This window comes from Callorhinchus milii, unplaced genomic scaffold (genome assembly GCF_018977255.1).
Source record: "Callorhinchus milii isolate IMCB2004 unplaced genomic scaffold, IMCB_Cmil_1.0 Scaffold7, whole genome shotgun sequence".
NCBI lineage: Eukaryota > Metazoa > Chordata > Chondrichthyes > Chimaeriformes > Callorhinchidae > Callorhinchus > Callorhinchus milii.
In genome coordinates, this window is record NW_024704748.1 from 8249294 (window position 1) to 8321382 (window position 72089).

Consider the following 72089-nt stretch of genomic DNA (forward strand, 5'->3'; position numbering starts at 1 on the left):
GGCTGCCGCGTTCGCCCACAAATATACAGTCAATTCACTTTACAGTGTGTTCTGTGAAGCGCTTTGGGACGTCTTCCCGACGTGAAAAGCGCTATATCAAATGCAAGGATTATTATTATTATTATTATTATTATTATTATCAGTGAGCTTGGAGAGATAGCAACTTGCTAAGGAGCAACAAAAACACAAGATCATTCCGTCTAAGAAAAGCACAGTTTGAATGATATATAAACAATTCTCGAATTTCACACAGCATTTAACACCAAAACGTCTCCAAGCACCTCGCACTGTTCAGTAAGTGACTGTTTTGTAGGCGAAAACAGCATCCAATTTGGGCACAGCAACATCCTACAAACCTCCATGGAGTGAATGGCCAATTTTGTTTGGGAGATTGTTAGCCAGGACACCAGGAGAAACTCCCTTCTCTAAGCAATGCTTTGAGCTTGGTCTGTCTCAGCTGAAGGACAGAACCTCCAACAATGCAGGGCTTCTCTGCATGATTATTCAATAATAATCCTTGCATTTGATATAGCACCTTATGTCTTTGAGACATCTCAAAGTGCTTCACAGGACATACTGTAAAGTGAATTGACTATATTTTGTGAGCAAAACACAGCAGCAAATTGTGTACAGCAGTGTCCCAACAAAGAGTTGTGAATTGAGTCAACTAGAATGTGAGCTCAAAGCTCTTAGTTTTGGCCAACTGGGTGTCTGACAAATGCAGAAACCCATCACCGTGCTTAAGAATATCCAAACCAAAAATTCCGTGCATCCCATCAACACATGGGAATTCTGGAAAGAAATTGTTAGAATAGAAGCTCTGTCCCTGGAGGGACACATCCTGCTTGCCTCATCCCAGAAAGTATTAGATGCAGAGCCAAGGCTTGGGGACCCCGAGAGATGAGTTGTTGCCCCCGGTGACTCGTCTGCTCTTCCAAGTCCTGCCAATGAGCAAAGCCCTGATATGGGATTTGAACTTATAACCTTCTGATCTAGAGGTGAATAAACAACCTGAGCTAGGCTGACACCCAATAACCTCTCATGTCCTTTGCAATCATGAGTAGAGACTCTGAAAGACATTACATTTGTGCTTAGTGATGGGTAATCATATACTGTGGGCCCCAACCCAGTGGGAACTGTGTCACAACTGTCTAAACGTGTTTCACACTGGATCCTTCCAGCTCCAAGACTTCCATTCCAACTAACATGGCCTGTGATCAAACTCCATTGGCGAAAAGATAGCATGCTAGCTGTTACTAAGCCAGTAAACACACTCTTTACTAAACTTCTACTTTATTTCTGTGAAAACTAAATGCTGTTATAAACTATTGCGCATGTTTCAAGCTTGAGGAGAGGAAAAGCGAAGATTCTTCTCAGATTCAGGTCTCTCGCACTCCCACCTCTGATCCAGAAGGTTGTGGATTCTGATGAAATGTGAGTTCTGACGAAAGGTTATCAACCTGAAACTCCCTGACCTGCTGTGTGTTCCCAGTGACTTCTTTTTATTCTCTATGGGAGCAAAACCAGTCTCTGACCAATTTTATTATAATGATATTTGCATTCAATTTTGCACTTCTGCCTGTTAAGCGCTCTGGGACACTACCCTGCATGAAGAGCGCTATGCAAACGCAAGTTACTGTTGTTGTTCAACTGGATGTTAAAGATCCCATTTGGAAAGAGAAGGGAGTTTCTCCCAGTATCGCTGGCCATTCACTCCATGGCGTGTTTGCCAGACATTGCTGAGATGGTGGGAGGGGGGGTTTAGGGCTGTGTGGTGGTAGATTATAGATTTATAGGGATTGACCTCAGCTATCTTCAGTCTTCAGAGAGATGCAAATGTTTGCAGTGAATGATGTGCAGAGGTGCTCTGTAAACACGGAAGGTCAGGCAAGGAGTTGCTCAGATCAAATGCAGCGACATCTTACCGCGATCTTTCACCCCTGGGTACATGGGAAGAATGTCTGTCTAGGAGGTTGGCTGGATATGGTACTACTTTGTCGTATGTCTCTTCCTTCCCTCCTATTTAGAAAACTATTTGTAACAGTGTGTTGTATAACTAGACTGCCCCTCTGCTCTCTCTGGGTGAGCAGCTTGTTTTAGTTCTCTTGCCTGTGCAGAGCTGATAGATGCTGACAGGCACCTCACGCCCTTTGGCACATTGGTGAAACTGACAGGTCCCCAGTCCCAGGTCACTCGGAGCCAGTGCTCATCTCTCAATACACTGCAACAAGGGAAAGATTGTCAGAAGCTGGGAGGGTGAGGCCGGGGGGCAAACAGGCTGAGAAGTGACTGGATTTTGCTGGTGTGAATAGGTTATTGTTATTCTTCCATCACACGTGTTTAGAGAAAGGATTGGGATCAGAGCTTGATCTGGATTGAGAGCGTGTGCCAATCATATTAGCCCAGTTCCTGAGCCAGACAGGACCACAGTACTCCAGAGCTCTGCTCGTGACGGATCAGCAAGACTGGAAAGAGTTTGAGCATGAAGAATAGTAGTGGAGTCCTGTATCTTAGGGGTTAGAGCACTTACCTCGCAAGGGAGAGGACCTGGGGTTGATTCCCGGGCAGAGTGAAACGTTAGGCAGGTTTTCTTACCTCGGTTTACCAGCAGAAGTAGGAGCCCGTTTGTTAGTCAATGGGCGGATCATTTTCCAGGAGTAATAATCCCTTTATAAATGTTTTTTTTTAAAAATTGGGTCACTCAATCCACAACCGTTCGTAGGACACTGCTGTGCGCATTTGGCTGCCGCGATTCGCTCACAAAATTTACAGTCAATTCACTTTATAGTATATTCTGTGAAGCGCTTTGAGACGTCTTATTATTATAAAACCAGACTGAGAATTCCAAGTCAATTTCCCTGTGCCTGGAATGGAATGTGCACTCTCCCTGAATGGATGCACCCTGCTCATCTAATTTGTAGATAGGCACTGGTTGGTGAGATGAAGGACTTGATCACTGCTTGATTCTGGACTTCCCAGGAACTCAGAATACTGAAGGAGACGGGTCTTATACGCCACAGGCTTAACCTGCATTGAGCCCTCCTGTCCTTCAGGGAGACGTGAATTGTCCCACAGGACAGTGTCCAAGCAAAGGTTGGTGTCCACCACAGATACTCATCAGAATAAATTGAACAAAAGAATTGCTAAGCAAAAGACCAAGGTCCATCCAGTTGGCCTTCCACCATCCTGGCAGTCGCACGTACACAGAATGACCAAATGATATACCCTATCGCAAGATGTTATTTCCCAGAACAAGTCTATCTAATTTGCGTTTGAAAGAATCAACACTTTCTGTTTTCACCGTCTCTCTGGGGAGCCTGTTCCTTAGATTTACCACCTGCACACTGAAGTAGTGTTTCCGCAGATTCTACTGTTCTGGACAAGATGAATTGGGAGCAACGTTGCTTGTATCTTCTAATCAATAGACCTCAAGGGCTTCTCTCAAGCCATAATTCTGCAATGGTTGTTGCTGGTGAAACTCCAGCAGTTATCTCAACGCACATTCTGGAGTCCCCGAGCTTTGGTTCTCATCAAACCTGCATCTAATACTCTCTGGAATTAATTAAGCAGAGTGCATGCCTCTGGGCAAAGAGTGCACATTTCATTCCAGACAGGGCAATTTCCATAGGGAAACTCCCCTCCAATAGTGACACGGAAATCTTGAACATCCACCTGAACAGGCAGACGAGGCCTCGAGTTTAATGTCTCACAACTGACGCAGCTGAAACCCTCGTCCTCAACTCTGTCACTTCCCAGCTGGACTACTCCAATGCCCTCCTCGCTGGCCTCCCCAGCTCCACCTGTACACAAAATACAATTAATTTAAAACTCCACTGCACAAATACTCCCCAGCACGAAACTCCGTAACCCAGCATACCAGTCCTAGACAGGCTCCATTGGCTCTCAATCACTGAACAGATGGATTTCAAGTTCCTCTCACTCGTTTTCAAATCACTTCATTCCCTTGCACCTCCCTAACTCTCCGACCTGCTTACCCCCATTCCACCACCCGCTACCAACGCTTGGTTGGCTCCGGCCTCCCATTTGTCCTTCGAGCCTTCCGTTTCACCATCAGTGGCAGTGCCTTCAGCCACTCTGCCCCAAAACTCTGAAACTCTCTCCCTCAATCCCTCCGCCTTGCCCCCTCCCTCCCCATCTTCAAATCTCAAAGACCTTCCTTTTTGATCGTGCTTACAGTCACCTCCCCCCTCTCTCTCCCCTTGGCTCATTGTCAGACTCCACCACTGTGGACACTACCCAGTGTGTAGGGCGCTATATAAATGAAAGTTGTTGTCTCACCCAAAATATGGCACTTCCAACAATGCAAACACTCCAATCAGATCATAGCTTTGCAACACTTAATGAGAAGGACCCAACCACTCAGGTCAACAAGGAGTAAAATACACACAGGAACGCAGAAAAGAGTGGGGCGGGTGGGGGGGTGGGGGAGATGGAGACTCAACAACAACATCAAGATTACATTTGTATAGTGCCTTTCACGTCAGGAGGCTATTGTGTGTATGTGTAGTGCCTGAGTTTGGAAGCAAATACTGGCATCCAAGACACATTTATGTAATCTCTCACTCACGACAGACTCCCACTCTCACACATGTACAATTGGTCAGCCACTAGAGAATTAAGTGACCATTCGCAAAAATTCCAAACCCCACGGAAAAGAGGGATTTCTTCAAAGCAAACAGGCAACAGATGGGCCAGCTGGCTGGCTCGTTCAGTCACAAGTGGGTATCCTATTTGAAGGCATCTCCAGCAATGTAGCATTGAAGTGTCAGCCTGGACTGTGAGCTCAATCTCCCCAACAACCCTTAAATACTGACTCGCAAGTTAAAGCACTACCATCCATAGCGATAACGCACAGTACAAAGGAGTCCTGTAGTGTAGTGGTTAGAGCACTCACCTCACCTGGGTTCAATTCATCAGTGGGGCGAAAACTTAGACAAGTTTCCTTAATCCATATGCCTCTGTTTACACAGCAGTAAGTAGGAACCCAGTCGTTAGTCGATTGGCTGATTGCTTTCCGGGGGTAATAATCCCTTAAAAAATAATAACATGGTCTCTCAATCCACGACCATTTGTGGGACACTGTTGTATGTTGTGTTTCTCCCACAAAATATATAGTCAATTCACTTTACAGTATATTCTGTGAAGCTCTTTGCAATGTCTCACCTGCATGATAAGACGCTATATCAAATGCAAGGATTATTATTAATCACCTCATCTTTTCCTGTGTCTAATTTCTCCCTTGGTCACATCTACCCCACTTTAAAAGCGTTAACAATACAAATTGCAGTGAGAGGTACTAGCAAGCACACAGGTATCTATCTCCCTTATAGAGATAACATGTGTGGCAGCCCTAATGAATCAGATTATGTTTCAACACTGTCCTACTTTGGCACAATAGAGATTTATGAAATATAAGGAAATTGGAAGCTACAAAGCAATATGATCTGAATTGAACATAATCCTTACTTTGAGAGAATTATCTGTGAATCTAGCTAACTCTCACCCACTTCATTGATATGAACAGTAGACTGTATTGTAAAGGGGTTAGATAACGTAGACCACAATAATCTGTTTTATCTTGTACTGAACAGTAGAAACAGAGGACACGGCCTGCGATTGAAGGGGTGGCAAGTTCAGAACAAATCTGCGGAAACACTACTTCAGTGAGTGGGTAGTAAACATATGGAACAGGCCCCCTAGGTAGAAAGTGTAGATTCTTTCAAGAACAAATTAAATCTATTTTCTGTTACCTCACATCAAAGTCTCTATACAAATGTAATTTGTCCTCATTTTTTATAGACAAGCACTCTGCAGTTGTTAACAGATATGTAGGATGACGTCTTGGGTTTCTATAATGGCAGAATTGGACACCGAGTAGAAGGGGAAGTCACCATAGACATAGGTTTTAAAGTAGAATTTAAAGACCGATAGAGAGGGAGCAAGGTAGAGGAGTAGAGGCAAGAAGTGCCAATAATAATGATAATATTAATAATCCTTGCATTTGATATAGCACCTTATCACATCATTGGGACGTCGCAAAGCAATTCACAGAATATATTGTAAAGTGAATTGACTGTATACTTTGTGGGCGAAACGCGGCAGCAAATTGCACACAGCAGTGTCCCACAAATAGTCGGGGATTGAGTGACCAAATTCTTTTTTTGAGGGATTATGACCCCGGAAAGCAATTCGCCATTCAACTAACATCCAAGTTCCTATTTACTGCTAGGTAGACAGAGATATGTAGAGTAAGGAAACTTGCCTAAAGTTTCAACCAGGATTCAAACCCGGTTCCTCTCGCTTGCGAGGTGAGCGCGCTAACCACTACGCTACATGATGATAGAGTGGCAGGGGAAAAATACGCACAGTCTGACAGGAAAGATGGGAGCTCAATTTAGAAAGAGTCGAGATAGGCAAACTTTAGGTAGAATGACAACATAATTAAAGAAACCTTTGCAATGCAGTTACTGTCAGCAGGACACATTGCACACAAGAGAGCGAGCTCAAAAAGCTTCCCTTACCTGCTCTGGAGTCTGTCGAAGATGGAGAGAGAATCCGCAGGCAGCAGCGACAATGAATAAAGTTCCATTCTCAGAAATCTGGACAACAATTCACACTTACACATAGCAGCTCAAAGTACTTTTGTGTCAGGGAAGCTAGTCAAAGTGACTTAGCCTTAAGGAGAAGGAAGAAACTTGCATTTTTATAACTGGTCAAAAGTCTCAATGTGCTTCAAAGGTGGATTTGGGGAAGCAGAGACATAACGGTTGAAGTCTTGACTGGAGATGAAACAGATGTAATTTATCTACAACTCATCAGAAGGCCCATTTAACATTGCATCATCAAGTACTCAGAAGAAAGATTAAGTAAATCAAGGCTATTTTACCCCTAAAACAGAGAAGACTGAGAGGGGGCCAAATGGAGGTTTATAAGCCATGGATCAAAGAGCAGAGGTTACAGGAAGGATAATAAGGTTGGAGAAGATTCTTGAGTTAGGGTGGCAGGATTTGAAGTCAGTCCACATGAACTTATTGGGAGATCAGCCACAGCAGGTTTTGTGTGTGAGTGGCCTAATTAACTCAGCGTGTTCCTCTGATCATCACCTGCTGAACCTAATCATCACAATGTTCTTGTATTCTTCCCCAAACCAATATAATCTAGTCAATTCAGCTGTTGGTTTTGACTCCTAACAACTGATTAACATTGCATCACTGACACTTTATCAGAGGAAAGATCAGAGAAATTGGAGCTGTTATTCCAAAGAAGCTGAGAGAAATAATAGAGGTTTATGAAGTTATAGCACGGCAAAAGGTCTCAATGTTCTTCAAGGGGGGTCAATTTTGTGGAGTCCTGGAATGTAGTGAATAGAGCATTGCCTCTTAAGTGTAAGGACACAGATTTGATTCCTGGGCAAGGCAAAAGCTTAGGCAAATTTCTTTACTCCTCATGCCTATGGTTATCTAGCAGTAAGTAGGAACCCACTTTTTGGAGGATTGGTTTCTGTGGGTAATAATCCCTCAAAAAAAATGTGGTCACTCTACAATCCATTACTGTTTGTAGGACATCATTATAATGCAGCATCCCCCAGCACTGCACTGGAGTGTCAGCCTTTCAAAAAGCCAGCACCGACACATTGGGCCGAATGGGCTTCTGTGCTATAAAATTTTATTGGCTTTGATCAACAATAAAGCTGTCAGTTGTGATAAACAAGAGATTTCTAAGACTATCTTTATCTGGTCAACTTTTCCAGGTTTTTTTTGTGTTTGCTTATTCCAGTCTAGTTCAGACCCGAGCCCTGATAAGCATCAGAACACAAGGGACAGGGAACAAATACAATAATAATTATAATCCTTGCATTTGATATAGTGCCTTGTATCATTGAGGCATCTCAAAGTACTTCACAGAATACACTGTAAAGTGAATTGACTGTCTATTTGGTAAGCGATAGGTGACAGACTGTTTGTGGGACACTGCTGTGTGCAATTGCCTGCTGTGTTTTGCCCACAAAATATATAGTCAATTTACAGTATATTCTGTGAAGCGCTTTGAGATGTTTCAAAGATGTGATAAGGCAAAGGCGCAGAAAATGCTGCTGGTGTCACTTTGTAATGGTAGACATCAGTTCTGCTTCCTCCACATGCGAGGTGACCAAGAAGTATCCTGATGTCTTGGAAGACGGCTTTTTTTTAACCAAGCCTCCTTATAATGCAGGGGCTGAGTTTACAGATTCAAACCATTGCGTTATAATGGTGGTGGAAGGGGAGGGTCCGGCCTGGATCAAGGGCCTTCCTTTAGCACTCTGGGACGCTACCTTGCATGAGGGACGCTATATAAATGCAAGTTGTTGTTGTATAGAAGTACAGGAACAATAACCCTGTAGAAACATGTGTAGCAAGGCCTGAGGTTAATAGGCCTGTCAAGAGAATGTGTGACATTTGACCTCTGTGTTGACTCTGCCCAAAGGACTGAAGCAACAAAATTGCCAGCGTCAGCAAACTGTGCAACCTAATTCTGAGTAGTTTGGAATATATTGCTTATACCCAATTCTGAGTAGTTTGGAATATATTCTCTGCTTACACCCAATTCTAAGTTGTTGGAGCTAATATAAATAACGTCTCAGCTAACTAAGAACACAGCCTGAATGTTCGAGCTTGTTTATTCATTGACCTGAATCGGGTTTCTGTTTCACGCTGGGCTTGTGGGCTAATATAGTGGCCTGATTGTCACAGCTATTGACCTCCAAAACCATACCTGGATCACACAGCCGTTGGATCCTGAATCTGGTCCTACCTGCTTGGTAGCTCTCTCTCGCCTCCCAGTCAGCAAGTTGTGGGTCTGCGCTCCACATTCGGGGCTTGACCGCTTGCGCAGTAAGGTTAACTTTCTTAACCTTTGACTTCTCTGTGTGAAAGCGAGCTCAAGCTTGCTGGCTTGACCTTCCTCTTTGACAACACTTTTGGGCACCCTCCTAATCTTACCCTCCCTGCCCTCCATCCCTCCTGATCCCAACCCCCTAACTCCAACCCCACAAAATATACAGTCAATTCACTTTACAATATACTCTGTGAATCGCTTTGAGACATCTCAATGACATGATAAGACGCTATAACAAATGCAAGGATTATTATTACAAATGTAATTTATTGTTGTTGTTGTGAGTCAATTTCCCAAAGGCTAAACTGGCAGCATTGACAATCTTCTGCACTGCTTCCCACCCCAACCAGACCCTTTGAGTCAGTGCCACAGTACGTCAGAATCCAGCTGAACTCTGAATGGTGCACAAGCGGGTCGAAGAACTTGGAAGAACTTTCACACAGCTCTGAAGACAAGTCACAGGCAAATCACAGACTGGTGATATATTCTGAAACAAAAACAAAAGTCGCTGGGAGCGCTCAGCAGGTCGGGCAGCATCTACGGAGAAAGTGAGTCAACGTTTCGGGTCCACGACTCTTAGTCAGAACGTTCTGACGAAGGTCGTGGACCCAAAACATTGACTCACTTTCCTTTCTCCATAGATGCTGCCTGGTCTGCTGAGTGTTCCCAGCGATGTCTGTTTTTGTTTCAGATTTCCAGCATCTGCAGTATTTTGTGTTTTGGTGATATATTCTCCCCAATACACCAAGAGCTTCTTTCAGAACGATACATACGTACACGTACACACACACACACACACACAGAGCGTGCTTGTAACTGGACAGGAGGGCTTTAACACCTCTGTTTTGCTTTCTCTCCCCGATCAACAACCTATTAAACTAATCTTATTCATCATAATCCAGTCGTCCATCCAGCCTCTTGGCTCCGTCCAACCGTTCATTACTGAGTGAAAGAGAGAGATCCTGGAACAGGCTTGAACTGTTTTAACTGTTTCATGTCCAGGACATGCCCTGACCATTAAATGTCTGTGAGCTTAAAATGCTTGACTCGAAGGCTGCCCTGGAATAGCAGAGAGAGTCACTGGTCAAAGTGGCTCACACAATATATTGTAAAGTGGAGTGACTGTGTATTTTGTGTGCGTAACACAGGAGCCAATCGTGCACAGCAGCGCCCGACAAATAGCCGTGGATTGAGTGACTACATTCTTTTTTGTATCAGCGTTGAGTCAGATGTGTCTCGAACACTCCTCAGAAGCCATTTAACAGAGACCAGAAATAACTCAAAGCGAATTTGCCCAAAGAAAACTCTTTACTACATCTTCAGTTTTTGCTACACATTCAGTTTTGGACAATGTTTTTAGTAGTGATAATTGGTGGGAGGCAGTTGGCATGTGAAGTTATTGCATCAGATCTTTTCATTCTATTCCCTGCCTTTTCAACGCTAGTATTCTCAAATCGCTCCGTTTGCAAATCTCTTTCTGAAACTAAATCTGTTAGACTCGATTAAGATTTAGATGTCAAGCTGGCGACACACAGCCTGTCAATGCTCTATACTGTACAAAAATAATGATGTGATAAGGTGCATTTGATATAGATCCTTTTCACGTCATTGAGACGTCTCAAAGCGCATCATAGAATATACTGTAAAGTGAATTAACGGTGTATTTTGTGGACGAAATGTGACAGCCAATTGCGCACAGCAGTGTCCCACAAACAGTCATGGATTGAGTTACCAAATTTGTGGGGGATAAGGATTATTACCCCCGGAAAGCGATCTACCAATCGACCAACATCCGGGTTCCCACTCACTGCTAGGTAAATAGAGGCATGTGGAGTAGGGAAACTTGCCTAAGGTTTTGCCCTGGCCCGGAATCGAACCTGGGTCCTCTTGCTTGCGAGGCGAGTATACTAACCACTATTTCGGGACTCGAGTCTTTACAGGCTACAATCCGCATGTCAATATTGTACTGTACACTCTACAAGCAGCCCGTCAATGTACCCTGTTCACTACAGCTGGTTTGTTGTTGAGGTAAAGGATGGAGACTTGATGTTTAGCCAGGTCTGTTGGCATCTTCGTATATTTGAGTCATGGAGCAGCCTCAGCAACAAACCGGCTCCAGTACCCTACATTTCATTTTACAATTTGGATGAGCAAATTCCAGCAGCCAACCATCCTAAGGCAGGGAGGCAAAAGTCAAGTGGAAAATATGTGATAAATTCAATTTATAAAGAAGTAAACTACATTAGCTCAGAAACTCATTTGAACTGGGCTCTGCTGTATTCATCATATATCGGAGCTCAAATTTTTTTCCCCCCCCCTCTGAACATCCAATGTCACTTTCCACTTGAACAGTCATGCAATCTTGCCTCTGGGCCAGAGGATTATACGGGTTCAAGTCCCACATCAGGACTTTGAGCTGACAGTCCAGGCTGACTCTCCAGTGCAGGGCTGGGGTTGGCCAGTTGAGATGTTCAACATTGAGTCTGTGCTGGTGCTTGCTCCCCCACTGGTGCTCTCTACTCTAATCCCATTCCCTTGCCCTTTCCCCATTGTGTCTGTGCTGGTGCTTGCTCCCCACTGTAGCTCTCCACTCTAATCCCAGTATGTTGCTCTTTTCCTTCTGCCAGCATGACTGGTAATGTTTCAGATGAATCATCCCAACACACAATCTGCCCCCCTTCACATAAACCCTCTGACGACATATTCTAAGAAGTTTATTGTAGCCACTGAAATAGTCATTCTCTTTCAGCAGCAACAAAAAAACTTCCATTACTCCACTTCCCTCCCCTCTGGGTCAGGCTCAGTTTCCGAATGTAAAAAGGCCAAGCGAGAAACCTTCCAATGTTCTCTGCTGGGCCTGCAGCCAATTTTCCATTTCTCTGAGGAAAGAGTTCTCTCTCTCACTGACATCCCCGCGGCAACCAGTGTTTGTCAACTGCCTGTTTAGGTGGACGTTCAAACTCCCATGGCAATAATCGAAAGAATAACCCCAAATGAAGCTCTGTACTCTACTCCCATTCCCTGCTCTTTCCCCACCGTGTCTGTGTTGGTGCTCGCTCCCCCCACCGTGAACAGATCAAGCCGGTGACAACGGAAGCCAGTACCTCGCCAATCTGTACCATGTTGTTGGCCAAACTCACCCGCAGTAGATCCTCACATCACAGGAGCACATAGAAATTGAGAGAAGGAGCCCTGTGGCCCATCTCATTTGGATCATCTCTCAGAGTAAGATGTTCTTTCAATCTCACTAACCTGCCCTTCAGACGAGACATTAAACTCAGGTCCCTTCTGCCTGTTCAGTTGACCAACAATCTCCCAAATTAAAAAAAAAAGTTGCTCACTTTATGGCTGTTTGTGGGACACTGCTGTGTGCAACTGGCTGCCGCATTTCGCCCACAAAATCCTCAGTCAATCCAATCCACCTAAGTGAAGCACTTTGAGACATCTCAATGGTGTGATAAGGCACTATATCAAATGCAAGGACTATTATTAAGGATTAAGGAGTAAGTGAGGACCATTATTAAGGATTATGAAGTAAGTGGTTGGGATTTGAAAACAGGGAGGGAGAGAGCAAGCGAGTTACAGAGCTTTAAGTCTGAGATGTTATTCCATGTGAAGGGCGAGATATAAATACAAGTTGTTGTTTGGGGAGAGAGTTCCACAGGGCTGGGGTAAAGCTAATGCGCCGATGGTGATGTAGAGCGGGAATGGACGTGACGCAAATAAGGCTTGAATGCTGTAAGGTAGGTAACAAACAATATAAAAATTTGGTTATGGGGGAGGGCAGAGATATTTTTTGGTAGTGTTCACGTCACCAGTTCAGAGAAAGCCAGACTGGCAAAGTGCCAAGTGAGCAGTGGCAAGTGAGGGTTTCTTCGATGCCATGAGAAAGGTTGAGGGCCTCTTTTGGACAGTGTAAGCTTGCTCCCTCTCACTGTTGGGTTATAATCCACTCATTTACACCGCTTCTCTCTGTATTAAATAACGTGGCAAATGCTCAACAAACCTCTGCTTGTTTCTCCTCCAAACAGCATAAAGACCACTTTATTTGCAACCTAATCTTAATAAATACGGAGCTGATTTGCCAAGAAGTTGCGTGCCTTGAACAGCTCAACTACTCACTTGGATCGGGACTTCTAGAAACTACATTTTTTTTACTAAAAGAAAACAGGTGTTAGCCTGGCTCAGTCGGTAGCACTCACCCTCTGAGTCAGGAGTTTATTCCTATAGAATATTGGTTAGAGCACTCTTCAGTTTCCTTACTCCGTACCCTCTGTTTACCTAGCAGTAAGTAGGAACCCAGTTGTTAATCGATTGCCAGATCGCTTTTCTTGAGGTAATAATCCCTCCAATGATATTTTAAAAATAATCCACAACTGGTTGTGGGACACTACTGTACGCAATTGGCTGCCGGGTTTCGCCTACATAATACAAGGATTATTATTGTTATTATTATTATGGGTTCAAGGCGCAAATCAGGACTTTGAACTCACAGTTTGGGCTGATGTTCCACTGCACTGCTGGGAGTGCGCCGTATTGTCGGAGGTGCTGTTCTTCAGATGAGATGTTACACCGAGGTCTCATCTGTGCCTGTTCAAGTGAACGTCAAAGATCCCATGGCATTATTCAAAAAGAGAAGGCAGTTTCTTTCGGTGTCCTGGCTAACTGATAAAAACTGGTCATTCGCTTCTTGGCTGTTTGTGGGACATTGCCTTGTGCAAATTGTCTGCCTTTATACTTTGCGTAAATCCTGCGAAACATCTTGAGAGGTCCTCCCTAAGTGAAAGGTGCAAGGATTATTATTATCAATTTTTTTTGCTCAGCCGGGTGTCTGAAAATTGCAGAATCCTATCACCATGATTAAGGGTATCCAAACCATCCCACCTACATATGGAAATTCCAGAGATAGGTTGTTGGAATAGAATGCGCACTCTCGCCGTGGATACCTAATTCCGGAAAGTATTAACAATAATAATAATCCTTGCATTTGATACAGCGCCTTATCACATCTTCGAGATGTCTCAAAGCGCTTCACAGAATATACTGTTCAGTGCAATTGACTGTATATTTTGTGGGCGAAACACTGCAGCCAATTTCGCACAGCAATATCCTACAACTTGTAGATTGAGTGACCAAATTAGGACCAGGTTGGCAAAAGCCAAGGCTTGGGGACCCTAGAGTGTGCGTTGGGGTAACTGCTGCTGTCTAACCAAGTAAAACTTCATAGCTTGCCATTGATAGCACAGTCTGGCAAGCTTGCCCGCTGCTTGTACAGTTAGGACTACCCTCTCCGCTAGGGCTTTAGCTTGCAGGGATAACGGGAGCCAAATGGGCTGATTCCATATTATCTATTAAGGTCCTAACATGATGCTTGAACCCACAACCTTCTGCCCCACAACAACAACAATAACAACAACAAGATTCCATTTATAAAGCGCCTTTCAAGTCAGGAGGACATCCCAAGGCGCTGCACAGTTGGGTCATGACCCGAGCAGGGGGGAAATGGTCAGGGTGAGGGGAGGGGAGGGAGCGAGGAGGGGGGAAATGGTCAGGGTGAGGGGAGGGATGGGAGGGAGCGAGAAGGGGGAAGAGAGTCGAGAGGGGAGCTGAAAGCTCGGTCAAAGAGAAAGGTTTTGAGACCGGCCTTGAAGGAGGAGAGGGAGGAAGCAAGGCGAAGGCACTGGGGGATAGAGTTCCAGAGCCTCGGGGCTGAGAGGCTGAAGGCCCGACCACCAATGGTAGGGCGATTGGGGCGGGGGACGTGGAGCAGACCGGAGCCGGAGGAACGGAGGGTACGGGAAGGTAGGTAGGGGGATAGTAGGTTGGAGAGGTAGGAGGGAGCAAGGCCGTGAATGGCCTTGTAGGTGAGGATGAGGATCTTGAAATCAATCCTCTGGGGGATGGGGAGCCAGTGGAGGCGAGCGAGGGTGGGAGTGATGTGGTCCCGAAGCCTGGTGCGGGACAGTACACGAGCTGCAGAGTTCTGAATGACAGACGAGAGGCTAACACACAAGCACTTTCATTGGGTAAGGTAAATGAATTAGGCACTTTGAGACATTCTCCCAACATGGAAGGATCTATATAAATGTAAATTGCATTGTTATTGTGGTTGGTATTATCTATGTTACAGCAGTAAGAGAATGCTAGTAATTACATAGTAATCTGTGACGAGCATTCTATTGGAGACTTACTATTAAAGAGATTTAATTTAGAGTATTAAGGAACGCAGTTAAGATGGATTTACTGGCAGAGCATTGGTTGATAAAAGATCCCAATACATAGTGGTTGCTGGACTCGGGAATAAGCAGATCGTAGAGGTAGTGAGGTGCTAGGGCATGAAGGGATTTGTAGACAAGTGTGAGTATCTTGATGTTAATCCATTTTGTTAGGAGCCAGGCGAGGACTGGTGTGATGGGGATATGGAGTTTAGAGCAGGTGAGTATATGGTCGGCAGAGTTTTGGAGCAATTGCATTTTGTGGATAGTGGAGCTGGGGAAACCGGTGAGAAGAGTATTTGAATAGTCAAGGCAGGAGGTAACAAAGGTGATTGCTCGATGCCTTTGTTTTTTGGTCGGATGATTCTTTTGTTTTGAGATTGGGAAAGTAATCACCGAGGATGCAATAGTCGACACAATTCACAAGGAGAATTTCAGGACAGACACCAGGAAGTGTTTCCTTCCCCAGAGGGTAATTAACGACAGGAACAGGGTGATCAGGAAGTGTGGTCGAGGCCAGGACACTGGACCCATTCGGGAAACAGTTTGACATTGGTACAGTTGGGCGGTAGGGTTGATATACTGGCTATTTCTTGCTCCATGTTGGCTTTTGGAGTCTTGTCCCATTGGGAACACCCCTGACCACCTTGTCCACTCCATGTCTGCAGTTGGAGTCTTGGAGCTGAAGACCACTGGGGCCTGAAGGAGAACATCTGGCAACCATCTTAGCTTTGAAGTCCAGACTAAACACCAGCCTCCCTCACACATCGATCCACTCAATAATGAGAGGATATATGTGTAGGACTAATTACAGCTGGACAATAGCATTCCATTTCTGTCTCCTGCTCTGTGACAATTGCGGAGGACAGACTGATGAAGGCAACAAAGGAGAGCTTAGGAACATCCTTTAAGTTAAACCTAGGTCCCGTCTGCCTGTTCAGGTGGATGTTGGTGCTATGGAAAATGGAAGGGAGTTTGTCCCAGTGTTCTGACCCAAAACCCCTCAAATAAAATTGATCATTCACTTCATGGCTGTTTGCCCGAGGTTGCTGTGTGCAAATTGGCTGCGACATCCACCTACAAAATACACAGTCACTACACTTTATAGTAAATCCTATGAAGCACTTTGAGGTGTCCTCCTGAAGTGAAGACTGAGCCAGGCAGAGAATACATATATAATACACCATTTGATGTAGCGCCTTACCACGTTATTGAGATGTCTCAAAGCGCTTCACGGAATATATTGTAAAGTGAATTGACTGTACATTCTGTGGATGAAATGGCAGCCAATTGTACACAGCAGTGTCCCACAAAGAACAACAACAAAATTACATATGTTTTGAGTCTTTCACGTCGGGAGGACGTCCCAAGGCGCTGGACAGACAGAGTTACGGACGTGAGCTGAGGGTTGGGGTGGGGGAGGGGGGATGGCAGAGGTGGAAACAGGGAGATCGAAAGCACGGTTGAAGAGCAGGGTCTTGAGATAGGTCTTGAAGGTGTCGAGGGAGGGGGCGAGACGGAGGGACTGTGGGATGGAGTTCCAGAGGGTGGGTGCAGAGTGGCAGAAGGCCCAGCCGATGGAGGGGTGAGTAAGGCGGGGATGTGAAGCAGGCTGGAGCCTGCTGAGCGGAGGGAGCGAACAGGGTGGTAGGGGGTTAGGAGGTCGGAGAGGTAGGGGGGCGCAAGACCATGGAGGGCTTTGAGGATCTTGAACTGTATCCTCTGTGTGATGGACAGTCATGGATCGAGAGACCAAATTTTTCTTTAGGGGATTATTACCCCTAGAAAGCGATCAATCGACTAACAATCAGGTTCCTACTTACTGCTAGATAAACAGAGGCGTGTGAAGTAAGGAAACTTGCCTAAGTTTTCATCCCGTCTGGGAATCAAACCCAGGTCCTCTCGCTTGTGAGGCAAATGTTCTAACCAATACACTCCAGGACTCTGATGAAATGATTAATAAATCCACACATTTTAGATGAATGATTGAGAAATGAGAGATGAATGATCAATGGAATCTATGTTGCAGGGTACAAACCCAATCAATATCATTTACTCTCTCAAAACCTTTCTGAACTCATAACTTAGGGTTTCCTTTTAGCTCTTCAAGTCTAAATTGCAGAGTACAGTGTAAGCTAAACCTGTCTGGGCACAGTGAGTCATGTCTGACAATGGAGCTAGATTTTTGTCAGCCTGGCGCAGTCGGTAGCACTGTTGTCTCTGAGTCAGAAGGTTGTGGGTTCAAACCCCACATCAGGATTTTGAGCTCACAGTCTAGGCTGAAGCTCCAATGTATTATTGTCTACCTCCTGGCTTTTTGTGGGATATTGCTGTACACAAATTGATTACCCGCAAAGTATCTGTCACCCTCTTTACAGTAAATCCAGTGAAGCTTTTTAAGATGTCCTCCTTATGTAAAAGATGTTGTACCAATTGTAAAAGATTCTTCGTTTAATTATTTCCTATTGATGATGGTTAATCACCAGTTTGCCTGTTAATGTGAAGTCCTGCGCACCCAATACACTGCAAAGAAATGATTGATACCAATGGCCAATTATGCCAAATGAGAATGTGTTGAGCAGATGGCAGACAGAGTAATGTACTGACTGGTGCCGTTTCTCCGCACTGAAGGGAAGCAATTGCCCTAAAGAGCAAAACACAGACCAAATAGTGCAAGCTGTTTCACACTGCAGAAGGTGGCTCATGCTCGCTCTCCAGTGGAGATCTCTACTCTACTCCCAGTCTCCATCTATTCTAATCCCATTCCCTGCTCTTCCCCTATTTTATCTGTGCTGGTGCTCACTCCCTCCACTGGAGTTCTCTACTCTAATCTCAACCCCTGTGCATTAATTGCCACATTTGCCTATATATATATATATATTATTTATAAATAAATGTGTCCAGGATATTGACAGCATGATGACTTAAGTGGTAGTTGAGTTATCAGGAGTTTACTGTAATTGTAGATTGAATGTCATGCTCACGCAATTATGCAATTATCCAGCAAGCCAAATAGGTCATCAAAGCAGGCAGAAAGATGTGATGTGGGCTCTAGTGTCAGCTGCTTGGAAAGACTATGGCTTTGCCTATGTTCAGTGTTATCTGTTTGGTTTCAGTCCAACTGGGCCAGTGCTCTGTTGCTTGCTACTTCTGGCCTGAAACACTGTGCATATCCACAAAGCCTGCTTGGAATCTAACCAAGTGCTCAAGAGAGCTGAGAACTAATAAGTTACAATGGTGTCAGTTGATAGCTCAATTGGTAGCACTCTTGCTTCTGAGCCAGAAGGTTGTGGGTTCAAGCCCCACATCCAGACTTTGAACTCACACACTCCAGGATGAGACTTCAATGCTGAGTCGCGGAGCGCTGCATTGCTAGAGGTGTTGTACTTCAGATGAGATTTAGGTGTTCGCTAAAGATCCCATGAATTACTTGAAAAGAAAAGGGAGTTTCTCTCTCCCAATGTCCTTGGGTGACAATCTCTCAGATAAATCGGTCTCTCTGTTTGAGAGACGTTGCTGTGGGCAAATTCGCTGACACGTTCACCTATAAAAATACAGTCACTACCCTTTACACTTTAGTACACTCCGTTCCAGCATTGGTGGACATGCCTTCAGCCACTACACCCGAAACTCTGGAACTCTCTCTCTCAATCCCTCCACCTTGCTCCCTCCCTGCTTCCCCATTTGACCTTACTGACAGTCACCTCCCCACTTCCTCTCCCCCTGGCTCATTGTCAGACTCCTCCACTGTGAAGCTCTCCAGGCCGCTACCCCGCATGAAGGGTGCTATATAAATGCAAGTTGTTGTTATTATTATTATTACAGTGTTCTCCTGACATGAAAGCCTCTGTATGAAAGATAAGGACTACTTAATACAATGTTCAACTGACTCTTATATAGCATCTTAGGACGAGCGTCACAAAGGGATTGACAACTTCCTGGGTCTGACACATCCATCCACTCCGAACCAAATAGCTGAGAATACCATATTTGTCTGGCTTCCGTTGTCTGACATGCAGTGTGTTTCCTCCCTCTATCTCTCTCTCTCTGTAGAAGAATGCAGTCTGCTTGCTTAATCCCAAAGACTTTACACGCAGGTTGGCAAGAGCCAAGGAGAACCCCGGAAACAATGTTCTTATCTCAGCAAGGAGAGAGGGGAAGGAAGGGTTAGGAAAAAAAATGTGAATCAAAGTCAAATAAAGTTTATGAAGATAGGAAGAGAGTTTCAACAGCGGGAACCCAGTGGGTGAAAGCTCAACTACTGATAGTTGGATGGGGAGGATTGGAGGAGTATATTAGAGGTGGGAGAGCGAAGGATGAGGATATCTAGGCCTGGAGGAAATGGCTGAGGAAAGGATATTGAAAGGATTTTACGGTTGGGACAAATAGCTTGAAGTCCATTATCTTTAATAGGTTTTAGGTGCTGAGGATGATGGTAACTGTGAGCTTTGGTTATAATCCTTGCATTTGATACATCATCATCAAAACATCTCAAAGGTCTTCAGAAGTTTTTAAACAGTCACTACATTTTAAATCCTGTGAAGCACTTTGAGACACCTCGATGACATGATAAGAAATGCAAGATTATTATTGATTATCATATTACGATACAACACAATTACAATTTATATTTATACAATGTGGGGAGGATGCCTCAAACCAATTATTATTAATATTCCTTGTATTTAACATTGGGTGGACACCTCAAAGCGCTTCACAGGATCTACTTTTTTGCAGGTCAGCCAGGTGTCTGATATGTGCGGAAACCCATTACCATGCTTAAGAATATCCAATCCAAACTGACAATTCCATGCATCCCACCTACACATGGAAATTCCAGAGATAGATTGTTGGAATGGAATGAGCGCTCTCTCCCTGGAGGGATGCATCCTGCGTATCTAATTCTGGAGAGTATTTTGCACAGGTTGCTAGAGCTACGGCTTGGGGACCCCAGAATGTTCGTTGGGGAACTGCTGGAGTCTAACCAGTTGAAACTGCATAGCTTGCCATTGAGAGCACTTCCCCCTACTTGTCCAGCTAGGACCACCCTACCCCTTAGGGTTTTGGCTTGCAGGGTTAACAGGAGCTGAGTGGGATGATTCCTTAGAGTGTAGTGACTATGTATTTTGTAGGCAAACGAGAAGGCCAATTTTTATTTGGTCCACTCAATCAGTTTATCTCTCTGTAGATCTTATTTGATGAATTTAATGAAGCACCTTTCACATCAGGTGGATGTCTCAAAGCGCTTCACAGGATTTACTGTAAGGTTCTTTGACTGTAGTTTCTAGGCAAACATGGCAGCCAATATTGTACACGCTGTTGACCCACAAACAGCCACAAGGTGTTGTCGGCCGGAAAATTTCCAATTCCGAGCATTTACAATCTGTCCGGCCTGTGTGTTGCAACTCACACCAGCCACTAACATAAGCGATCTCTCTCTTCCCTGCTCTGATCCATTGGAATCCTGCGTATTTGTAGGGAAACACGGCAACCAATTTGCACACAGCAATGGAGTGACCTAAGCATCAATAGATCTTGTTGTGGGCTGAGGCTAAGTAACATTCTTTGGCCATAATGTGCCCATAAAGGTGAATGACACCAGGGTGGCTATTCTTACAAGAGGATGCTATTGAGTTGGAAGCTCTCCAGACGAGGAATGTCGTTGGGTGGATTTAAGATACAACCTCTGTCACCCATCCCCCACCCCCATTCAGGGGATCACAAGCAGTGAATAAATACACTTTACAATAAATCCTGTGAAGCACTTGAGATATAACGAAGAGATGATAAGAAATGCAAATATTATTATTATTGATTATCATATTACATTAGAACACAATTACCATTTAAGTCAAATAAACAGTGAGCTTTCTGTAATAAAAAGCAGCTTGTTGCTGTGATGGGAGGATGGTCGGGTGAGTGTTCTGCAAGGATGAGATCAGATAGGTCAATGGGGTCGGTCATTCACTTCACCTCGTGGCTACTTGTGGGTCATCATCATGTACACATTTGGCTGGCATGCTCACCTATAAAAATACATCCAAACCCATCTTGTGAAAAAAGGCAAAGAGAAGCTTGGATTTCCAATGCTCTGCTTGTAGCGAGAGCTGGGGAAGGCCGGGAAAGAATGTTGACCATAATAGAAAGAAGTAGCAAGTGGGTGTCAGCCTGGCTCAGCCGGTAGCACTCTCGCCTCCAGGTCAGCAGGTTGCAGGTTCAAGTCCTGTGTTAGGGGCTATAAACTCAGTCTGGTCATATGTTAAACCGAGGCCCTGTCTGCCTGTTCAGGTGGATGTTAAAGACCCCATGGCACTATTCACACAAGAAGGAAGTTTCCCTCTCCTGGTGTCCTGGCCAGCTAAAATCGGTAGGGAAATGGGATTAAAAGATCTGCCACAATCTAATAAACTGGAAGAGACTAGAGAGGCTGAGTGGTCTTTTCGCGTTCCAAAGCTCTCCCTCAGCGGTGAGGTTGAAGTGCAGGTTCACAGTAAGGGCTTCTAACTCATTGTATTTAGGCAGAGGAGACAAAATGTAAGCATTAAAAGAGCAATGATCCTTTTTCCGTCTGATTCCATCTAACCTCTGAACCAGCAACTACAACAAATTGCACAAATTGCATTTATATAACGCCCTTCACATCAGGACAATGACTCAAGGCATGGACAGTCAAGGGTTGACACCAGAGTTGGGGGTTGAATAAAAGAGGGGTGGGGACCAAGAGGTGAGAGGATGTAGGTGGGAAGATAGCCAAAGGCTCGGTCAAAGAGGACGGTCTTGAGATGGTCCTTGAAGGAGGCTAGGGAAGGGGAGAAATGAAAGCAATCAGGGATGGAATTCCAGATAGTGGGGGGAAAAGGCTAAAAGCACAACCACCGACAGTGGGACGGGTAAAGCTGGGGACGTGGAGCAGGTCAGTGCCTGCAGAGCAGAGAGAAAGGATGGGTTGATAAAGTTTTAGGATGTCAGAAAGGTAGGGTGAGGCAAGACTGTGGAGGGCTTTGAAAGTGAGGACAAGGATCTTTAACTCGATCCTTTGGGGGATGGGGAGCCAGTGTAATCGGGAGACGATGAGGGTGATAAGCTCACAGAGCTGCAGCATTTTGAATAGTCTGCAGCTTGCAGAGGAAAGAGTTAGGAAGACTGGCGAGCAGAGTTAGCATGTAAATGATGAGGTCTTGGCTGCCCGTGGCGAGAGGTAGTGACAGAAGCAGCAAATGTTGCGAAGGTGGGGAAAAGTTGAACTGGTCAAACTTACTAAACTGGATAAAGGCACGGTTTAAAGGACAATTCAGAATTGAACAAAAAACGAGGATCCTTACTGGCTTAGTAAGGTGGATTGTGCTGGACCTGCAATTTACTGCTCTTGAGGACAAAGACTGACTGCTCTCCTTGCACCCCGGCTCAGTTGGTAAGAGAATAATAATAATAATCCTTACATTTGATATAGTACCTTATCAGATCGTTGAGACGTCTCAAAATGCTTCACAGAATATACTGTAAAGTGAATTGACTGTATTTTGTGGGTAAAACGCACAGCAAATTGCGCACAGGAGCGTCCCACAAAGTCATGTATTAATTAACCACGTTTCTTTGGGGAGGGAAGGGATTATTACCCCAGAAAGTGATTTGCCAGTTGCCACAGGATTCCTACTTACTGCAAGGTAAACAGGTGTGTGGAGTAAAGAAACTTGCCTAAGGTTTCACCCTGCCTGGGAATCGAACCTGGGCCCTCTTGCTTGCGAGGCAAGTGCTCTAACTAATACGTTACAGGACTCCACAGAGACAGAAGGTTGTGGATTCAAGCCCCACATCTGGACTTTGAGATCACAGTCCAGGCTGACGCTTCAGTGCAGTGCTGAGGGAAGCGCTGCATTGTCTGAGGTGCCGTCATTCACATGAAACATTAAACCGATGTGCCATCTGTGCATGTTTGGGTGGGCGTTAAAGATCCCGTGGTACGATTGGAAAAAAGGGAATTTCTCCCAGTGCCCTGGCCAACAATCACCCAGATAAAATTAGTCATTCCCTTCACAGCTGTTTGTGCACAAATTGGCTGCTGCGCTTGCCTGCGAAATGCAGTCACTACACTTGACAGCAATTCCTAATGAAGAGCTTTGAGAGGTTTGGACACTGTATCAATCGAGAGGATTGTATGTAATTTATAAGATGCTTGTTTTCCTTGAGATGAATTGTGAGAACAGTCGGCTCCCTTCACACCATGTATTCAGGCCTTGGCTGACGTCAGGCTATCCTCTGGCCAGCGAATGTGTTGCAGGCCTTCAGTGTGCTGGAGCCAAACAGTTTATCTTTGTTTCTGCAACTCAAACCTGACTCATTAAACTGAACTCTCCTGCTGGTCTCTCATTGGCACTGGCCCCAGCCCTGGCACTGACACTGCATTTGTGATATATCATTTCAAACTGGGGGCCACGTCGTGAGGAATGGTAACTGCACCATGGTAACTCAGGAGCACAGGAGGGTGTAGGAAAAGCGTTTGACCCACCTCAGACTCTGTCCTCCTCTCCGTGCTCTCCAGTCATTACAGAATGATATCAAGGGCAGGGGAAGGAATAATCCAATAATAATAATAATAATCCTTGCATTTGATATATACCGCCTATCACATTGTTGAGCCATCTCAAAGCGTTTCAGTGGGATTATGTATTTGGGGAGCAAAACGCAGCAGCTAGTTGCGCACAGCAATGTCCCACATATAGCCATGTTGGCCAGGACACCGGGAGTGAGAAACTCCCTTCTCTTTTCAAATAGTACTACCTGAAAGATGGCACCTCCAACAATGAAACACACCCTCAGCACTGCATTGGAGTGTCATTGGAGACTATGTGATTCCAAGCCCGATGTGGGGCTTTAACCCACAACCTTCGGACTCAGCGGCTGACTGACAAACTAACAATCCTTAGTGGTAATGATCTTAATAAAAAATCCTTAGTGAAAATAATATTAATAATACTTTAGTTGTAATAATCTTATCAGTAAAAATAATAAACTGGGATCTTTTAACATCCACCTAAACAGGCGGACTGCACCTTTGTTTAATATTTCATCCAAAGGATGGCACCTCTCACAATGCAGCAATCCCCAGCATTGCACTGGTGTGTCACCTGGACTGTGAGCTCAAAGACTCAACGTGGGGTTTGCACGCTCACTCACATTCACTCACAATCATTCAATGAGGCAGCGACCAGGATACAAGGGGAAAAGCCATGGAGGGATGTGAAAGTGAGAACAAGGATCTTGAATTCTATTCGCTCCTTGACTGTAGAGTGCATCACAGCTGAGCCTAGCTGACACACACTCTCTCACACACACACACACACAATCTCTCTCACACATTCACACACAACCAGAATCTCATTGACAGCTGACCTCAGCTAAAATGTGCAACTATCCTTACAGATCTGATGTGATAACCAGCAAAGCAAACCACTCAGAGACCCTGCACTTTTCACTCTCATCTCAGAATGACAATCTCAGCCTATGCTGGATCAACCTGTTATTTGTAAACACGTGGCGACCAATAGTAAACAGGTGGTAAATATTAGTAAATGTGTGGTAACCAATAATAAACATACGGTGAATGTATGACAAATATGGATACATACGTGGTTACTATTGGCAAACATTTGGTAAATATTATGGTAAACATGTGGTAAATCTGTGTCAATGTCTTCCATGGAGATATGCCTGACAATACAGGTAAACTCAGTCGACTTGATATGACTTACACAAAGTTTATATATAAGCTTCTCTTTTGATAAAAAAATCTATGTAAATTTCTACATTGCCTGTATTACAAAGGATTGACACACTTAACATTCTTAAAAAAATAAGTACAGTACCTTGAGCTGTCCTGAAGCCTTCACAATTAGTGTGGTAGCAGTGATATAAATTTGATGATTTGTATTAGGATTTAGGATTATTTGGAACTAAAAAAAAATTACAACTTAATCATTTATCTGACTTGTAAAATACTTTTGGTAGGACACTGAATGAGCCTTTTTTTTGGTAGGACACTGAATGAGACTCGGGTGCATATACGACGTAGGCAATTATACAATTTATAATAATCTTTGCATTTGATATAGCGCCTTATCAAGACTTCAAAATGTCTCAAAGTGCTTCACAGAATATACTTTAAGTGAATTGCTTGTATATTTTGTGGGCAAAACACCGCAGCCAATTTTGCACAGCAGTGTCCCACTCAGTTGTGAATTGAATGACCAAATTATTATTTTTCTTATAGTTTACTTTTTTTGGAAGGATTATTATCCCTGGAAAAGTGATCCGCCAATTGACTAACAACCGGGTTCCTACTTACTGTTATGTAAGCAGAGGCGTGTGAAGTAAAGAAACTTGACTAAGGTTTCGGCCTGCCCTGGAATCAAACCCAGGTCTTCTTGCTTTCGAGGCAAGTGCTCTAACCAATACAGGACTCCATATAAGATGACCTACGTAAGTTACCTATATTCTGATCGCAACATACCTTTTCCCACCGAGCTGTGTATAGCTGAGCTCACAAACCTCTGCCTTGCTTCAAGGCAAATGATTTGACCTTTGGTAATGTATCTTCTCTTGTATTGTTGAATCTGTCTAAAATTGGTCTCACCATCAGTTTAGTAGAGGTCCAGTGTTCTGTCAAGTGTTGAGTGTCCTGGCATGTACCACCTTTCCCGGCAACCTATTCCAGTCATTGATTACCCTCTGCTTAAAAAAAACTTCCTAATATCTGTCCTGATATTGCCCTTTACAACTCTAATTCTATGTCTTCTTGACATAAATGTGTTTAGATGAGACATTAACCAAGGTTCCATCTGGACGTTAAAGATCTCATGACAAATTCAGAAAGAGGAGGGAGTTCTGGCCAACAATGCCCCTAATACAATAAATCATTTACTCTATGGCTGTTTGTCATGCAATGTTGTGCACAAATTGGCTGCCAGGTTCGCCTACAAAATGCAGTCAGTATAATGGACAACAAATCCCTGTGAAGTGTTTGGCAATATCTTGACATTATAGGAACTGTATTGAGGTGCTAGTTACATATTGTGTGAACAGTGCATGTGGTAAACAGGCAGCAGTTAGCTTTGTGGGTTAATAACTAATTGAGGAGCCAATGGTTAAATATCCCAAGAGAGGGCATCAATTTACACAGCACAATATGTGGTCTTTCTTCACCTTTTCCTTGTGTTAAAATGTTAAGGATTAGTGCAAATGTTCCTTCCATATTATTAGTAAGATTATTATTAATAATACTTGCATTTGATATAGGACCTTTCACATCAGGAAGACATCTCAAAGCTTTTTACAGGGCTTACTGGTAAAGTGCAGTGACTGAATTTGTAGGTGAATGCAGCAGCCAATTATGCACAGTAATACCCCACAACTAGCCACAAGGTGAAGAGAATAACCGATTTTTATCCGTGGGTGGGTACAGGGGGAATTATTAGTCAGGACGTTTACAATGATTCCAACTGATGCCAGCCACTAACATGAACGATCTCTCTTCCCACTCCACTCCATCGCGACCCTTTCCATAATGCGGAATCCCATTACAAAAGCGCAACAACAGGATGCTGTTTGTAATGGTGATAGACCTCAGCATATCTCTTTGTTGGTCGGGGTTGGAGGGTGGGGGGGGTTGGAGGGGGGGGAACGCTTCTTATCAAACAAAGACACTGCACACCTAAGAGCCCAGCACCTGATATACTCAGCCGGTTAGCAATGGACTTGAGGTCTCCTCGCATCCAAATGGAGCCTACTTTTGTTGATCCAGGCATCACTATAGCAACATAATATGACCCAGTTCACGGACTGAATCCTCAACAAGGCTCCTTTCTGCAACTCAGAGCCAAAAGACTCCGTTTGAAAGCATAGAGCTACTTTTCTGCATCTCTTCCCCAGAGTTAGAGGGGAGGAGGGGAGGGAGCTGCTCATTTTTTTTCCTCCAGAATAAGGCATCATATATCGATGCAGACAAGCGCTCAGTGAGGCATTGCACTGAATGTTCTTTCCCCTGGCTGGATTCTGAAGCTGTGGTACAGCTCAAAAAGCTCCTTTGTGCTGTGAGTAATTTTTTTTGTAGCGAGAAGGAGCCAGACAGCTTGAAACTCAAACCACCAGATTCACACTCCGCCTCTTCACCATACCTCACACTTCGGGCACCTTGACATGATCAGGCGAGTGAGAATGAATAGACATTGTATTTTATAACTTTTTAGATATCAGCCTGGCTCATTTGGTAGCACTCTCACCTCCGATTCAAAATCTTATGGGTTTCAGCCCCATGTCAGAACATTGCGTTAACACTCCAGTGCAGTGCTGGGGGAGCCCTACATTGTCAGAGGTACCGTGGTTTGGAATAGATTTTTAACCAAGGGCCCCAAGATGTTAAAGATCCCTGGTACTATTCAAAAAGAGAAGGGAGTTTCTTCTGGTGTGCTGGCCAACAATTCCCCAAATAAAATTGGTCATTTACTTTACAGTTGTTTGTGGGACATTGCTGCAGGCAAATTGGCTGTCTAAAAATACCCCATTCTCACTCGACTCCTTTTACTCCCAGCTGCCAGCAGATTGACTTCAAGATCCTCATTTTCACCTTTAAATCCCTCCATGATCTCACCTCAATCCTACCTTTGCGACCTATTCAAATTCAGCAAGAACCAGCCTGCTTCATGTCTCCATCCTACCATCAGCGGGCAGGCTTTCAGCCTCTCTGTCCCTGATCTCCGGAACTTCAGAAATTGCCCTTTGCAATTCTAAACCTACACCCTCTTGATCTACTGTCTCGAGGCACTGAAAGTATTAACCTTCTGAATCCCATTTAGAATCATCCTCCATATAAGGTGCCCTCAGACAGAGCCTCTGTAATCCAGCATCCACATTCAGCAAAATGATTCAGATGCCATTCTCACACAGCAGTGCCCATCACATGCCCATATTTACAGTTGTAAACGTTGAATGTGTTGTCTTCATCCATTACCTGTGAATTGTGTTTTGTTGTTATAGTTATTGTAACAAAAGCAAGGATTACTATTAGTAATTATTATTATTGGCAGGAAAAGATGCGATGAACCAACAGAGAGTTTACTGTTAATGTAGGAGCAAGGTGTGAGGACAGTGCCTTGACAAGGGTAAGAGGTTGGATGGGCAATAAGCATATTAGGATTGATAAAGCAAGATATTGTTTTACTATCATGCTATATGAAATGCAGGAATTATCAATGTAATCTTTATATTTGATTTAGCACTTTTCATGTTAGTATGACATCTCAAGACATTTCACACAATATAGTGACTGTGTATTTTGTTGTTAACCTGATAGGTCAATTTGCACATAGAAATGTCACACAAACAGCCATGATCCAACTGATTAATTTTATTTAGGGGATTGCTGGCCAGCATCCAGGAGAAACAACAACAGCAACAAGATTCCATTTATAGAGCGCCTTTCACGTCGGGAGGACGTCCCAAGGCGCTGAGAAACTCCTTTCTCTTTTCAAATGGTATCAAAGATCTTTAACGTCCCTTGAATAGGCAGTATCTCATCTGAAGGACATCTCCGACAATGCAGCACTCACCCAGCATTGCACTGGAGTGTTAGCCTAATGAGCTCAAAGCCCTGACGTGGAGCTTGAACACACAACTCTCTGACTCAGTGACGAGAATGCTACCAACCGAGCCAGGCTGACACCCAAGAGAATGAAAGCCAGAAAGGAATCAATAATTATGCCTGGTTCATGGCAATTTCAAGAGGTTTTAAAAGACTCAATTATTGACTGAGACCCTCATAATTGATTACACTTTCGATAGATCCAGCTCTGAAATCACTGTGTAAACTCAGGAAACATATTGAAACAACCTTTTTTTTTGCTGGACCAGCAATTTACTACTTTGAGGACAAGTAGTCCTCACCCTGCTTGCCATTAAAATTCACCCCCGGCCCTCGCAAACCTCCGTTTCCATATTCCCAAACTTGTCTCCTTTCCTCCCGCTTCCCTCAAATTTACTACGGTCCCTCCCCTAAATAAGAATGAATAATCCTTCCATTTGAAGCATCAACTTTCAAACCTCAAAACACTTCACAGGATTTAACGTAAAGCCTAGCGACTGTGTATTTTATAAGCAGACACAGCAGTCAATTTGCACAAAATGTCCCAAACAGCCATGAAGATAATTACGAATTTTATCTGAAGTAATTATTGGCCGACACCAGTAGAACATCCTTTCTCTTTTCTATTAGCTCCATGGGATTTTGAATGTCCACCTGAATAGGTTTAACGTCTCAACCAAAGGACACCTTCGACAATGCAGTGCTCCCATGGTACGATAGTGGCATGCCAAACTAGACTTTGAGCTCAAAGTTCAATATGGTCCTTGAACCCACAACATTTTGACTCAAGAGGTGAGTGCTACCAACTGAGCCAGGCTGACACTTGGGGCATCTCAGGGCTGTGAAGGATTTTCCTTTTGAATCTCTCAAACAAGATTGTTCTGGAGTTTTAATGACTTGTTGGGATTTTGACTTACTGTGCTAACATTCCAATGTCCAGACTGTTTGTGGGACACTGCTGTGCACAATTGCCTGCCGCATTTCTCCCACAAATTATACAGTCAATTCCCTTTATAGTATATTCTGTGAAGCGCTTTGAGACATCTCAAAGATATTATAAGGCGTTATATACTCCAGACGCCTAATAATAATCCCTCCAAAACCAAAAGCAATAATAAATTGGTCATTTTCAATCTACAAAAGGAGACCAGCACTCAGTCGCTGCTGCTTTGCCCTCCTTCACTTTGTGCATTGTTTGCTCCCCATCCTTTATATTCCCTGAGAGTCTCTGCAAAGAGGAGAGAGAGAAAGAAAGAAAGAGAGAGAGAGAGAGGGGGAGAGAAAAAAACTGAAAGTGAGACACAGACAGAGAGAAAGGAAGACATCGAGGATTCAGCCACAGATGCAATGGTGCAGCCTCTGAACCGGGAGGATGTTCCGCTCCACTGGTAGGTTTTCTAACGCAATCCCAACTTTCTGCAAACTCTTTTGCTAACTGTTCCAACTACTCCCTCTCTCTCTTCTCTCCCACACTCTCCCTTCCTTCCTTCCTTCCTTCCTTCCTCCCTCTCTCTCCCCCTCTCTCTCCATCCCAAAGCCCAGCCACATCGTTCCCTTCTCCTTCCATCATCACAGCACACACACAAGTTGGAAGTTAGAATAAACTTTGCGATCATTTAGGAAGAGACATTAAGACACCCCCCACCCCACACACTCACACACACACTCCCCACCCCTACCCCACTACCCTTCCCTGTTAAATTGGGTGCTTAGTCTGGGAGATGAAAGGGGATGGGTGGTGGGGGGGGTGTAGAGAGAAACATCCCAATAATCCACATGAAAACCCTGGCTGCTATTTTAAAGGCTCTATTCCCTATCACTAAAGTCGATTTAGTGGGTGGGGGAGGGCTGCAGAACAGCACTGCAGCAAAGGGGAAATATTTTAAGGGTGGGGGGGAGAGAAAGTTATACACTTTTTTTTAAAAAAAGAAACTTTTTTGGAGCTGGGGGGTGGGGGGGCCAAAAGGACAGTCAGGGAATATTGTGAGTGAGTTGGGAGGGGGAGTTATGTCAGATTTATTATATTTTTATTATATATTATGGAGTCCTGTAGCTCAGTGGTTAGAGCACTCGCTTTGCAAGTGAGAGACCTGAGTTCAATTCCAGGCACAGGGCGAAACCTTGGGCAAGTTTCCTTACTCCACACAGAGCCTAATAATAATCCCTCCAAAACCAAAAACAATAATAAATTGGTCATTTTCAATCTACGACTGTTTGTGGGACATTGCTGTGCGCAATTGGCTGCCGCGTTCGCCCACAAATTTACAGTCAATTCACTTTACAGTGTGTTCTGTGAAGCGCTTTGGGACGTCCTCCCTACGTGAAAAGCGCTATATCAAATGCAAGGATTATTATTATTATTATTATATCAAATGCAAGGATTATTATGACAGCGCTGGATTAGCGCTGCATTGTAGGAGATGCCGTACTTCAGATGGTGTTAAATCAAGTTTCCTGAATACCTGTTCAGCCAGCAGGAACCCTCCCACCCCTTCTCATTGAAGAAAAATAATAAATAATACTTACATTTGGTCACCATGACATAGGAAGCAAGAGCCCAAGAGGCAGTGGAGAGGAGATTAATGAAGGTAAGAGAAATGAGCTACAAGCAACAATTAGGCAAGCTGGTTCTCTTCAGTCTTGAGAGATGTCTCAGAGAGGACCTTATAGAGGTTTATAACATTTTAGAATAGGATTGCAAAAGTAAAGTCAAACAATACTTTAGAATGCATCAAGATGGTAGAAAAAGTGAACATAGGTTTAGAGCTGCAAAGAGCAATTTCAGGGCAGGCACCAGGAAGTTTTTCTTCAGCCAGAGAGTAATTAACCACTGGAACAGGTTACCTGGAAGGGTGGTTGAGGCCAGGACCTGGGACTCATTTAAAAAGCAGCTTAATGCTGTGATCAGAGGACAGTAGGGTGGGTGTACCTGAGGGATGAAACCAGATGGACTGAAGGACCTTCTGATCTTATAATTTGCTATAGTGCCTTTCACATAGGGAAGACGTGTCAAAAGGCTCCACATGATTTATAGTAAAGTGAAATACTGTGTTTTGTGGGCTAGCACAAAAGATAAACACATACGCATGTTAATCCCATTCCTTAACCAGTTGAAACCAGTTTAATATATCGCTTCCCTGTACAAAAAAGAATCCACGTTACAGAGTTTTGCACTGGTGGCTCACCAATGAACGTTAACATGAATTGCCTTGGCATAAATAGAAAAATCTCTCATCTAAAGCTATTTTGATGCAAACCCCAGCCCTTCTAGCTGCCCCCCACCCACCGAAGAGTACAGATTGGCACCAAAATACATTTGTTAAAAGGAAAATCACTTGCTGTTTCCAAAGACCCAACGACAAGCTACTTTCTCAATGTACCTTCTGGTATGTAACTCGCTAATATCTATCTCCCAAAACACCAGCTTCAAGTTCTAAAGGAATCCTACACACAAAACATGTTCTACAGACATTTTCTATAATTTAACATCAATATTACACTATCCTTCCCCCACCCCCCAACCAGCCTACGATCCCAATATAAACCCATTGAAGACTAAGTCCTCTGGTAATCGTTCACCCTCCCTCCACCGCCTTTAAAATCAATTCATAAAAATAATCTCTCCATTAATAAATAAATCTGTTGTACCGCATGATTTAATATAATCTCTATTTTCCCTTTATCCGATTCGGTTATTTGAAGTTATTCTTCATATTTTTCCAGAAAGCCCATTGCACCTGAATCCGTAGAGAAGCCAAGTTCCCCTCCTGTGTAACCTTTGCCTCGCTGCATGCCTGCCAGTGGAATTAACGCAGACAGACATGTATGTTTCACTTCAGGAAGGTTACAACATTCCGGGAGGGGTGGAGTGTTTCGGGAGAAATGGGTCAGTGGAGTTGGGGCAAGAGTCTGGGGGAGGAATGGGTCAGGGAAGGAAAGGGCTGTTCGGAGAGAGAGGTTTTGGAGAGGGATGGGTTGGTTGGGTGTGGAGGAAGATGGAAAGATTGGTTGGTTGGGGTGGAGAGGGAAGGGTTCAGTGGTGAGGCAGGGGAGAGAAGAGGATGGAGTGATTGGTTTGAGAGAGAGGGAAGAGTTGGTGGGGGAAGGGGATGGGTTAGTTGATTGGTTGGTGGATTGGGGGAGAAGGGGTGGTTGGCTGGTGATGGGAGAAGCGTTGGTTGGGGGAAATAGGGAAGGGTTGGTTGGTGTGGTCGATTAGTTTTGTGGTGGGAGAGGGAAGGGTAGGGTGATTGGATGGGTAGAGAGTTTGGTGGGGAGGGGGGAATGTGAAAAACAAGTGTGTTCTTCAGTGAAGCCATGAAGAGTCCTTCAGGGCCTGCGGGTTGCTCAAAATGGCGCCGGTTCCAGTAGACTGGCAGACAGATTGGCGAGTGCAGCGGCGTCACGGACCGGCCGGTAGCCGAAGAGCTGCATAGCGGGGCCGCAGGCACCCTGCACGGCCTGGGCGAGCTTGAAGGGCAGCAGGAGGCGCCACTTGTCGCTCTGCTCGGACGAGTTCCTGCGGGTGGAGTAGACGCTGCCTTTCTGGGTGCCGGGCTGCGGGCCCTGCGTGTTCTCGCGGATCCAGGCCTCCACCTCGCGGGCCAGGGTTATGCCGGCGAAGCGGTGCATCTCGGCCGCCTTCCTCAGCGGCTCGCGAGTGATGTCTTCGTAGCGCACCAGCAGGTAACGTCCGCGCAGCCAGTCTGGCTGGCTGAGACCCAGCTCGGCCGAGGCGCGCAAGCTCTCGCAGCTCTCGCGGACTTTGGCCGCTTCCTCGGCACCGGGCGGGTCGGCGCTGTCTTGTCTCCCCCAGCGCTGCCAGGCCACGTAACGGCTGGAGAAGGCCACCATGCGCGAGGCCAGCACGGCGCGAGGGTCCCGCACGAGCTGAATGACGCGTAGGTCCAAGCGCGGGTCCTCGACCAACGGTCGCAGCAGCTCGAGCTGGCGCATGCGCACAGTTTTAACCGCCATGTGGCGCTGGCCCAGGCAGGCCTGGGCGGCAAGCGTCAGGTTGAGTGGCCCGCAGTGGTTCTTGCAGTGGTACCTGTCGGTTTTGGCGGTGTCGCCGGGACTGTCGGCGGCCCCCGCGGGGGGAGAGCAGACGGGCGGCTCGCACAGCAAGCGGCTGGAGAAGCGCCGGAAGAAGTGGCGCGTGACGTGTCCGTGCGGTGCCGGTGCAATGAAGGCCTCAAGCACCGACAGGTCGCACAGCAGCAGCTGGCGCAGCACGTCGCGGTTGAGCAGCCCCGAGGCGGCCCCGCCCGCCCGATCCGACTCGAAGGCCACCGCGCTGCCCACGTGCCAGAGCGGCTCGAAGAGGTAGAAGACGCCCGGGTTCTGGTTGAAGAACTCGCCCGAGAAGGACGAGCCCGTGCGGGTGGTAGCCATCAGGAGCAGCTGGCTCCTTGCTACCGGTCCCGCCGTGCTGCTCCTGTTGTTGTTGTTGTTGTTGTCATCCTGCTGACCCACCGCCGCCTCCAGCTCCCAGAATCTGGACGGCGTGGCAGCGAACTTGGCCGAGGCCGGCACAGAGAAGTTCATGGTAAAGTCCAACTTGGGCAGCTTGAGAGCGAAGCTGTCAGATACCCTGGGAAGGGAGTGGAGAGGATGGGGTGGGGTGGTGGGAGATAGACAAAGAGTATAGAGAGAGAGAGAGAGAGAGAGAGAGAGAGAGAGAGACGAGAGTAAAGAGAGAGGTAGAGAAAAAGGGCCGGAGGAGGGAGAGTGGGTAGAGAGAGAAAGGGGGGAGGGCATAGAGAGACGGGAGAGAGGAAGAGGAGTCATTTAGCATTTAGTACCACAGTTGAGGTATCTCAATACAATCCTGAAACAATACTACGCAACTTTGTTTTGTAGCATGCCTTTCAAATCAAGAGGACCTCTCAAAATGCTTTATAAGATTTTACTATCAAGTGTGGTGCTGTTTGTAGGTCAATACCGCAACCAATTTGCGCACAGAAATTTCTTGGGGACGTTCTGCCCCAGACAGCCGTAGAGCTATAGATGTGGAATTATTTGGTGTTTAAAAGAGAGGAGCATTGAGAGACATGGCTGAATTTAGTCAGCTGGGTTTCTGACACAAGAGGAAACCCGTCACCATGCTTCAGGGTATCCAAACCAGCTTGAGAGTTTCACATATGTACACCACCTAAACATGGAAATTCACATGTCTGGAATGCAATATGCATTCTCTTCTAGGTGGAAGGCATCCTGCTTTACCTAATTCCAAAGAGTTTTTGGTGAAGATTAGCGAGAGCCAAGGCTTGCAAGCTTCCTTCCGCTTAGTCCACCTAGGACCATCCTAGGACTTTGGCTTGCAGGGTTAACAGTAATTCAGTGGGAAGAACCCTTTTACCAATGGGATTTTACCAATAGATGTTAGGGAAGAGTTTTTTGGAGGAGGTTTGAAAAGACAAGGTAGAAAATAAAACATCTTACCTTGAGATGATCTTGTTTTCCTTCTCAATGATCACAAGGGTGGCTAAAAAAACGAGAACAATTGCATACTTGATTCTCATTGTCATCTCTCTGAACCGTGGCTTGTTACCGGCAGTCTGGACTGGAGCAGCAGTGCCTTGGTGATTTGGCAAGGATTGGCCGTTGTGTACTTCAGTACCTGAGCAGCACCATTTGGTCAGCATCGTCTATTACTATGGTCGTTGCCGAGTGGCTGAGACAACCTGGACTGGGGGAGGGGAGAGGGGAAACAAGATAGACTGCTCTTAGTGGGCAATGTTTCACCTTTGGTGGGAGGAAAGGGAGAGACTGGACAATATGACTGAGATAGAAAATGCAAAAATTACACCAGACTCATCATTACATTCGATACAACACCTTTCACATCTGGAGGATGACTCGAAGTGCTTCACAAGATTTTACTGTAAAGTGTAGTGACTGTTTTGTAGACGAACACAGCAAACAATTTGCACACAGCAATGTCCCACAAACAGCTATAAAGTGAATATCCATTTTTCTCTTGTTAGCCAGGATACCAGGAGGAGAAACCCTCTTCTCTTTACAAATAATGCCATGGGATCTTTAACATCCACCTGAACAAGCAGATGGGAGCTCAGTTTAATATCTCATCTGAAGGACAGCACCTCTGACAATCCTGCGCTCCCCCAGTATTGCATTGGGAGTATCAGCCTAGACTGAGTTTGAAGTCACAATGGGCTTAAACCCATAACCTTCTGGCTCTGTTTGTGGGCTACTGTGTAAATTTCTGCTTCATTCACCCGTAAAATAGTGCTATGTACAATGAACCATCTGAAGCGCTTTGAGATGTCCTCCTGACGTGAAAGGCGCTGTATCAAACGCAAGGATGATTTTAAAGGTGGTTGTTTTAAAGGGAAATGATTTAGCAGTTGCTCGTGATTCCCACAGCAATTCACAGTACACATGTGGCTTGTTAGAGAGGTCATGCATGTGGCTCACTAGTTCACATTGAAGAAAAGTGCGGGGCTTTTCAGCTCTTTCCAGTGCTAGGAGCAGTGGTCTGTGGCCAGCATCCTTTTTTCTGCCAGGGCAGCGGATTCCTCAGCTGTGTATGGCATTGGCTGGATGGAGACCTTTGTTGGACTTTGCGATGAGTAGGTGGCAAAGTCAGCGCTCAGAGTGACCTCAGCCTTAAAACTCTGTTCTTTCTGTTCCTTTCTCGCAATCGATACAGGCGTAGCCTTAGTTGCTTCCACTGTGTGGGAGTGCGTGCATACAGTCTTACACATACAGAGGCTTGGCAATGGGACACTGGTAAAACTATATAAATATTTATAAAAATATATCAAACTACTGCCTGGATAAGCAATCCAAGACGCAATCCCGTATGAAGGATGGCACTATATAAATGCAAGTTGTTGGTGCCAGGTCTTAAAATACCATGGGACTATAGAGGTAGACACAAGAACAAACTTATTTATGTAGTTTCACCAGTGTCCCATGGCCAAGCGAGTGCGTGTGAGATTATGCACACACCATGGGGCTATTTTAATTTCCTCTGCCCCTCTTGTCAGAGTAAAGCTTTCTCTACGCTGTCTATCCAGCACTCCCAGTTCATACCCCATAAAGCCTCTATTTGTCATATTCCTGTCAATTTCTCTTATGAAACCCACAAGGGACTCTACCACCTTACTTGGCAGGCCATTCTACCTACAATCCTTAAGTGAAATGAATTCTCTTGAACTCACTTTTTGCTCTAGTCACTGACTTCTTTACCAGTAGAAATTGCCCCTCCCCATTCACCCTGTCAAATCCCTTCACTATTGTATAGAAAGAATCAAGGGAGACATGGTTACAATATATGGGATAATGAAAGGTTCAGAGAAGGTTGATGAAGCGATTATATTTTGATTGCTGAGTAAAAATAGGGCAAGAAGTTGGAAAATAAAATTCATAAATTTGAAGTTAGAGGTTACAAGCATCCCTCATCCCCACCACAGGGTAGATATTTAAACAAGCAGTTAGTTCTACATATCACATTTACATTAAATTTTGTCGTCTATGCTGACACTGCAGTGCAGTGGGAAAGCAGCATTGCTGGAGGTGCTGTTCTTCGAATGAAATGTTAATCTGAGGTCCGATCTGCCTGTCCTGGAGGACATTTAAAGAACCTACCATACTATTGGAAAAGAGGAGAGTTTCCCCTGGTGTCCTGGCCAGATAAAATTTGTCATTCACTTCATGGCTGTTTGTGGAACCTTATTGTAGGTAAATTCACTGCTTGTTTATAAAATGCAGTGACTACACTTAGGGACGTTTCTAAGTTGTAGAGGCTGTATCAAATGCAGTAAGTATTATTAAAAGCTGGATGGTTTACTTTGGAATTTTTTTTATTTCCTTTTTGGGAACATGACATTTAGGCCCAGAGCACTTTCTGTTTCCGATTCTCTCCCCATCTCCACCCTCAGCTGTTTCTGAACCAGAAGTTCCAGGGAAGTTGAAAGGTCGTCCAGATGGCAGGATCATTCTTAGAGAATGACAGCTGAGAATTATTTTTTATTCTTGAACAAAGATCAAGAAAAGCAGAATCAAAATCCTCTAGCGGTCTCTAGTTCGGTTCCCGAGTCAGGTGAGTCCGATATAAAAGGTGCTGTATTAAATGCAAGGATTATAATCTTATTTTGATTTGTGCACAAAAACCCACAGTCACTACACTTTACAGCATGAGATGTGCTGATGTGAAAGGGTTTGTATCAAATATAACGAGTATTATTTATGAACAGAGCGGGAAACGAGGACAGGAAAATGATGCTTTATCCATCAATGGTAATAAAATACATTCACTTAAAATATTAATTGTATAATTGAGTAGATTAAAAAGAAAACAGCTTGTGTTTAATCTGTGATTCAGTGGCTTGTTCCCCAGAATGTTTGTTTCCACACAATGCAAATCGGATATGGAGCCTACAATCCAATCTGTCAAGTGACATTTCATGCATCATTGCTTGCAATAACACCACAGTCAAACTAGACTGAGCCATTGCTCCATTATCCAGGTGATTTCCCATAGATTCATTCACTCCTGCTCACCCCTTTCGCTTAGCTAACAGACCTGCTGTGTGACCCCTCTGTACCATTGGTGGCTGTGCCTTTGCTACTCCGCCAGTAACAAGCTGCAATACAGTAAACTCCTGATAACTTGACACTGGCTTAACTCGTCAAAACCGCTTTAGTCATCATACTGTCAATATTCCGGCTGCATTTATTTATGTATTTATACAAGTATCTAACTCGCCACTCCGCATAACTTGAGCTCCATTTCGCTTGAAGCAATATGCATAATCAGGAGTTTATTGTATACAGCACAAATTCACGAAGAATACTCTTGCCTTCAGTCACTTTGCTCTCTAGATCTCTTCTTATGTGGTACTCCTGCGGCACTACTCAAAGAGAAAGGTGTCCAGGTGTCCTGGCCAACAATCCACCAGATAAAATTGATCACTCACTTTGTGGCTGTTTGTGGGAGGTTGCCTACAAAATACACAATCACTAGACTTTCCAGTAATTTTTGTGAAGAGCTTTTTAAAGTCCTAATACAAAAGACTCTATATCAGATGCAAAGGTTATTAGAATTATTACGGGTCTTGAAAGCAGAGAAAAAGTGTTCATCTGGGCTGGAATGAAACAATCTCAACGAACATCTCCCCGTAAACTCCCCCCTCTATCTCATCAGGTGACAGAGAGCCTGGCTCAGTTGATAGCACTTTCACCTCCAAGTGGGAAGATTGTGAGTTCAAGCCTCACATAAGGACTTTGAATGCATAATCTATGCTGACACTGCAATGTTGGAGGTGCCACCTTTCAAATGAGATGTTAAAACTATGCTCCCAATTCTGCCTTTTCAGATGAACGTTAACGATCACACAGAACTACTGAAAAAAAGAAAGAAGTTTCCCCTGATATCCTGGCCAACAAAATTGTAAAATTGGTCATTCATTTCATGAATGTTTGTGGGGCATTGCTGTGCCCCAATTGGGTGCCATGTTTACCTACAGTGTAAAGTGAATTGACAGTGTACTTTTTGGACGAAATGGGTCTCAACAACGTGAAAAGGAACTTTGTCAAATGCAAGAATTATAAGTATTTTTTATTCAGCGCCTTGGGACATCCTCGACGTGAAAGGTACTATTCAAATATAATTTGTTGTTGTTGTATTCACTTGTCAGAGGAATGATGCCTATTATAGAGTTATTTAAATGCTAAATGATATATCGAACAGTGTCCACTTTGTGTGCTGAACACGCCCTTCTGATAGAGAAGGCATTTATAAACATTGCACCTCACCAGATCTCATGTATCCTTTCATGAACATACAAGGCAGTGTTGCTTTCACGCCTCACAGTCTCCAGGCACCTACTAATGTACCTTTGTGACTCCTCATCAGCAAAGCTCAGTCAGGGCCAAGATTTCTCTGCTAAGCTACGAGCAACGATTAGACAGGCTGGGGCTGTTAAGTCTTGAGAGAAGACAATTCAGAGGGGAGTTCACAGAGGTGTGCAACATTTTAAATGGGATTGAGAAAGCAAACCTAGAACCAGCCTTTAGGTTTCACCGAGACAGCAGAACTTCATCTGTGTAGCGCTAGGACCATCCTACCCGTTAGTGCTTCGGCTTGTATGGTCAAGAGGAGCTGAGTGGGAGGATTCCCTGTGTTGCCTAGGCTGTCTGCCCTTCCAAATCCTGCCGATGAGCCAGGCTGGCTGTGTTGTCATCAGCAGTGCCATGGATTACTGCGGAACCAACTACTCAGGAACCTGGTTATCGGGACTGCCAGAGAGGGATGGCTCGATTCCGACATTCTGTTGCTAAACATGTCACCTTGGAACCAATTCAGCTCCAAGAAGATCCCACTTACCTCCCCCATAACCAGGGTCAGTGCTGTGATGGAAACAACAGCCCAGGCAACAAACTAGGCAAGCTCACCCATTGCACCTATCTCCTGGTGTCTCTCGCCAGGAATCCTCCAGATACAATAAGTCATTCTTTTCAAAGTTCTGTGTCCGCATCGGGAGAGTTAAATGCTGTGTGCAAATTGGCTGCAGTGTTTTAATTAAATTTACAGTCACTCCACTTTGAGTCACTTTCTGTGAAGCGCTTTGAGTCCTTTTGATGTTACAGGTGCTGTATCAAATAATAATAATGATAATAATAAGACTAATATAGCACCTTATCCTGTCATGAAGATGTCTCAAAATGCTTCACAGAATATATACAGGATTGACTGTATATTTTGTGAGTATATTTTGAAACAAAATGCTAGGATTCCTGTTTTCATAATAATTAATATACTGCACCTTTCAGGGGGACATGTCATAGAATCATAGAGTGTGAAGTGTAGTGACTGTATTTTATATACAAAATGTAGTAGCCAATTTGCACACAGCAACATCCCCAAAACAGCCTTCAAATGAGCAACTAATTTTATTTGGGGGATTGGTGGCCAGGACATTAGGAGAGAGAAAAACTCCCTTTTCTTTTCGAATAGCGTCATGCAATGTTTAACGTCCACCTGAACAGGCAGACAGGAAGTTCGGATGAACATAATAATAATAATCCTTGCATTTGATATAGTGCATTATTATCGTTGAGACATCTCAAAGCGCTTCACAGAATATAATATCAAGTGGATTGACTGCGACTTTTGTGAGCGAAATGCAACAGCCAATTGCGCACAGCAGTGTCCCACAAACATTGAATGACCACATTTTTTGGAAGGGATTATTAACCCCAGAAAGCAATTCGCCAATCGATTAATAAACAAGTTCCTACTTACTGCTAGGTAAACAGAGGCATGTGAAGTAAGGAAACTTGCTAAGGTTTCGCCGCGCTCAGGAATCAAACCCAAACCCTTGCAAGGCAAGCGGGCTAACCGTGTGTAATTAGCTGCCAAATTTCGCCCACAAAAATATACATTACAGTATATTCTGTGAAGTACTTTGAGACACCTTGAAGATGTGATAAAGCTCTATATCAAATGCAAGGATTATAATTATTACGTGACTTAACGTCTCAAACACTGCAGCATTTCTCCAAGCACTGCACCGGAGAGCCAGCCTAGATTGTGAGCTCAAATTCTTGAGGTGGGGTTTGAACCCACAACCTTCTGATTCAGAGGCGGACGCTCCACCAACTGAGCTGGCCTAGACTGAAAGATATTTACAGTGGTGGGAAGAGAACCTCATTGTGTCATCAACCATGCTGTACTGGGAGCCCCGATAAGGAATCCAGGTCATGCACCAAATCCTGTAATCGACTGAAGTGCGTTTGTCTTCATGAGACAGTGTCTGCCATTGTTCAGCTCTCTTCATATTCTCTTCAGCCTCCACTGGAATTCCTCGCATTCCTCCGTGCTCGTAGGCGAAACTCTTGAGTCTAGGGAGTGTAGGTCACTCACAGATATGGCTCTTCCTCAAAATCAGGAGTGGCATATTGAAAGCATTCCCATCAACTACAAATTTCATTTATGCAGCACCTTTCACATCGGGAGGATATCTCAAGGTGCTGGACAGCCCAAGGGTTTCCGCCTGAGCTGCAACCTGAAGTCAAGAGGGGTGGATGGAAAGGGAGGGTGGTGGTGTGACGATTACTGAAGACACGGTCAAAGAGGAAGGTCTGGAAACGGGCCTTGAAAGAGGCAAGGGAGGGGGCATGCAGAGGGCCTCCATGATGGGAAGCCAGAGGGTTGGGGCAGAAAGCCTAAAGGCCCTACCTCCGATGGTGGAACAGGCAAGGCGGTGCCGTGGAGCAGGCCAGCACGCGTCGAGCAGAGAGGTTGGTAGGTTTTTAAGAGGTCACAGAGGTAGGGCGGAGCAAGACTGTGGATGGCTTTAAAGGTGAGGACATCAATCCAGCACCCTCCCCACCCCTCCCCCCAGTGCATTCACAACCTCGTTCTCCTGTGCAGAAGAGAATTCAAGAGTACTTCAGCCTTTCCTTTCCCATCCAACCCTGTGCCGTGCGTCAGTCTGCCTCAGTCCGTGGCACACTCGCCTAAGAGTTAGTTCAGGCTACACAATGGGATTTGGAATTCATATTCTGTGTGGGTGTGTGTGTGTGTGTGGATGCTGCCAAGATGCGACATTGAGGGGCTCAAGTACACTCTCTTCGGTAAACTAAAAACAGAGGTCAATGAACTGCCCTCGAGCACTTCCTCCAAGCCAGGAATCTGTACGTTGATGTCGCTCCAGGACAGTGTTGTGGGGTGTTGTTTAGACGGCAGTGCCATCCGTTGATAAAATGTTAAACCGAGGTCCTGTCTGCCTGTTCAGGTGGATGTTAAAAATCCCCTAGCACTATTTGAAAAGAGAAACAGGTTTCTCTCTTCTGGTGTCCTGGCCAACAATCGGCCAAATAAAATTGGTCATTTATGACTGTTTGTAGGACATTGCTGTACCCAAATTGGCGTTTTCCTACAAAAATAAACAGTCACTACACTTGACAGTATATCCTGTGAAGCGCTTTGAGATGCTATGAAAGGTTTCAGTGTGATTAGGCACGACATCAATGTACAGATTCCTGGCTTGGAGGAAGTGCTCGAGGGCAGTTCATTGACCTCTGTTTTTAGTTTACCGAAGAGAGTGTACTTGAGCCCCTCAATGTCGCATCTTGGCAGCATCCACACACACACACACGCCCACACAGGACCCATCCATGCACACAAAAACATACCCCACCCCCCAAACACACACACAGAGAACCCATCCATACACACAGACACAAACACACACATATAAAGGCCCTCCCACAGACACACACAAACCCAGAACACTCCCTCACACCTCCCCACCCAAACATAGAGAACCACCCACCCTCTCTACAAACAAATAGAGAACCCTTACTGATACATTAATATACCCACATACTGGGTTGACAGACACACACACTTGATGCACGTGGACACACATGCAAAGGTTCCCAGCTGTTACTGGGCCCAGGCTCCGGTGGCCTTGCTGTGGAATTGGGTCACTATGTTACGGATGGAAACATCAGTAACTTGCATTTGTACAATGTTACACATAGGGTAACATCTAACGAAGACGTGGAGCAAGGGAGAAGGGAGGAGAAAAGAGGTGACCGTGGTCGTAAAACATAGGAATTGCTGGATGAAAAAAAAGACCAAGGTCCATCTAGTTCGCTTTCTACTATCCTTTCTACTAGTCACATGCTACAATAATAGAGATGTTGATAGCAATTCATTCTGTATAGAAAAGTCTACAACAGAGTGGAAAGCTTTGGAAACCTTAGATCCACCTTAGAAGGAGTTTTAAGGTGACTCACTCCCCCTCCAGACCTTTGCTGTGAGCCGGGCGATGGATAGTGGGTTGGAGAGTAAGCAGGTCGGAGAGGTAGAGAGGTACCGTGGTATGAAGGGATTTGAAGACAAGTGTGAGGATCTTGAAGTTGCATCGGCTTTAAGATCCACACTGCCCTCCCCCCAACGGCCATTCCTGTGCGTCCCTGCACTGTCAGAGCCAAGTGATGATAAAGCTTCATTCATTCATGCTGCGGAGGGCAAAACATTTTAATTGGCAACTCCTACTTTTCATCTACTCTAGCAACCCACTGAGGCAACACAGCATTAAAGCACCATGTTGCCTACTTCTAAATAGATAAAAAATCTTTGGGTGACACGTTAAACCAAGCTCACCATCTGCCAAGTGGACGTTAAAGATTCCATGGTGCCATTTGAAAAGAGAAGGGAGTTTCTCTCTGCTGGTGTCCTGACTGACAATTCCCCAAATGAAATTGGTTGCTCGATCCATGGCTATTTGTGGGATGTTGTTATGCGCAAACTAACTGCTGGATTCACCTACAAAATACAGTCACTACACTTCACTGTAAATCCTGTGAAGCTCTTTGAGAAATCGAAACAACATATCACAACATCAAAATGTCACTTCACAAGATATATAATAATAATCCTTACATTTAATACAGCGTATTTCATAAGGTGAGCATTTCAAAGCACAGAATTTGCTGTAGTGTTAGTGACTGTATATTTTGTCGATGAATGCAGCAGTCAATTGGGCACTGTAATGTTCCACCAACAGCCTTGAAGTGAGTGCCCATTTCTATTTGTGGGGTTGTTGGCCAGGACACTGGGAGAGAAAAACTCTTTTCAAATAGTGCCATGACATCTTTAACGTGCTCCTGGACAAGCAGACGGGAAGCTCGGTTTAACATGTTACCTCTAACAATGCAGCCCCAGCATCCCCCCCATCACTGTACTGGAGAGTTATCTTAGACCAGGAATCTCCAACCGGTCGATCACTGTTCATGATCAACAACAACAAGATTACATTTGTGTGATCAAAAAGGCAAGAGAAAGGAATGATAGAATTGCATAAATATTGTATCCAATTGAAAACAAAATGCACAAAGCATTTCATGCATCTGGAACTAAAAATATAATCGGTAAATATCATTCCTTCCTTTCGTCTTGAGCAAGACGCCACCAAGCGGCAATTGACTAGTTGGATTCCGCTGGCCTGGGCTGTGAGTTAAAAGTCCCAGACATGGAGCTTGAACCCACAATCTTCCGACTCACAGGCAAGAGTGCTACCAACTGAGCCAGGTTGACTGCCAGATTTCCCAGTACACACGTTGGCAGAGATGTATGCACACTGTTGCAAACTGAATAAAGCTGAGCACAGAGCAACAGATCCTGAGAAGCTTGGCCCAGTGCATGCTGACTACAGGAGCCAATTTCAAATGTCAAGGGAGGGGGAACGTTCGATGTGGACATCCCACCCACCCCTCCCCCAACGTAGGCAAATGTCATGTTGGTTTATGAAAGGCTTAGCTTCCTGCCTTGGCAAATAGGAGCATTCAGCTTTAACAGAGCCCATTTTATGCAAGCAATCAGATAAACCACAGGTGTGGAGAGGAACACCAGGATGACATTGTGGAAAGTCAATGTGTATATGGTGTATGAGCGTAGCGTAGTATGAATTCCCATAGCATAGTGTTTAGCACGTTCGCTTCGCAAGCGAGAGGAACCAGATTCGATTCCTGGCAGGACGAAACCTTAGGAAAATTTTGTTACTCCACACGCCTCTATTTACCTAGTAGTAAGTAGGAAACTGGTTGTTAGTCGATTGGCAGACCGCTTTCCAGGCGTAATAATCCCTCCCCCCAAAAATATGACTTAAACCACTACTGTTTGTGGGACACAGCAGTGTGCAATTGGCCCATAAAATACATAGGCAATCTACTTTACAATATATTTTGCGAAGCTCTTTTGAGATATCTCAACAACATGATAAGGCGCTATATAAAATGTAAGGATTATTATTATTATAGGGCTTGATGGCGTAGCATTCTCACCTCCAAATCAGAAGGTTGTGGGTTCAAGCCTAACGTCAGTACTTTGATCTCCCACACAAAGTCTAGGCTGAGACTACTGGGGGGACAATGCATTGTAAGATGAGATGTTAAGATGAGGTCTCATCTGCCTGTTCAGGTGGATGTTATAGATCCCATGGCACGATTGAAAAAGAGAACTCATCATTTGATTCATGTCTGTTAGTGGAACATTGCTGTGCACAAATCAGTTGACACGTTTACCTAAAAAAATACACAATCACCTCACATCAATGTAAATCTTGTGAAGCCCCTTGAGATGTTCCCCCGACGTGAAATGCAAAGACTGTCATAGTTGTCGTTATCATTATTCTCTCCGGCAGAGTCTCACCCATTTTTATCAGCTGATGGTCCCGACCAATAATAACAGCATCAAGTGTTAAGACTCCAAAGCATCAGGAAGATCACTGATCTGGATTCCCCTTCACGGCAACTTTAACCAAATTAGAGCTCTCTTGTGCCAGCAATCCATGCCTTCACCTCCCCACTCGACTCTCTACCCCCTCCTCGCTCCCTCCCTTCCCTCCCCTCACCCTGACCAGTTCCCCCCTGCTCGGGTCCCGACCCAACTGTCCAGCGCCTTGGGACATCCTCCCGACGTGAAAGGCGCTCTATAAATGCAATCTTGTTGTTGTTGTTGTTGTAGGTACCCACCACATGCACATCCAGCTACTCATCATGCCCGCTTTGACACTCACCTGGAGTGCAGACCCTCTGCAAGGACCACCTGAATCGGACAGAATCTTAAGCACAATCACTCCCTGTGGACCTCTGCCATTGACTGTGGTGAGTTGCTGTCTGAAACACTGGATACAGAAGCCTCAAAACAGTGATATTCTTTTGTGTGTTGTTGATAAATAAAGGGCGTTTCTGCATTGATAGTCTTGAGATGCAGACACTTATCCAGCCAATACATACGTAATATTCAACCTCAATTATCCACCTACTTATAGCATATTATGTTCATCATCCCACTGCAAAACCTTGTAGTAACGCCTCCACCATACTCTTGTTACCATGCTTCCTTACATCTGTATCTTAATACCCACAATTAATCTCCGACCATGTATTGACTGACATTCTTTCCTGTATCCGATGAACAACCTGGTTATCCGGTAAAACAAAGCATATTTGTTCTCAGGGTTGGTTAGGTCTAACTATAGAAAAAACTCACACTTTGATGCAGCAACAATAACATCAAAACATTTCAAATGTGGCAAAGCGTGACTGTATTTATAATAAATATTTATAATAAATATTGATATATGTATTTATCCTCAAACGAGACAGCCCCACAAACAGCCAGGAGGTGAACATGCCCAATTTACGTGGGAAAGAGACACCAGGAGAAACTCCCTTCTTTTTACATTTACAATCACAGGATATGTAACGTCCACCTGAACATGTAGACAGGATCTTGGTGTTAAGGGTCTCATCCAAAGGAAGTTGCCTCCAACAATGCAGCATTTCCCCAGCACTGCGTTGAAACATTTTGTGTGACAGCCTGGTGCAGTGGCAGCACTCTCGCCTCGAAGTCAAAAAGTTGTGGGTTCAAGCCCCACATCGAGACTTGGAATCACAGAGTCTAAGCTGACTTTCAGTCATTAATTACCCACTGGGTAAAGAAATACTACCTGTTGTCTGTTGTTAAATTGCATTTTGCAACTCTAAAGCTGTGTCTCTTATACTGCTGTCTTGGTGCATCTGAAAGTTAACCATTTAAAATTGTATTCACCTCTCATAAGGTCCCTTCTGAAATCCTAATAATATGCCGTTGAGACATCTCAAAGTGCTTCATAGGATATACTGTAAAGTGGATTGACTGTGTATTTTGTGGATGAAACGTAGCAACACAATTTGCGCACAGCAGTGTCCCACAAATAGTCATAGATTGAGTGACAATGTTTAAGAGTATCCAAATAAGACAGAGTTCCATGCATCCCAACTACAATCTTGAAGACTGAAGAGCCCCAGCTTGTCTAAGGGTTCCAAGTGGACTGCCAGTTTTCGGTAACTATTCATACTGCCGGGTACTAGAAGTGTGGCGAGGGTTAATTACACCTTGTTGTCACAGTGGCTCCCTGTTCTGTAACGACGCAGTCAAACAGGAGTTAACATTTGCTGTAACAGCGTTGGGGAGTTAGGTTAAACAATGAGCCACACTCAACCAGTCACATGAATCCTTTGTTGCGCTGACAGCTCTCAACAACAGGGAACGAACAGAGGAACGGGCTCGGAGGAGGTAGGAAAGATAAAGAGGTGCTACGATAACTTGCATAATAACGATAATCTTTGCATTTGATATAGTGCCTGATCACATCATTGAGACGTCTCAAAGCGCTTCACAGAATATATTGTAAAGTGAATTGACTGTGTATTTTATGGGTGAAACGCAGCAGTCAATTATGCAGAGCAGTGTCCTACAAACAGTCGTGGATTGAGTGACCAAATGTTTTTTTTGAGGGATTATTACCCCTGGAAAGCGATCGTCAATCAACTAACAACCAGGCAGAGTAAGAAAACTTGCCTTAGGTTTTGCCCTGCTCGGGAATCAAACCCGGGTCCTCTCGCTTGCAAGGCGAGCATTCAAACCACTATCCTAGGGGTGGCGGCTTGGAGGTAGAGGTGAAATGCACGGCATTCCGGAGTGAACTTAAAGAAGTCTTCACACTATGAGGAGCTTTGATAATGTAAGCAGAGAGAAGGTATTTGCACTGTTTGGTGAGTCAGGAACCACATGACATCAAATTTCGATTAAAGAAATACAAAGGGAGAGATTAAGAGATTTTTTCAAAACAGCAAGGGGGAGGGTATTCGGATAAGGAAAACCTGACCAAAGACACTGGTTCACTCAGAATTCCTCACAACTTTTCGAAGGGAATCAGATACGTGTTCAACAAGGAAAGATATTATAATAATAATAACCTTTACATTTGGATTTGGCTCAGCGTTCCAAGATGCTACCCTGAAGACCGCTATATAAATGAAAGTTGTTGATGTTGTTTCACATTAGAAGGATGTCCCAAATCGCCTCATAGAATATACCTTAAAGTGTAGTGACTGTTTATGTAAGTGAACACGGCATTCAATTTTGCACACAGCAATGATGCACAAAACAGCCATGAAGTCAATGTCCAATTTTATCTGGGGTGTTGTTGGCCAGGATATTGGGAGAGAGAAATTCCCTTCTCTTTTGAAATAGTGCCATGGGAAATTTTAACACGGGAGGGGGACTATGTGTAGTGGTCTTACAAAGTCAAACATGGAAATGTGAGCAGTAATCATGGGAGTGACACAGAATGTGAGGAATGGTCAGGGGCAGTGACCCAGTGGAACATGCATTGCTGGGTTGGGTTCTGTTCTCAGGCATGATTCTGGTTCATTTCTTTGAAGGTAGATTAAACAAGGTGGAGTGATCAAAAAGGGACTCGATTTAAATTGAACTGATACACTTGGGAGATCAACCATTTGTTCAAAAATTCACTCCACACACTCACACTCAAGGGACATACACCCGTTTTCTCTCTCTCACACACACACACTCCACCACGCTCTCTCTCACACACCCTCCACCACACATTCTCTCTCTTACACACATACACACCCTCCACACTCTCTCACTTGGACATTCACTCTCACTCACACACACAATCTCACACACTCTCTCGCATATACACACTTTCCCCTCACACACATGCACGCACTCAGACCTAATGAACAAAGTGTGGCCCGAGATGGGAATTATGAAGCTACGTGGCTGAGGTTGGAGAGGACGGGTGCTATGAGGGGACTGCAATGGAACAAAGCCTGCTCCTGTACTAACCTCAACCATACCCCCCCCAAACACCAACCCCAACACTCCCACAGAAACACTTCCCAGAACGGGACAGCAAACAGCAGCAGGAATCCTGACTGAGATTTCCTGTCCATAGTCCAGGGACACCGAGGGCAGTGGGGGCCCCTCGATAGCATAATGTTGTATTTGATACAGAACAGAGAGCATCAAAACATCTCAAAGTACTTCAAAGTAATTCACATTGAATTCCTGCCAACGATAGAGATTGTGTACTTGCTGGCAAACGTGGCAGCCAATTTGCCCTCAGAAAAGTCCCACTAACTATCTCCCTAGCTGAGATCAGCTGGTCTGCACTGCTCAATACATATTCCAGCCCTGAGTTTTATAATTTAATCAAATTAAGCAGTGATTTGCTTCACATGCATTTGTTTTAACCCCTTACTTACAATCACAATCCATTCAAGTATGTTATATTTTGGTCAGCTGGGCGTCTGACACATGCAGAAACCCATCACCATGCTTAAGAGTATCCAAACCAGATTGAGAATTCCATGTCTGTCTGCCCCCTACAACAGAAACTTCTCTGGAATTGAATGCATACTCTCTCCCCGGTGGGATGCACCCTGCTTATCTAATTCCAGAGAGTATTAGGTGCAGGTTGGTAAGAGCCAAGGCTTGGGGACCCTAGAATGTGCGTTCCGGTAACTGCTGGAGTCCGACCAGCTAAAACCGTGGATTCTTGGAAGGGGATAGTCATAGCGTTTTTATAGTCTTAAAAGGTCACAGTTCAAAGTGCTGTTTGCAGGAATTATTCTCATTGTAGTAACTGTTTTCCTAGCTGAAAGGGGCAGCTATTTTGAAGCACCAGCTCCCCAACCTAAACCCAGTGAACAAGCAATTTATTCAGTCGACAGTGAATCACATCACTGGGGAAAGCTCTCTCATTTTTAACAAATAATAACTTAAATTAATTTAACAAATAATAATAAAATATGGTCACTCAATCCACAGCTGTTTGTGCGACACTACTTTGTGCAATTGACTGCCGTGTTTTGCCAACAAAATACACAGTCAATGCAATTTACAATATATCCTGTGAAATACTTTGAGACGTCTCAAAGATGTGATGAGGCACCATATCAAATACAAAGATTATTATTATTATAAATAATTATAGTAATCCTTGAATTGAACACAGTACCTTTCATGTTGGGAGGGCATCTCAAAGTGCTTTGCGGGATTTACTCTCAATCCACGACTGTTTGTGCAACACGGTTGTCATGGATTGTCACAAAATACACGGTCAATTCACTTTACAGTATATTCTGTGAAGAACTCTGAGACATCTCAAATACGTGATAAGGCGCTATATCAAATGCAAGGATTATTATTATTACTGGACAGTGTAGTGACTGCATTTTTCAGGTGAATGCAATTCAAATCATCCAAACGTTAGCTCTTCTGTCAATGCAGCGCTTTGTCTCTCTCCTCCCCTCTCTCTATCCCTTCTTCAGAGCTACACATGCATTGCACTGTGAGCTCAAGCCTTCCCCAATAAAGGGCTTGACCCCCACAGCCCTCTGATTCATCGTGACAGCGTTAGCACCAAATTGAAAACCAATTGATGTTTTTTTTGACAACTCGTGCCACAGCAATACATCAGGCAACCTCTTCCCTCTTCCTATCTTCCAAAATTAGCTTCATGGTTTGAAGCAAACAGAGGCAAATCACACTCGTTGTCAACAATCTTTTTTAGAAAAAGTTATCTAGCCACGAGCTAGCCAGACTTATGAAGATTGAAAGATTTACACAGACTGCAGGGCACAGAACCAGACCAACTATGACAGTGTTTATACTCCACACGAGTTTCCACCCAGTCCTTACTCCCCCCCACACCCCTCTATTCCCCTCACCCTCATTAAACATCCTCTTGAATGTATCTACACTATCTGATTCAACCACTGCTTTAGATGCAAAAAGGTACAAACTATCCAGTCCATCCTCATAGCAGTTATCTATCAGCCCTGGTATCATCCTCGTAAACCTATGCTGTACTCATTCTATCATTGCTATAATCTTGCTATGGGGTGGAGACCAGAATTGGACACAACACTCCAAATGTTTGGACATCTTCTATGGACAGCATCTTTATTTTTCCTGCTGAATGACTTATTTCACATTTTTCTCCATTAAACTTAATTTGCCATCTGGCTGGTTATATCTCCCTGCATTTGTCTGCAATCACTTTCAGTGTTTAGCATGCCCCTCATTTTGGTGTCATCTGAAAATATTGACACCACAAATCCTATACCTGAATTCAAATCATTAATGTATATGGTGAACAGCAGTAGTTCAAACACAGACCTCTGTGGTACACCACATCCTGCTCCTTTCAAGCCTTTGCTGTCACTTTCCTAATCATTCTTTAATCCATTCTACTACCTCTCCAACAATTCTACATGTCCTGATTTTACATGAATTCCATACGCCTCTATTTCAGTAAATTCTTGATAACTCTGACGGAAAAGGGCTCAGTGACGAGTTATTTGGAGTAGCATAATAGGCATATAATAATACCAGTAATCCTTGCATTTTAGACTTCTCAAAGCACTGTATTTGAGGCGGAGAAAAGCAGCAGCTAATTGCACACAAACAGTCATGGATTAAGTGACCAAATTTTTTATTTTTAGTGTTATGCTTGGACAGTGATCCAATAATCGACTAACAACCGGGTTCCTATTTACTGCCAGGTAAACAGAGGCATGTGGAGTAAGGAAATTTGGCTAAATTTCACCCTGCCCAGGTAACAAATACAGTTCCTCTTGTTTGCGAGGCGAATGGGCTAACCACTACTACACCATACGTGACTCCGCATGTATAAATAGATACATAAATGTGCTCGGGATACCGACAACACGATGACATAAACGGTGTGACAAGTTAAGCCAGGGTTGAGTTCTGAGGAGTTTACAGTATTCTAGTTACAAATTTAACATGCGTCGATCATTTTATCTCTAAAAAATATTTTTAAAAATCGACTGCAAAAGAGGTGGTGGTGGGTGGGGGGTGGTGGTCGTAAAGGAGGATATGGCAAAATTGCAGCAGGATTGAAACAGAGAGTTAACTTCCCTCAAAACTCTGGGCTGCTAATATGGTTAGAATTCAGCTGGTGTGTAAACAGTCTATAGAGTACACTGCACCCCTTTGATAATCTGGCATGTCTGTTTTTCAATGTGGATATCCGCCCCCTTACAAAATAGAGATGTTTGTTAATTTCTAGTTAAAATATAATAATAATAATCCTTGCATTTGATATAGCGCTTTTCATGTTGGGAGGACGTCCCAAAACGCTTCACAGAACACACTGTAAACTGAATTGACTGTATATTTGTGTGCGAACGCGGCAGCCAATTGCGCACAGCAATGTCCCACAAACAGTCGTAGATTGAAAATGACCAATTTATTATTGTTTTTGGTTTTGGAGGGATTATTATTAGGCTCTGTGTGGAGTAAGGAAACTTGCCCAAGGTTTCGCCCTGTGCCTGGAATTGAACTCAGGTCTCTCACTTGCAAAGCGAGTGCTCTAACCACTGAGCTACAGGACTCCATAATATATAATAAAAATATAATAAATCTGACATAACTCCCCCTCCCAACTCACTCACAATATTCCCTGACTGTCCTTTTGGCCCCCTCACCCCCCAGCTCCAAAAAAGTTTCTTTTTTTAAAAAAAAGTGTATAACTTTCTCTCCCCCCCCACCCTTAAAATATTTCCCCTTTGCTGCAGTGCTGTTCTGCAGCCCTCCCCCACCCACTAAATCGACTTTAGTGATAGGGAATAGAGCCTTTAAAATAGCAGCCAGGGTTTTCATGTGGATTATTGGGATGTTTCTCTCTACACCCCCCCCACCACCCATCCCCTTTCATCTCCCAGACTAAGCACCCAATTTAACAGGGAAGGGTAGTGGGGTAGGGGTGGGGAGTGTGTGTGTGAGTGTGTGGGGTGGGGGGTGTCTTAATGTCTCTTCCTAAATGATCGCAAAGTTTATTCTAACTTCCAACTTGTGTGTGTGCTGTGATGATGGAAGGAGAAGGGAACGATGTGGCTGGGCTTTGGGATGGAGAGAGAGGGGGAGAGAGAGGGAGGAAGGAAGGAAGGAAGGAAGGGAGAGTGTGGGAGAGAAGAGAGAGAGGGAGTAGTTGGAACAGTTAGCAAAAGAGTTTGCAGAAAGTTGGGATTGCGTTAGAAAACCTACCAGTGGAGCGGAACATCCTCCCGGTTCAGAGGCTGCACCATTGCATCTGTGGCTGAATCCTCGATGTCTTCCTTTCTCTCTGTCTGTGTCTCACTTTCAGTTTTTTTCTCTCCCTCTCTCTCTCTTTCTTTCTTTCTTTCTCTCTCTCCTCTTTGCAGAGACTCTCAGGGAATATAAAGGATGGGGAGCAAACAATGCACAAAGTGAAGGAGGGCAAAGCAGCAGCGACTGAGTGCTGGTCTCCTTTACTCCAGACTTTACTTTGCTGGCGATTATTATGACTGTGATGATGATGGTGATTATTATTATTATTATTATTATTATTATTATTCCTCAGCCCTTGGCTCAGAAAGGCGGTTGATTGCAAATTTGGGAGGCGCCTGCTCGAGAGAAGACGAATGAAATTAACATGAAATTAACACGAGTCAATTTCAGCGGCGCTGATGTTTAGTGGAGAGAGATGGGGGGAGAGAGAGAGAGAAAGAGAAAGCGAAGCACTGAGGTTCTTCTGTGCTGTTAAGTTCAGTCCAACTCTCTGCTGCTCGTAAGATTTGAGGTTGTGGGAACAGCTCAACTAAATCACATACTGCAGTCAAAATCCTGGGGGTGGGAGAGTGAGAGAACGCCACGTGATTGGGAGAACATACTCCCAAGAGGGAGAGGAAAAAAAGAGATTCCTTTTCCCAGACAGTAAATAAATGTTCCACACACACACTCTCTCTGGGGCGGCTATTGGAGTGAAATGTCAGTGGTAACACAGCACAGGCTCAGGATAAGGGCTGTACAAATGCTACCAAACCAAATGAAGTGAACAAACAATTTTTATCTGGAGGATTGTTGTCCGAGACACTTAGAGAAACTCCCTTCTCTGTTTGAATAGCCATCTCCAGTGAATAGCCATCTGAACATGCACAACCATACGGGACCTCGGTTTAATGTCTCATCCGAAGGATGGCACCTCCGACATTGCAGCACTCTCCCCCCATCTCAGGACACCTCAAAGCACTTACTGTAAAATATAATAATACAATAATAATCCTTGCATTTGATATAGCGCCATATCACATTGTCAAGACATCTCAAAGTGCTTTGCAGAATATATATTGTAACGTGTAGTGACTGTGTATTTTGTACACAAACACGGTAGCCAATTTGTTCTCAGCAATATCCAATATCCCTCCCACACACAGCAATGAAGTGAGTGCCCAGTTTTATAAAAGTGCTCCCAGATGCTACCCCCATACGAAGCATGCTATAAAAATACAAGTTATGTTGTATTTGGAGGGATTGTTAGCCAGGACACCAGGAGAAACTCCCTTCTCTTTTCAAATAGTGCCACGGGTTTTTTTTAACGACCGCCTGAACAGGCAGACGAGACTTCAATTTAACATCCCATCCAAAGGAACGTACTTCTGACAGCACAACACTCTCCCAGGACTGTGTTGGCGTGGTAATTGGATTATTCACTTAATCTTAAATTTAATAGAGAGAATGGTCTCAGAGCTAGGCTTGATTATTGGCCAGGACATCAGGAGAAACTTCTCTATTTCACATCTTAAAAGAGTCTAGTGTCTATACATATAAGAATACCCCTTTACAGTACCAGGCACCCTGGCTGGTCAAGTTTACACCAAACATGAATACCATAAAACAGGCAATGACAGTAATGCAAAGCAATAGCTAAAAAAAGACATCAGATATCATCACTGCCTCGGACAGTGCCTTGGACAAAGAGAGAAATGTCACAAAGTGCTCTAGAATATGAAAGGGAGCTCCAAGTCAGAGAGAAAGATGGATGAATTAATGATCAACAAAGCTTTGAAGTATTAATGTTTACCAAACTTGCCACCGATAGAAAAGTCATTAAAAAAAACCTTCCAAGATCATTCTACAAGTTCTACATGAGGGATGTTGAGGTTAAATCAATAAAAACACAAGATTGCAAGTGTGGTTCAGACAAACACGACCCTTTGATTTCATCCATCCAGAACACCCACCTTATTTTAGCAACCTTCCCATTGTTTGTCCAGGTTGGACCTGTTATAAGTTGCTTAAAATGGCATAAAAGAAATGCTTATGAGATGCTGTAAAATGGCTGACTTAAAAGAACAAGCATCATATTGAAGAAGTAGATAGCAGGATCCTTGTGTTCTGACTCAAGATCACAAACCGTCAGCTCATTTAACCAGACAATGTTTGTATTGACCCTTGTGCCTTGACTCCCCAAATCTTGGAAAAACAACCTTATCAGTCAGAAACACTATGAGGCTATCACGTGATCATGTGACCAGTTGCACGAGATGAACAGGTGTGCGTGTTGGGGATGATCTGATCAGAGGCTTGGTACAGTACCCATCACAGTATTATAAAACTAGGCTCCAACTTATGTAAGTTGGTTAACTCCAGAGCAACAAGGCGGGAATTGCAGAAAGCTAGAAAAGGCAAGGCTTGATCCTTTGAAGAACTAAACTTTGCTTGCTGTAAAGACAAAGTGCTGAATCTGCAACGCTCAGTAATATTGCTGTGTTTTATTAAGATAGCCATGACTCTCTTTTATACATGTATGCATAATTAAAGTTTGTTTTGATTAAAACATCCTGAGACTCTGACCTATTGGTAGTACCCAATCCGAACTTGTTTGGAGTGGTTGCAAACACTCTAACAGACCCACCCTAACCATTAGGGCTTTGGCTTGCTGAGTGGAAAGAAACCCAGCCCCCAGTGACTGGTCTGCCCCTCCATGTCCTGCTGATGAGCCAGGTTGGCTCTGTTATCATCAGCACTGCCCTTGAGTACTGTGGATCCTGGTTGGATCTGACATTCCATTGCCAAGCATGTCACCTTGGAGCCAGTTCAGCCCAAAGGAGTATAGTTACTTCAGTGGGTGAATTTATCTCAGTTCTCGCACTTTCACACAGTTATATTGTAAGAATAGATGCATTTGCTTTAACAAATATGAAGTTAAAATGTTAAAATTGTTTGCACAGTTGACATATATTCTTGGCCAGGACACCAGGAGAAACTCTCTTCTCTATTTACAGAATCAAATGACTATGCAATTATGAATACGCCCACAAAATACAGTCAATTCACTTTACAGTATATTCTGTGAAGTGCTTTGAGGAGTCTCAAAAATGTGATAAGGCGCAATATCAAATGCAAGAATTATTATTATAATACAAGACATAAAAGAATAAATTTGGTCTGTATTGACTTGAGTTTAGAAGGTTGATAAATTCACAGGATTTATCGTAGCGAGTGCTATTTTTGAAACCTCCCGCCTAAACCAACAGCCAATACCTTCTGTTTGACGTAATTTCCACGCTAATGGCTCACTCCAGGTCTCCGCTTTGAGACGTCTTGAAGATGTGATGAGGCGCTGTATCAAATGCAAGGATTATTCTGAGCTCTGGTGAAAACCACCCTGGCTGGTCACTTTATCACAAGTGTGAACACCGTAAAACAAACACTATAATTCAATGGCTTAAAAACACATCAGATATCACAGCTTTCACTTGTACAGCATCTTGCACAAAGAGAGAAATGTCGCAAAGTGCTCCACAATATGAAAGGGAGCACCAAGTCAGAGAGAAGAATAGATGAATTAATGATCAACAAAGCCTTGAAGGACTAATATTTACCAAACTTGCCATCAATATCTCAGAAAAGTCATAGAAAATCTCATGGGATTGTTCTACGTGTCACTAGAGGATACTGAGAAATAAATCAACAAAAACACAAGATTGCAAGTGTGGTTCAGATAAAGATGGCCCTTCTGATCGCATCCCTGCACAATGCCCACCTTACCACAGCAAGCGTCCCACTGTTGGTCCAGGTAGGACCCACTCTACCTGTTATTGTTCGGTCTTGCAGGGTTAACAGGAGCTAAAAAAACACATCAAATATCACAATTCACATTTGTACAAAGAGTGAGTTGTCACAAAGCCCTCCGCGGTATAAAAGGGCGAAGAAGGCGGAGAGAAGGTTCAAAGAATTAATGCAACACATAGCAGCTAATCGCACAAAGCTGTGTCTCACAAACATTTGTGGATTGAGTGACCACATTATTATTATTATCATTATCATTATTATTATTTTGGAGGGGTTATTACCCCCAGAAAGTAATCCGCCAATTGACTAATAAGCGGGTTCCTACTTACTATTACGTAAACAGAGGCGTGTGTGCGGAGTAAGGAAACTTGCCTAAGGTTTCACCATGCCTGGGAATCAAACCCGGATCCTCTTGTTTGCAGGGCAAGGGCTCTTAGTACTTAACTACAGTACGAATCACACCCAAGTCCCGGGATAATGGATACTAAAGCTGATAGATTGTTAACGCACTTCTCTTCCCTCGCGAACGTACATAAGCTGTCAAGCTAATGGCAATACAGAACTTATTATAGGTAAATGAAATGAATAAAGAATTGTTGGTCAGGATACCAGGATAAACTTCCTCCCAAATAATGCTATGGGATTCTTAACATCTGCATGAACAGGTACATAGAACTTAGGTTTAACTTCTCACCCACAGCACGGCACCTCTGACAATGCTGCATTCCCCAGAACTGAAGCTTCAGACTTGACTTGGAGCTCAAAGTCCCAACGTGGGACCTTCTGACTCAATAGCAATAACAACAACTTACATTCATATAGCGCCCATCACAAGGGGTAGTACTGGAATGATCCACCCTAAAGGTAAGTATAGTTCACCAACATGTGTGATGTACGTTTTTTTTAGATTGTCAACCTGTGTTAATAGAGAGGTTGTCTGTCTTCTTGAAGCTGAACTGGCTCCAAGGTGACATACTTGGCAACCAAATCCAGAGCTCTGCAGCTTGACTAGGGATGAGCTGGGGAGTCCAGCATAGTTAACATGGTTTATTTCCTGGAGACCACAGCCAAATGCATTAACTATTCAATTCCCCACAATACTGGCCTGGGGCTTTACATCATTAAAGGCAATCCCTCTTCACTACCATTGAGAGTGTCACTGAATGTTACTAAACAACACATAAATGCTCCCTCAGTGCTTGTTAGCCTTGCAGAAATCATTTAAACCAATGAGGGTTCTCTATACGAGAAACCAAGAAAATGCTGATTAAGGGAGAATTTGATATAGCGTCTTATCATGTTGTTGTAATTAACAGGCTGAAAGGAGCTAGGTTTAATGCCTCACCCAAAGGACAGTACCTCTGACAATACAGCGCTCCCCAACACTGAAATGTCAACCTACACTTGGAGCTCAAAGAACCCACAACCCTCTGATACAACTGCAACAAAACTTTATTAGATTTACATATGCCCTTCATGCTGGGCACTGTCTCAAAACACTTCAAAGGATTTTACTAGAAAATGTAGTGACTGTGTTTCAAGTTCCTTGTCTCACCCTACCTTTGCGACCTCCTTAAACCCTACCAACCTGGCTGCTCCCTCTGCTCAGCGAGCACCAGCCTCCTTCACACCCCACCCGTCCCACCATTTGCGGTCATGCTTTCAAGGTATCTGCCCTCACTTTCTGGATCTCCTTCCCAAGTCCCTTCAACTCACCTCCTTTAAGGTCTAACTTCCTCTTTGACAATGCTTTCGGCCATTTTTCCTACACTGCACTGGGGTGATAGCCTGATACCAGCATGACACCAGTATGAAGCAATAGTAAAGACCTGGTACTGAATGTCAGTCTGTTCTTTTATTGTTAATCATCGAAAATGTGCAATAAATTTGATTGTACTTTTTCATTATAACTTGGACACTTAGCTTTCCCCTCCCAACCAGCAAAGGTTTTGGGCTCAGGGAACAACCATCAAGCCTAGTTCCTGCACAATGGAAGGGCACGATGAACAATGCTAGCTGAGCTTTTTGGCCTCCGATCGTATTTGGCCTGCCAACACTCCATTGAATTCGAACATCCTAGTTTCCAGGGAGTGGGCTCAGCACTGATCCTTGGAAGATTAACCTACACATTAGGACCTATTCAAATACTAATGTTTCAAGGGCATTCTTCCCTTTCTATGAGATCTAATAATCATAATAATTTTTGCATTCGATTCAGGCCCTGTAATAATAATAATCCTTTAATTTGATACATCACCTTATCATGTCATTGAGACGTTTCAAAGTGCTTCACAGGATATGCTGTAAAGTGTAGTGACTGTGTTTTGTGGGCAAAACATGGTAGCCAGTTTGCGCAGAGCAACGTCCCACAAACAGCCATTGAGTGAGTGACTGGGGGTTGTTGGCCAGGACACTGGGAGAGAGAAACTCTCTTCTCTTTTTGAATAGCACCTCCGACAATGAAACACACTCCAAACACTGTATTGGAGTGTCAGCTTAGACTCAGTGGTTAGAGCACTCGCTTTGCAAGTGAGAGACCTGGGTTCGATTCCTGGCAGAGTGGAACCTTGGGCAAGTTTCCTTACTCCACACGCCTGATAATAATAATAGTCCCTCAAGAAAAAAAATTGGTCATTTCAATCCACAACTATTTGTGGGACACTGCTGTGTGCAATTGGCTGCCGCATTTTGCCCACAAATATACAGTCAATTCACTTTTCAGTCTATTCTGTGAAGCGCTTTGAGACGTCCAGAAGACGTGAAAAGCGCTATATCAAAAGCAAGGATTATTATCATTATTATGTAATTTCAAATCTCAACGTGGGGCTTGAACCCACAACCTTGTGACTCAGAGATGAAAGCACTATCACTGACACCACTGAGATGGCTGACATGTAGTCTGTCAATTGTAGGGCTGTTTATGTTTAGACAAATAAGGCAGACAATTTGCACATATTAATAAAATACAGCTGTCCCTTTGTCTTTAATTCACAAGATATTTTATTATAAGCATCACATTTGTAATTTCCTTATGGTGGGCTCCTCTGATCAGCCGCTCTCCTGTATTTGATGTTAGCAGCAAAAGAATATATCCTTCAGCAATAAATAAATAATACTTAAATTTGATATGGAGCCTTTCGTATTAGCGTCCCGGAGTACTTCTTCAGGACGCTACCCCACTTCTCTTTGCTAATCTCACTGGGCAAGAAGTGCTCTGCCCAAGTTGCATGAAGTAGTTTGTGTTTGTCAGTATATTGATTCACTGGGAACACTTTGAGCTGTTTGAACATAAGAAATGCTAATCGATTCTGATTATCTGTGTGCCAGAATGGCATGCAGAGAGCAAGCAGCTGCTGCACATCTCCAACTAGTGGAACCATCACTCAATGGATAGGGATGTGTGTCTGAGATGTGGGCAGGAGGATGGAGGCATTGCACCCACACATTTTGTACTGAGCTTTGCTGCCCACCAGGAAGCTCGCAGGGAGTTCCTGGTACATGCCATCCACCAGTGAGGGCACAAACCCACACTTCTCAGATGTCAAATGACCCACTGATGCCTCCTTGGAGCTGAACTGGTGATATGTTTGGCAACGGAATGTCAGAGTCAGAACTACCGATACTGTCACAGCACGCTGTGCATGAGTACCGTAATGTTCAGTGTGTGGTGTGCAATTGACTGTCCTGGTGGGTGGGGAGGTAAGCAAGGTCTCCTTGGAGCTGATCTGTCAGAATCGAGACAGTTTCTAGTCCAGTTTCTGAACCAGGCTGGTCTGTAATATTCTAGGGCACTGCTGATTGCAACAGGACTTGGCAGGACTTGGAAGGGCAGACCAATCTCTGGGGGCAGTGATTCCTCCCACTCAGCTTCTGTTAACTCTGCAAGCCAAAGCCCTAACTGGTAGGTGGTCCTAGCTGGACAAAGCAGCAGGAAGCTAGCCAGGTAGTGCTCTCAATGGCAAGCTATGCGGTTTGAGGATGTCAGTAATCAGTAACTTGCAGCAAAACCAGCTAATGGTTTCAAGGGTGTTTTGCCAAGCTGAATCAGGGCATTTTGCTTGAACCTGAATTATAGAAAAGGCTGTAGTTAGGTATGAACTCAACCATAAAAAGAGAGTGACCTGGTTTTATGAAGCAGAGGATTGTACTCTGTTTGTGTGGGAAAGCAACACAAGGAAATTGCTGTGTGCAAATGTGGAGTCCTGCAATAAGTAGGAACCTGGTTGTTAGTCGATTGGCGGATTGCTTTTCCGGGGTAATAATTTTTTCAAATAATAATAAATTAGTCATTCAATCCATGATTGTTTATGGGACACTGCTGTGCGCAATTGGCTGCTGTGTTTTGCGCACAAAATACACATTCAATTCACTTTACAGTATATTCTGTGAAGGGTTTTGAGACGGATCGAAATGTGATAAGATGCTGTGTCAAATGCAAGGATTATTATTTTTAATTAAAAACAGTCTGTACTTGCTTTTGTTCATCCAGCAGGTGGCACACATCCAAAATCAATGCAAGATCCTTGACTGGTGGGTGGGGAACACTGGGGTTTCCAGTTCACAGTGTCTCAACCTTTGACTCCAAGACCAATGCTGTCCTGACACTCTACCTGCCAGACATCAAATCCTGATGAACCTCGATGTCCTTCAACTAAATGGTTGAACAAACTTCGATAAACTCAAGCCATCCCGCTTGGGAGAAGGTGACCTTGCTTACGGTTACCTCTTCCCTTCCCCTGGCTCAGCATCAGGCACCGCCACTGTTAAGCACTCCAAGATGCTGCCCCATGTAAAGGGCGCTATATAAATGCAAACTGTTGTTGTTTTCTCTCACAAGACCCGTCTCATCCCTGGCTCCGGCTTTGTCAACGTGTCCTTCGGATGAGACGTTTAACCGACATCCCATCTGCCTGTTCAAGAAGACTTTAAAGATCCCATGGCACAACTTGAAAAGAGAGGGGAGTTTCTCGCTACAGTATCCTGGCCAGCGATCCCCCAGATAGAATTGGTCACTCACTTCACAGCTGTTTGTAGACATTGCTGTGTGCAAACGGACTACCAAATTCACCTGCAAAATATACAGTCACTACTCAGTAAAATTCTGTGAAGCGTGTTGAATATAATAATCCTTACATTTGATGTAGTGCCTTATCACGTCATTGAGACATCATGTGCGCTTCACAGAATATACTCCAAAGTAAATTGACTGTATATTTTGTGGGAAAACATGGCAGCCAATTATGTACAGCAGTATCCCACAAACAGTCGTGGATTGAGTGACCAAATTATTGTTATTTTTTAAGGGATTATTATCTCTGGAAAGCAGATCACCAATTGGCTAACAACCAGGTTCCTACTTACTACCAGGTAAACAGAGGCATATGGAGTAAGGTTTCACCCCACCCATGAATTGAACCCGGATCCTCTCACTTTCGAAGCGTGTGCTCTAAACACTACTCTACAGGACTCCATTTTTTTTTAGCAGAGAAAAGTTTTACTTCTTTGGAAATGAGTGTGTATGGAGTGTGGTGGGGTGCGTGTAGAAATGGCAGTCTTTCTTTACCTCAGGAGGCTAAGCCTGGAAATAAGGGCTTGCAATATCTAAACTGGAAATTCAGCTAGAAATTGGTATTTTACAAAAAAAGCAATGTCCCTTGGATTACAGGTTAAATCGACAACCCATCTGTGGCTGTTATTGTAAAATTTAAAGATCCCAACGAATATACTTGAAAAGAGAAGAGTTTCTCCTGCTATTTTGGTCAACATTCCCTCAGATAAAATGGGTCACTCACTTCATGACTCTTTGTCAATACATTGCTGGATATTCTTCTTTAGAATATCTGAGGGATAAAAACAAAACCTTAAGCAAAACTGCCATAAACGTGTGATGAGCTTGTTTAGGTAATAGCTCATCAACGATAGGAGATCACCCCCCAAAAAATATGCCCATGACACTCCCCCCTGCAAGACCTTCCCAATGAGGGATAAATCATGTCTCTTCGTGAGTTGTTTTGTTGCGTTCTTAGCGGACAAACAGACAGTCCACAGGCAGACACTTTAGTCTTTATTAGTATAGACAGAAGATTCTATGACGTGCTTTGAGACATCTCAATGACATGAAAAGACGCTATATCAAAAGGCAAGGATTATGATTATATTCACTATGTACTGTCACACACTGTGAACTCTGTGTGTCACATACACTGTGTAATCTGTGCCACACTGTCACACAGCTGCGTGGAAAGTGACGTGGTCACAAGGACCCATACACGTCACAACGCCCCTCCCCCTCCACCAATCAGAGGGACGCGCTGATCAGCACGTGACCTCTGGAGCCCGGCGCATTCTGGGGACTGTAGTTCTGTGCGGGAGTGGTGGCGCGGTAGAGCGCATGCGCGAGATTCCTGGCAGAACCTTCCAGAATAGACGTTGGTGGAGGAGAGTCACCGAGGGCCCGAGGCCAGGTAATGACGCCAACCCGGGCCTGGCTCAGGGCAGTGTGTGTACCCGGGCCGGGCTCAGGGCAGTGTGTGTACCCGGGCCGGGCTCAGGGCAGTGTGTGTACCCGGGCCGGGCTCAGGGCAGTGTGTGTACCCGGGCCGGGCTCAGGGCAGTGTGTGTACCCGGGCCGGGCTCAGGGCAGTGTGTGTACCCGGGCCGGGCTCAGGGCAGTGTGTGTACCCGGGCCGGGCTCAGGGCAGTGTGTGTACCCGGGCCGGGCTCAGGGCAGTGTGTGTACCCGGGCCGGGCTCAGGGCAGTGTGTGTACTGGCTCATATCACAGATGTTTGGCAAAAGTCGAGCCTTGTGTCCCCCACTGTGTGTCCATCATCAGTTGTGGAGTCCTGCGGACCTGCCTGGCTAAGATACCAAGAGTACTAAACTCTGTACCCTCATCATACCAGTTCTAGCCAGGGTTCACTGGCATTTTATCGCCAAATGGATCGATTTCAAGATCCTCATATTCGTTTTCAAATCTCTTCGTGCCTTGGCACTTCCCTACCACTCCAATCTGGATAAGCCCACATCCCACTGCTTCCACTCGACTGGCTCTGGCCTTCTGCATGGTCCCTCATGCCCTCCATTTTTCACCATTGGTGGCCGCGCTTTCAGTCACTAGGCCCCAAAACTCTGGAACACTCTTCCTGTATCCCTCCGCCTTGCCCCTTCTTTTCCCGTCTTCAGGGCTTGCCTGAAGACCTTCCTGTTCGACCGTGCCTATGGTCACCTCCGCATGGCTCGTCATCATGCTCCACCACTGTCAAGTGCTCTGGGATGCTACTCTGCATGAAGGGTGCCATATAAATGCAAGTTGTTGTTGAGCTGTGAATTTGCATTGGAGTTGCACTTTGTTGCATCATAAGTGATTCAAAGGGATTACATAATGGCTTCTTATGTAAACATGTTTTCCTTTCCCCCATAACTTTTCTTTTGGAAATTTCTTGTACACTATTGTACTGCAGAAACTATTGTTCTGTAGCACTTCACTGTTTTATATTTGCTCTCTTTCACCTTTTAAACGGCATAAAATGAAACCCAAACTCAAATCTTTTAAGCCGTTCAGGTTTTAATACAAGATCGCAAGCCAGTAATAATAATAATAATCCTTGCATTTGATATAGCGCTTTTCACGTCGGGAGGACGTCCCAAAGCGCTTCACAGAACACGCTGTAAAGTGAATTAACTGTATATTTGTGGGCGAACGCGGCAGCCAATTGCGCACAGCAATGTCCCACAAACAGTCGTAGATTGAAAATGACCAATTTAATTATTGTTTTTGTTTTTTTTTTGGAGGGATTATTATTAGGTGTGTGGAGTAAGGAAACTTGCCCAAGGTTTCGCCCTGTGCCTGGAATTGAACTCAGGTCTCTCACTTGCAAAGCGAGTGCTCTAACCACTGAGCTACAGGACTCCAGTAGGATCTTTCTTTGCTAACACTTCTTGCTCCTGGGTTTGGGAAAAATGCTCTGACCTAACACAGTGTCATTAAGACAATCAATTATTTGTATTAAAAAACATTTACCGGACGGAGCTCCATTGCATTTTTACAAGTTACGGATCTACAAATTTCAGCTGGCAAAATCTTTACATTTACTGAACTGCACAATGGGTGCCACATGCCAGGATTGGAGGCTTGCCACTTTAAATACCTCTGAAGCGTAACTAATCATAGAGCATAACAAATGCCAGGTTATATATTTGTTGCGCAGTCAACCTTCAGGTTCTAGAGCATGTGTCTTGTATGTGTTTTTTCTGAACAATAATATTTTTAAAGGTTTAGAATCATGTACTATTATTTTGGATTCTTTGTTCTAAAATGGCCTCATCCGAAAACAAAACCTGCCATTCTTGTGTTTAGCCACGTGTGTCTGTCATTGGCAAGAAGAGACTATTTTCAAGATTAATGGTAGAAAGGGTTTTACTGTATGACATTACCTACAGGCTTCAAGTGTAATTATTGTGTTGTACGATTGGCTTATAAAACCACTGTGTATTTTTTTATCTTAGATTTGTGGTAGCCTGCATGTCAACTCATGACCCTGTAACACAATCTATTGCACAATATTCCTTTCCTGTATTATATTCCATTGTGATGCGTTTAATGGGAAATTAAAACTACTGTGCATTATATGTTATGTAGCACTTTTTTAGGTACTGTACGAAGCATAATATGCACTCTTTGGTTTGTTAAATAGGTATAGTGGAGGTGCAGCCATTCAGATAAAGATATTCAGGAAGTTATTGAATGTGGAATCACTACATATGTTAGTTAGCGCAATATGGTGGAGATTTTTTTAAACTTTGTACAGATTAGGGTGGGACAATACATTTCATTTTTTTAAATGAAACTTGTTGCAATAGAGCACAAAGAGCTACAGTATTGTAGAATATGTTCAGTCGCCTAAAACGGTCACTAAATGTGCAACACTGCAGTGAATCAGAGTGCCTCTGTCATAATCTGTTAAATGGATTAGAATAAGACTGCAGTAACTTCCTTAACAGTGCCTGACTTCAGAACCTCACTATTTTTATTTTTACCAGTGCAGTATTGCCCTTTGAAGTATGGGAAGAATTCTGGAATCTCCACAAGATATTTAGATGCATTTCCTGTTCTTTCCTTTGACAATTATTAGATTTCCGTGCAGCACACCATCATGTTGGTTGCAAGGTTCGCTTGTCTGAGAAATTTGCCATCCCTGAGCCTGCGACCTGGTCTTACCCAGGGGTCTGTGGCCTGGAGAAATCCCAGCCAGAAAACCACTCAATGGCTGCTGCAGCCCAAACAGGTGAGAATGCAAATTGTTAATCACTTTTAGTTTTAAAGTTTTTTTTCTCATGACTTTATTGTATTAGATGCTTTAGATGTTCTGTAATCTTATAATGGAGTCTTATAAGCAAGAGGGCCCTGGTTCGATTATTGGGCAGAGTGAAACCTTAGGCAAGTTTCCTTACTCCACATGCCTTTACTTACTTAGTAGTAAGTAGGAACCTAGTTGTTAGTTGATTGGCGGATCGCTTTCTGCGGGTAATTTCTGCAAAAAAAATTTGGATTACTCAATTCACGACTGTTTTTGGGGGTCACTGCTGTGTGCAATTGACTGCCGAGTTTCGCCCACAAAAATATACATTACAGTTTATTCTGTGAAGTACTTTAAGACATCACGAAGACAATGTGATAAAGTGTTTTATCAAATGCAAAGATTATTATAGCTAAAGCTCTATGTGAAACTGGAAGATTTACAATAACAGATGTGCATTACTTAAGGCTTTCTGTTCATGCCATCGTACTTCTCAATAGGCAAGTACATGTAAACCGCTTTCATATGAAATTTGTAAGGGACTCTTCCAGTAACTCAGAGAGTCCATCTTTCCACATGCAAGCAACCTGCCCAATAATAGCACTCTATCTTTTTCCAGGGTTATGCCTCAAGGCCACGTTTCAGTCTGAAACGGGCCAAAAGCGTGCGTGAAGACTTCAAGGATGCAGCATACCAGCCTGCATGGGAAACTGCAGCCAAGAGTAAGTCAATGATTTATCAGAGTGTCCTTTGTTGGAAAATGTCTCTGGCTTTATAAGTGGGATAGTTATTACAGGTTAAAATAATATCCCAAGAGTTATAATTTGGTCGGCTTACTGTTCTTTCGTTTTGTCATGATGTAGCTTGTCAGAGCAGAGAATGGAATCTCTCCACTTTGCAAATGAACAGTCTTTACACTTGACAGTAATTACTGTAGTTGGTTTTGGAAGGCTTGAACATAATAAGGCCAATAAAATTGAAAGTTCTTTCTGTTCCCTAAAACAGTTAAATGTTACTCTTGAGTGAGGTTGCATTTTAGTGCAGTACTGTGGACCTAGACAATGCTTGGGGAGTACTGCATTGTCAGAGGTGCTGTCCTTTGGATGAGAAGTTAAATTGAGGATTAACCTTAAAATGTACTTGTTTAGGTGGACTATTCAGAAAGAGAAGAAAGTTTCTCCCAGTGTCCTGGCAAACTCCTCAGATAAAATTGGCCATTCACTTTATGGCCATATTTGGGACATTGTTGTACAGGAATTGGCTGCCACGTTTGCCTACAAATACATAGTCACTACACTTTACTATAGAAATTTGGTGAAGTGATTTTAGAAGTTTCAATCACCCGGTAATGTTCTAAATCAAATGCAAGGATTGTTCTCACCATCTTCAATCTCTTGGATTTCAGCAGATTTGCCTGTGTTTCCTCGATCCTAGGTTAATGGAGCGAAATTCCTCCTTGGTTGAAGTGGCTTGTCTAAATCCCTTCATGCCCTCCTTACCTCTCCAACCATCTTACTCCCCAATCCATTACCTGTTGACTCTGCTCAACTGGACTCGTGCCCTCTGTTCCAACATCGGCAGCTGCGCTTTCGGTTATGCCCCCAAACTCTGGGACACTCCCTCAATCCCTCCTCCTTGCCCCCTCCTTCCCCATCTTCAGGTCGCACCTGAAGACCTTCCTCTTCGATTGTGTTTATGACCACCCCACTGTCCCCCCACCAGCGAGCTTGGTGTCGAGCTCTGCCACTGTCAAGCACTCTTGAGATGCTGCCCTGCGTGAGGGGCACTGTATAATAACGAGTTGTTGTGTGAAAAATCTCAAAAACCTTTAATACCTGAGACCTTTGTCTCCTATACTCAGTTAGCTGTGGGTGAAGGTGTGAAAGATGAAATGATCTTTGTTTCAGTGCACAACACAGGAAAGCTGTTTGTGGCTGGTGGAGCTGCTGTGGGTCTCGGGGCTCTCTGTTACTATGGCCTGGGAATGTCCAATGAGATCGGAGCCATTGAGAAAGCTGTGTAAGTACTTAATTCCTTTTTGTGGGATAATTCTGCGGAATCCTGTAGTGTTTAGCGCGCTCGTCTTGCAGACCCAGATTCGATTCCCAGATCGGGGCGAAAGCCTAGGCAAGTTTCCTTACTCCACACTCCTGTTTACCTAGCAGTAAGTAGGAACCCATTTAATAATAGTAATAATAAATTGGCAGATAGTTTTCCAGGGGTGATAATCCCTCCAAATTATCTGTCCTGTAGAATTCTATGATTGTATGAATGATCCTTACCCAGTGTCCAAACACTTGCACTTTCCAGTTGGAGTTACTGAATATTGTCCAATATTGGGAAGCCAGGTCATTTCCCAAGTATTCCCCTCCCATTGCCAGTCCACAGATGACAATCTCAATCATAGCTGCCTGATTGAGATCAGCTAACTGAACGCCTACACTTTGTAGTAATTCTTATGAAGCACTTTGAAACATTTCAATGACGTGATAAGGTACCATATCAAATGCAAGGCTGATGATTTTTATTATTATAACTAAGTGCAGATTTAAGGATTAAATCTAGAATTTCCTTTTCCACAGTTGCAAAACTGTAGCAACTGTTTTCTATGAAAACAACGTAGCATTCGTGTGATTCCATGAGTACTGAATGACACGTACTCCCCAATTACTTTGCGCAAGAAGCCATTCATGCCTGAGCTGTGACAGTGCGTGTTAGCTTGATGGTAGACCAATTCTGTCTTCCCCCAGCATTCACATGCATCCTCCAGTAGAGTGTGTCAACCAGAAGTAGGAATTCTGAATGATTTTCCTCTCAGAGACACTGAAGCCAATTGTTGTGCCACAGACACAATGGGCCCATTGTCTTTGTTCTGTACATTAAAACATTTCGATACTTGGCTAACTTTTTTTGGTCAGTCAGATTTCTGACACATTCAGAAACCCATCACCATGCTTAAGAGTATCCAAACAAAATTGCATCCCACCTTGACAAATAATTTCCCATGTATTGGAATGGAATACACACACTCTCCCTCGAGGGACCCAACCTGCTTGCCTAATTCCAGAGAGTGTTAAGCGTAGGATGACCAGAGACAAGAATTGGGCTTATTGGCTATTGAATGGCTGATTGTCGATCAAAACTGCAATCTTCTGGTCTATATAGTTTTGTGCTGCGTGAGCTCCACTTGCTGTTTAGGTGAGCCGAAGACTACACTGTTATGTGACAAATATAATTTAAGATAATGAGCAAATGATTGACGGGAGATTTAAAACAACCTTTACACAAACTGGGTGGCTGTAATGTGGAATTCTCCGCCTCAAACTGTAGTTGATGCAGAGTTCATCAATTCTTTTTAAAGGGAAACAAATGATAATAATAATCCTTGCATTTGATATAGCACCTTATCAGGTCATTGAGAAGTCTCAAAGCACTTCACAGATTATACTGTGAAGTGGATTAACTGTGTATTTTGTGAGCAAAACACGGCAGTCAATTGTGCACAGCAGTGTCCCGCAAACGGTTGTGGATTGAGTGACCACATTTTTATTTGAGGCATTATTGCCCCTGGGAAACGATCCGCCAGTTGACTCCTTACTGCTTACTTACTACTTACTGCTAGATAAACAGAAGCTTGAGGAGTAAGGAAACTTGCCTAAGGTTTTGCCCTGCCAGGGAATCAAACCTGGGTCCTCTCGCTTGCAAGGCAAGCACGCTAACCCCTATGCTTCGGGACTCCATACAACTAGATGGCTCAAGAGAAGGATTATTAAAGATGTGTGTGTGGAGGATGGAGTGACCTTTACAGTGGGATTAGACTGGGTGGTTCATGTGGAGAATAGCACCAGAACAGATCTCACGTGTCAATTGGCCAGTTTCTGTGCTGGAACATTGTGCATTATGTTTGAGATGTCCTCCTGACAGCAAAGGCACAATCTTATAAGGATTATTATTATTACTGCTAACTGTGTGATCTGTTTCACAGCATCTGGCCACAGTACGTAAAGGAGAGGATTCGTTCCACGTACATGTACTTTGCTGGAAGTATAGGGTTGACAGCACTGTCTGCTGTAGCGGTCAGCAGGTCACCAATGTTGATGAATCTCCTGATGAAGAATTCCTTTCTGGTAAGCTGTTGAAAGTAAACAGTTTGTACTACAGTGAAGGATGCATTCAGTTTATGGAAACAGTAGCTAGTTAAGGTATTATAATCACCCACAAGTTGCCCACAAAATACACAGTCACTCCACTTTACAAAATATTCTTTGAAGAAATCTCAACGATGTTATATCAAATGCAAGGATTATTATTTTATTATTCTTTGAAGTCACAATGCAGTGTTGGGGGAACACTGCATTGTGGGAGGTGTCATCCGTAGTCCTGTTAGCCTGATCAGGTGGGCATTAAAGATCCCACTGTACTAATTGAAAAGAGAGGTGAGTTTTTCTTTCCTGGTGTTCTGTTCAACAATCCCCCAAATAAATGAAGATGTGAAAACATTTCTATATGCACACTTGCCTTTAGAGTAGAATTTTGCTCATCACTTGGGGGTGTGTGGCATCTTTATTGCCTTTCTGATCAGTAAGTACATTTTAAGAAAGCTGTTCTGTAGATTATGATGGACTACATTTCTCCATTTGATATTCATTAGTTTAATTTTCCCCTTTAACAGGCAATAGGAGCAACCTTCGCAGCTATGATAGGTGCTGGCATGTTGGTGAGATCTTTACCATACACGGAGAGGCCAAGTATGAAACACCTGGCTTGGCTTTTGCATGCAGGTGAGAGATTTGCAAAGCATATAATATAGTCAAAGTCAAATCTCCCAGGAGAGAAAGCTGTTCACTTCATTACTGGAACCTGCGTTTCTAGATCCAATCATCATGTGGATATTTTAGGAACAGCTAGAAATGATGGGTCTTATTCATGTTCCATACGTTAAAGATCCCGTGGACATTAAAGATCCCATGGCACTATTCGAAAAGAGAAAGGAGTTCCTCCCGCTTTCCTGGCCAACAATTCCCCAAATAAAATTGGTCATTCACTCTAGGACGGTTTGTGTGCAACTGGCTGTGTGCAACTGGCTGCTGTGTTTTGCCCAGAATCCCCTTTACGGTATACAATGCAAAATTACATTTGTATAGCGCCTTTCACGTCAGGAGGACGTGGCAAGGCGCTGTGAATATCCTGTGAAGCGCTTTGCGATGTCTCAACAAGTGATCAGGCACTATATCCAATACAAGTATTATTATTCAAGATTGCACTCTGCTGAGAGTGGAAGCCAAAGGACTCACCCTGCCA

General features: G+C 44.0%; 2 protein-coding genes across 2 annotated transcripts in view; one reads left to right on the plus strand and one right to left on the minus strand.

Annotated features, from left to right (window-relative positions):
• Positions 1 to 32856: 32856 nt before the first annotated feature.
• Positions 32857 to 53764, minus strand: chst3a (carbohydrate (chondroitin 6) sulfotransferase 3a). The gene is made up of 3 exons (XM_007899391.2): positions 53660 to 53764; positions 35188 to 35434; positions 32857 to 34336 (listed from the first exon to the last, which is right to left on the minus strand). The coding sequence occupies exons 2-3, from the start codon at positions 35388 to 35390 to the stop codon at positions 33091 to 33093; spliced, it is 1449 nt and encodes a 482-aa protein (XP_007897582.1). The 5' UTR covers positions 35391 to 35434; positions 53660 to 53764; the 3' UTR covers positions 32857 to 33090.
• Positions 53765 to 63909: 10145 nt separating this feature from the next.
• The window catches only part of ghitm (growth hormone inducible transmembrane protein), a 12523-nt gene continuing 4343 nt past the window's right edge, over positions 63910 to 72089 (plus strand). Inside the window, 6 exon segments of the mRNA NM_001292307.1 lie at positions 63910 to 63954; positions 66624 to 66776; positions 67408 to 67510; positions 68696 to 68807; positions 70774 to 70915; positions 71461 to 71569. Coding sequence (NP_001279236.1) covers positions 66645 to 66776; positions 67408 to 67510; positions 68696 to 68807; positions 70774 to 70915; positions 71461 to 71569 — 598 coding nt within the window. The 5' untranslated portion in view covers positions 63910 to 63954; positions 66624 to 66644.

What these genes read in the sequence shown, in the direction of transcription:
- chst3a (XM_007899391.2), bottom strand. Translation starts at nt 35,390, where the DNA reads ATGCTGACCAAATGGTGCTGCTCAGGTACTGAAGTACACAACGGCCAA. An exon ending in GAAAACAAGATCATCTCAAG is followed by an intron (nt 34,337 to 35,187) that starts GTAAGATGTTTT and finishes CTCCCTTCCCAG; the next exon opens with GGTATCTGACAGCTTCGCTC.